A 72,089-nucleotide genomic window follows, 5' to 3' on the forward strand; every position below is an offset into this window, starting at 1 on the left:
TAGAGCATTTTGCTTTGTGCCAGGGGCCTTTCCCACAGACTTAATTGCAATGAGGAAATCATGGCCAGTAGCTTGAGCCAGCAATTTACAGATTATTAGACAAGAAGATTCATTGAGCTAAACAATAAAAAGGAAAAGCCATTTTATAATGTGTGATAGAATAGTCTAACCAAAAAATTGTTGTCTCCTCTGGTCTATACATAAATCAGGGCCTTATCCTTTCTGTGCAGTCATGCCTAACGTTTTTTACCCGGAATTACAAGTAAAATCTTTGTAATACAGGCCTTAGAACAACACATTTTTTATGTCACGTCTAATAAGCATTTTTAAAATGCTATTCCCCCCTCCCCCACCTTTATTCTGCCTTTCTCTGTTAGAAACTCCCAGTCTAGTAACTCATTCTTTGTATCATGAACAGATCCTAAGCAGCTCTGTGCAGGTGGCTGACCCTCCGATGAGACATACTACTTTGCATGGAGAAAATAGCAAATCCAAAATAAAGACTTCAGCCTTAATGTTACCAGAGTTTGTCTTCTGTTACAGGAAATGTTATTATAGTGGGTATTATTACTAAGGACAGATGTGAGCTATTTGAGGCTGGTTTGGTTTTGCTATTCTCAATTTGACCCTTAAGGAGTAAATGTTTTTCTGTTGCTCATAATTCCATTCTTCATTTTCTTCTCTGTCCTTTATTTTTTCTGCTCCAGCCTCATTTCAGAAATTGCTGTTGACAAGAAGAGATGTGTACAGCATGAATTACCTGTCAGGGTCAGATCGCATCAGCATTGTCATTAATATTGTTTTGAATCAGCTTTAAACATTGCTTTGTAATTGTGAAAAGAGTGGAAATGGGAGACAGATAATATCCAAGACTCTCATATCTTTGTTTTCTTAGGCATGGAAGAAAAACCCTGTGTTTGGGAGATTTCAAAAGGATGTGGTTTTTGAGAGAGGAAATCATGTTCTTGTTTATAAGGAAGTGATAAGTAAAGCAATTAAAAGTGAAAGCAAATAAGTCATATTTATACCCCAAGTTTGTGGAATATTTCATTTAAAAAAAGCTTTTGTAAAGTAGAGAAGATAAAGTGTTAAGAGGTATATTCATTTTGGAGGCAAAATATATCCCCATTTCCCCATCACTGAGGCTAAGAAATAGGACATTATTGCTACCATAGAAGACCACCCCCCGCCCCATGATTCTCCTAGCTTCCGTGGCCCCCTTAGGTTCCAAGAAAGCACCACCATTCTGAAATTACGATTTTTGTGTTTCTGAAATTGTAAATTCTTACTTTTCTAATTTTATTTAAAAAAAATTGTCTCTGAACAATATATCATTTTGCCTTTTAAAAAAAAGTCAAAATAAAAATATCATATAAATGGAATCGTATGCTTAAGTTTCTTATTTTTTTCCTGTTAATGAGGTAGTCTACTTTTACTGTTCTGTAGTATTCCATTGTATTGTTCTGTGTACACATGTGAATATACGTAAGTATATTTTCATGTATGTATACATGATGAATGGGTTATTTATCTGTTCCAGTAATAAATATCTGCAGCATTTTGGGGCTTTTTTTTGGTTATAAATAATGATGCTGTGAATAATAATACAGTGTAAACTATAATATTATAGCCAGGCACTGTTCCAAGAACTGTGTGTATATCAATCCTTTAAATACCAGCATAAGCCTCTGAGCTGGGCATTATTATTTTCAACTTACAGATGAAGAGACTGGAGCATCAAAGTGCTAATAAATTAACTAATACAGCAAAGATGGAATTTCAATGCCAAGAGCCTAGCTACATAGTCCATGCTTGGAAACACAGTGCTTTTGCTTGATTTTTGCAGTGCTTTTGAAACACATGTGCGAGGATGTTTCTATACTTGACACACAGACATGGAACTGCTGGATAAGTAGGGTTTGCACATGCTCTGCTTTATTAGGTAATGCCAAACTTTCCCATAGGGTGGTTCTAATTTCTCTCTTCCTAGCACTGGATGAGAATTTTCATTGATGCACAACCTTGTCAATACTTGGTATCATCTGAGTTCTTAAGTTTTATGAATCTTGAGGGTACGAATGAGTATTTGAAAGTGATTTTCATTTTCATTTCCTGATTATTAGTGAGGCTGAGTATTTTTCATACATTTATATAGGGAGTTTGTGTTCCCTATGAAAAGTCCTTTATTTTTTGTCAACTTTTTTCTACTTGAATATTTGTCTTTTTCTTATTGATTGGATATTTATAGTTTTTGTGGTTTGTGTATGTTGACAATATCTTCACCTAGTTTGTGACTTGTTTAATTTTGATGAACAAGAGTTCTTAATCTTACTATAGTCAAATTTATACTTGCCTGTAGGATATATACTTTTTTTTTAATCTTAAAGTAATGACATTTTTCTTCATATTCTAATTTTTAGATTTTCCTCTCAATTATGTCTTTAAAATGTATTTTTTGTTTGTGATGATCCACTTTTTTTCTATATGAAAATCATTTGCCCTTGTGCCATGTATTGAAGACTCCATCTTTTTTATGGCTGAGTACTATTCCATCACACACACACACACACACACACACACACACACACACACGAGTCCATTCATCAGTCAGTGGACATTTGGGTTCTTTCCATAATTTGTTGTTGATAAAGCTGCTATAAACTTTGGGGTGCATGTAGTCATTTGAATTAGGATTTTTGTATCCTTTGGGTAAATACCTAGTAGTGCAGTTGCTGGATAGTAGGGTAGATCTATATTTATCCTTTGGAGGAATCTCCCTACTGTTTTGCACAGTGGCTGCACCAGTTTGCATCCTCACCAGTGTAAGAGGGCTCCTCTTTCTCCACATCCTTGCCAACACCTGTTGTTTCCTGTGTTGTTAATTTTAGCCATTCTGACTGGTGTGAGGGGGTATCTCACTGTGGTTTTAGTTTGTATTTCCCTGATGATGAGTGATGTTGAACATTTTTTCATGTGTCTGTTGGCCATCTGGATGTCTTCTTGGGAGAAATGTCTATTCATGTCTTCTCATTTTTTAACTGGATATTTGTTTTTTAGGTGTTCCGTTTGATAAGTTCTTTATAAATTTTAGAGACTAATCCTTTACCATATATGTCATTTGCAAATATTTTCACCCATTAGGTAGCTTGCCTTTTAGTTTTATGGATTGTTTCCTTTGCTGTGCTGAAGCTTTTTATCTTGATGAAGTTCCAGTGGTTCATTTTTGCTTTTGTTTCTCCTGTCTGAGGAGACATATCTAGTAAGAACTTGGTATTGCCAATGTGAAAGAGGTTACCATCTGTGTTATCTAGGATTTTGATGGTTTCTTGTTTCACATTTAGGTCTTCAATCCATTTTGAATTTATTTGTGTGGATGGTGTAGGAAAGTGGTCCAGTTTCATTCTTTTGCATGTTGCTGTGCAGTTTTCCCAATACCATTTGTTGAAGAGATTGTCTATTTCCCATTGGTATTCTTCTCTGTTTTGTCAAAGATATAATTAACCATATAGTTGTGGGTTTATTTCTGGGTTTTCTGTTCTGTTCCATTGATCTATGTGTCTGTTTCTGTGCCAGTACCATACTGTCTTGATGACTACTACTTTGTAATATAACTTAAAGCCCAGAATTGTGATGTCTCTAGCTTTGACCCTCTTCCTCAAGACTGCTTTGGCTATTCAGGGTCTTTTGTGGTTCCATACAGATTTTAGGATTCTTTGTTCTAGCTCTGTGAAAAATGCTGGTGGTATCTGGATAAAGATAGCATTAAATGTGTAGACTGCTTTGGGTAGTATAGACATTTTAACACTATTTTTTCTTCTGATCCATGAGCATGGAATGTATTTTCATTTCTTTGTGTCATCTTCAATTTTTTTCATCGGTGTTTTGTAGTTTTCAGAGTATAGATCTTTTACCTCTGGTTAGGTTTATTCTTAGGTATCTCACAGTTTTTGGTGCAGTTGTAAATGGGATTGATTCCTTGATTTCTCTTTCTGCTGCTTCATTATTGGTGTATAGAAATGCAACAGATTTCTGTACATTGATTTATATACTGCAACTTAATTCATGTGTCAGTTCTAGCAATTCTTTGGCAAAATCTTTGAGGTTTTCTATATAGAATGTCATGTCATCTGCAAATAGTGAAAATTTGACTTCTTCCTTGCTGATTTGGATGCCTTTTTTTGTTGTCTGTTGCTGTGGCTAGGACTTCCAGTACTATATTAAAAAAAGTGGTGAGAGTGGACATCCTTCTGGTTCCTGACTATAGAGAAAAAGCTCTCAGTTTTTCCCCATTGTGAATGATAGGAGCTGTGGATATTTTTGTATATGGCCTTTATTATGTTGCCATATATTCCCTCTAAATCTACTTTGTTGAGAGTTTTTATCATGAATGGATGTTGTACTTTGTCAAATGCTTTATCTGCCTGTTGAAAGGATCATATGGTTCTTATACTTTCTTTTATTGATGTGGTGTATACATTGATTTATGGATGTTGACCCACCCTTGTAGCCTGGGAATAAATCCCACTTGATTGTGGTGAATAATTCCTTAATGTACGGTTGAATTTGATTTGCTAGCATTTTAGTGAGGATTTTTGCATCCATGTTCATCAGGGATATCGACCTGTAGTTCCCCTTTTTAGTGGAATCTTTATCTGGGTTCAGTATCAGGCTAATACCGGCCTCATAGGATGAATTTGGAAAATTTCCTTCCATTTCTATTTTTTGGAAAAGCTTGAGAAGAATAGGTATTAATTCTTCTTTAAATGTTTGGTTGAATTTACCTGTGCAGCCATCTGGCCCTGAACTTCAGTGTGTTGGGAGATTTTTGATTGCTGATTCAATTTCTTTGACAGGTATCAGTCTGTTTGAGTTTTCTATTTCTTCCTGTTTCCATAAAAAAATGAACTTTTGCTTGAAATAATGATGTGAATGGAGCTAGAGAGTATAATGCTAAGCAAGATAAGTCAGAGAAAGACAAATACCATATGATTTCACTCATATGTGGAATTTAAGGAACAGAACGAACTACCATGGGGGAAAGAGAGTAATAGACTCTTAATTATAGAGAACAAACTGATGGTTACCAAAGGGGAGGTGGGTGGGTGGAAAGAATGGGTTAAATAGGTGATGGGGATTAAGGAGAGCACTTGTAATGAGCACTGGATGTTGTATGTAAGTGATGAATAACTAAATTCAACATCTGAAACTAATATTATGATAACTAATTGGAATTTAAATAAAAACTTGGAGAAAAGAACCATCTTTCTCACTAAACAGAAGCTTTTGTTCTGTTACTAAGAGTCACATGTGTTTATATGTGTGCATGCATAGGATGTATGTTCCCAGGTTCACGGCCTATCTTTCCCTTTATATTTTCTTTATGAAAATTAATAATTGTCCTTGTAATAATTTTCCTATTTTTGTTTTATTTCTAGGTACTTGGTATATTTTTGTGCTATAGAAAAATGATATCATTAAAAAACTATTTTCCATTGATACATAGAAATAAAACTGTGTTTGTATTTTTATTTGAAAAGATTTGTTCTTATTTCCAGCAACATTGTTACACTTTTACCTACAGTTGCCTATAGATTATTTGTTGTTTAAGTAGATAATTATATTACCTGAGAATAATGACTTGTTTTCTTTCTAATTGTGACCACTTTTAATTTTCTTCTTTCTCTCATTCTAATGGTCAGAACTTCCAATACAGTGTTGAATGGAAGTAGTGTAGCAATCATTCTTACATCATTTCTGATTATGAAGAAAATGATTTCATAATGTTACCACTAAATATGACATTTACTAAGGATTTCCCTAATCCTTTAGATTAAAACATTCATTTTGTTTTCATTTTGAAGTTCATCGTTAGTAGCTATTGAATTTTATGGACTGATTTTTATGTATTTACTGAAGTTGTCTTATCTTTTTTCTTTTCAGTCTGTAAATGTAAGTTCCATTAATTGATTTTATAATACTATACTAACTGGGCATTCTTAATATTTATATATTCTTTCCTCCAGAACAGTTCATATAGAGTTACCATATAAAATGTAAGGCACTCCGTTAAATTTGAGTTTTACATAAGCAATGTATAAAAAATAGATTTTTATTTGCCAAGTCTAGAAAGTCTAAATTCATGAACATAAGAATGCTTTAACTCCTCATTCTCCTCCTAACTGTATAGAGTTATAGCTTATTTTGAGCCTGTTCCCACTAACCTGCACGTGGGACATTCTTATTTTATATTCTGTGTTTCTTTAGATTTACTCACATATTTACCAATATTGTTTTCCATCATTCTTTATCTCTGCTGTCTATCTAGGATGTTAGTCTTTCTGAAGTAAAGCTTAAAAAATTTAGTCATTTGTGGTAACTCTCTTGGTCTGAAGATATCCTTTTATCTACCCTCATTCTTGGATGATACTTTTGCTAAGTATAAAATTTTAGGTTGATAGTTGTTTCATCTCAGCACACAGTAGTAACTGTCATGACGTCTGTTTTTTTTTTTTTTTTTCTTGTTCCTATTGAGAAGTCAGCAACCAATATAATTGCCTTCCCTTTGTGAGTGATTGGCTTTTTTCTCCTTAACCTTTTTTTTTTTCTTTTTTAGCTGCTTAACTGCTTTTCTGTTAAGTGTTTTTTGCTGTAATGTCTATTTCAGTTCGCAGTTTATCTCTGCAGCTATATTTATGTGTTGACTTCTTAATTTTAGTGTAGCATTAATTTATTTTTATGTGGTTCCTTTTCAAATCTGCATGTCATCATTTGTGGTTTCTTGATGGTGGACAAATGATCAAATTTCTCTTTTATTTCTTTAAACATGTAAAATACAGTTATTTTATAATTTGTTTCTTTTTTAAAACCATTTTATTGAGGTACGGGTGACATACAAAAAGCTGTACATGTGTAATATACACAACTTGATGAGTTTAGAGATAAATATGCATCTGTGAAATCATTGGAACAATCTGTCATAAACATATGCCTCACCTTCAAAAGTTTCCTCCTGCCCTATTTGTTGCTTTATTATTATTATTATTACTATTATTATTATTATTATTATTATTACTATTAAGAGAGAGAAGGGGATAGGGACAGAGAGAGAATCTCAAGCAGTCTCTATGCCCACTGTGGAGCCCAACTTGGGTCTCTCTCCCACAACCCTAAGATCACCACCTGAACTGAAATCAAGAGTCTGACAATTAGGGCCAGCTGGGTGGCTCAGTCAGTTGAATGTCTGACTCTTGGTTTTGGCTTGGGTCATGATCTCCCGATTCTGGGATTGAGCCCCACATCAAGGTCCATGCTCGGTGTGAGAAGTCTCCTTCAGATTCTCTCTCTGTCCCTCTACACACTTGCGTGCATGCTCTCTTTCTCTCTCTCTCTCTCTGTCTCTTAAAAAAAAAAAAATAGACATTTAACCAATTGAGCCACCCAGGTGCCCTGATCTGTGTTTTGATAACACTTAACAGGATACCTATTTTCAGCAAATTTTTAAAGTTTACAACATGGTATTATGAACTATAGGCAGTATAGCCATCTTTTTTGCATAACTGAAACTTTATACCATTTGACTGATATGTCCCTGTTTTCCTTTTCCCTAAGCCCATGAACACTGCCATTCTACTCTTTACTTCCATGAATTTGACTATGTTAGATTCATCATATAAGTAGTTTCTCGTAGTATTTGTCCTGTGTCTGTTTTATTTCACTTACCATAATGTCCTACAGGTTAATCTATGTTGTCACAAATAGTAAGATTTCCTTCTTACAGCTGAAAAATATTCTTTTTTAGGTATATATCACATTAAAAAATCCTATTCATCTGTTGATGTTTAGGTTGCTTCCATGTCTTGGCTATTGTGAATAATACTTCAATAACCTTGGGAGTGCGCAAAGGTGTTTGAGATCCTGATTTCATTTCCTTTGGATATATATCCAGAGGTGGGTTGCTGGATCATATCGTAGTTCTAATTTTTTGAGGAACTTCTAGACTGTTTTCCATAGTGACTGCATCAATTTATATTCCCATTTTCAGTGTAAAAGTATTCTCTTTTCTTTGTATCCTTACCAATACTAGTTATCTTTTGTTTTTTGATAATAGCTGTCTTAATTGTTATGAGATAATAGCTCATTGTGGTTTTGATTTGCATTTCTTTGATGATTAGTGATATGCAACTTTCGTATACCTGTTGGCGATTTATGTGTCATCCTTGGAGACATGTCTATTCAGTTCCTGTGCCAATCTTTAAAATAGATTGTTTGTTTTTTTGCTATTGAGTTGTTGGAGGTCCCTATATAGTTTGGAATTTAACCCTTATAAGATGTTTGTCAGTATTTTCTCCCACTCTGTAGTTTGCTTTCTGATTTGATTGTCTGCTTTGCAGAAGCTTTTTAGTTTGATGTAGTCCCATGTGTCTATTTTCCTTTTGTTGCCTTTACTTTTGATATCATATCAAAGAAATCATTGCCACCATCAATGTTCAGAAAATTTTCCTTATGTTTTCTTCTAGGAATTTTATGCTTTCTGGTCTTATATTCTTTTTAAAAACCATTTTGTTGAGGTACAGTTTACATACACTCAAGTGTTATTTATTTGAGAGAGCGAGTGAGTGCAAATGGGGGGAGGGGCAGAGGGCGAAAATCTCAAGCAGACTACCTGCTGAGCACAGAGCCTGACCCAGGGCTTGATCTCATGATCCATGGCTCATGACCTGAGCCAAAATCATGAGTCCAGATGCTTAACCGCCTGAGCCACACAGGCACCACTGTGGTCTTACATTTAAATCTTTAATTCATTTTGTAAAAGTTTTGTATAGTGTGAGATCAGGGTCAAATTTTTCTCTTTTCCATGTAGATACATGTGGTTTTCTCAGCACCATTAAAGAGGTTATCTTTTCCACATTGTGTGCACTTGGGATCTTTGTGGAAGATCTGTTGACTGTATATGTGTAGGTTGGTTTCTGGGGTATTTTGTTCTCTTGGTTTATATGAATCTTTTTATGCTGGTACCATACTGTTGTGAGTACTATAATTTTGTAACTTATTTTGAAATCAGGAGATATGCTTCCAGTTTTGTTCTTTTTTTTTTTTTTATTTCTTTGGCTATTTTAGGTTTTTTTGTTCCATAGGAATTTTTTTCAGCTTTATTAAAGTATAATTAACAAAATTATGTATATTTAATATCCATAACCTAATATTTTGATATTGCTTAGAAGATGTGATTAATCTTTTCTCTTGATTAACTCCTTCCATAGAGAATCAACCAACAGATCATTCAAAGTTTGAATTAGAGCTTTTCCTCGGGCTTAAGAAAAATCCTTATATACCCCAAATTTTTTATTATTTAAACAATTTTTAATTCTAGTGCATATCCTGCTAACTTTTTCTACTTTAGACACCAACTTTTTGCTTCAAATTGAGCTAATGATTGTGTTCTGGTTTGTTTGCTAACCATCAGTGAGAAGGTACTTGAAGTGAGAAGAGGCTATGCTGGTCTTGACAGTTCTAGGTTAACCAATTAGCAAGTGATGCTTGGGATAAAAACAGAAGTTAACAAGTCCAGGCCACACGTACCTTTCTCACATCTATCACCAGACACAGCTAAAGAAGCAGCCATCCAGTGATAATGGTTTTGCATCACTGTTGGCCTGGTTCGAGTCCAGATTGCTGCCCTGGAATGGACACTGCCGCATTGCATACTGCCTGTCTGCTGCTCCAGAATCCTGAATCCCTGAATCCTGTGGTTTCTGTGCCAGGGGCTGCCGTGTTGATCTCTAGGAATCTCCTAAATAAATACTTGTGTTCACTCTTAGATTGTCCTTTATTGATGCTTTTAAAATGTTTCGGTTTCTATCCCTTTAAGCTTTAGCTTTTAATAATTACAAAGAAATATTTTCACTGGTAAAGCTTCCATTTAAAGGTGCATTATGATGTTGCTTTTTCTTGTAGGGCCACTTATCATTTAGTCAAATCATTAGCAAACTCTGGAATTGAATGTGGAATGAGCATTTTAAAAGTCCTTAGCAGGCTTTTAAATATTTATTTATGAAGACATTTTCCCACCCAATTTTATTAAACATATGGCCTCTGGCTTTGAAGTAAATAATCATTCGTACTGTCATGCTGTTGTGAGGAGAAACAAGTGGGTACTCCTACATGCTTTTCTGGAAAATACACATACGAATAGTTGTTTATAGAAAAACGATTGGAAAAAAGAGACTGTTGAAGCAGAAACGTTTTAGACTTTTAAAACCTTGGGTCCTAAATTTTAGCATATGTTTTATGTGTTGTGCCTATGGTCTGCGATCTGTTTTATAGCATAATTATGAAGGGAAATGGGATTCTGGAACGATCTAATAACCATTATAGAATTTCTATGAGGTCAACATTAATTGGGTGGCTTAAAACTAACTGTCATGGATTTTCTCTGAGTATAGCCAAGAAAGGGAAAATAAATCAACATTTTAGATTTTGTACTATCTTTTTAAATTTATTTTTGACTACTGTTGACATACAATATTATGTTCATTTCAGGTGTACAATTTAGCAATTTGACAAGTTCTTACCTTATGCTATGTTCGCCACAAGCATAGCTAGCATCTTTCCCATTACATCGCTATTGAAGTATCATCGACTATATTCTTTATGCTCTGCTTTTTTTCCCCGTGACTTACTCATTCCATAACTGGAGGCCTGTATCTCCCTCTCCCCTTTATTTTGCCCAATCTCCCACCTCCCTCTCCTCTGGCAACTATAGATTGTTCTCTGTGTTTATAGTTCTGATTCTGCTTTTTGTTTGCTTATACATTTTTTTAGATTCCATTTATGAGTGTAATCCTACAGTATTTCTTTCTCAGTCTGACTTGTTTCACTTAGTATAAGACCCTCTAGGTCCATCCATGTTGTATCAAATGGCATTATCTCATCTCCTTTTATGGCTGTGTAATACTCCATTATGTGTGTATACCACGTTTTCCTTATCCATTAATTCATTGGTGGACACTTAGGTAGCTTCCTCTTCTCGGCTGTTGTAAATAATGCCACAATAAATGTAGTGGTGCATAAATCTTTCTGAGTTACTGTTTTCCCTGAATAAATACCCAATAGCGGGATTATTGGGTTATATGGTATTTCTATTTTTAATTTTTTGAGGAACCTCCATACTGTTTTCCACAGTGGCTATACCAATTTATATTCCCAACCAGAGTACATGAGGGTTCCTTTTTCTCCACATCCTCACCAACACTTATTTCTTATTGATTTTAGTCATTCTAACAGGTATACAGTGATTTCGTTGTGGTTTTGATTTGTATTTTCCTAATGATGAGTGATGTTGAGCATCTTTTCATTTGTCTGTTGGCCATCTGTATATCTTCTTTGGAGAAATGTCTTTTCATGTCTTCTTCCCATTTTAAATTGTATTTGTTTTTTGGGTGTTGAGTTGTATACGTTCTTTATATATTTTGGATATTAACCGCATATCAGGTAAATCATTTGAAAATACCTTCTCCCATACCTTTTGGTTTGTTGATGGCTTCCTTCATTGTGCAAAAGCTTTTTATTTTGGCTTAGTCCCAATAGTTTAATTTTGCTTGTGTTTCTCTTGTCTTAGGAGATAAAGAGAAATGTGGCTATGGCTGATGTCAAAGAAATTACTGCCTGTGTTCTCTTCTAGGATATTTATGGTTTTAGGTCTTCCATTTAGGTCTTGAATCCATTTTATTTTTGTGTATAGTGTTAGAAAGTATTCCAGTTTCATTTTTGCATCTGTGTTCATCAAGGATATTGGCTTATGGTTTTGTTTTTTCTGCTTTGTCTGGTTTTGCTGTCAGGATAATGCTGTTCTCATGGAATGTATCTGGAAGCTTTCCTTCATCTTCTTTTTTTTTGAAATAGTTTAGGTATTAACTCTTTACATGTCTGGTAGAGTTCACTTGTGAATCCTTCCAGTCCTAAACTTTTATTTTTTGGTAGTTTTTTGATTGCTGATTCAATTTTGTTACTTGTAAGTTGTCTGTTTACATTTTCTGTTTCTTCCTGGTTGAGTGCAGAAGATTGTATGTTTCAAAGAATTTATCCATTTCTTCTAGGTTGTCCACTTTGTTGGCATATACTTTTTCATAGTATTATAATCCATTGTATTTCTGTATCATCAATTGTTACTTCTCTCTTGTATCTGATTTTATTTATTTGGGTTTTTTTTTTTTTTTGAAGATTTTATTTATTTGACGGAGAGAGATACAGTGAGAGAGAGGGAAAACAATCAGGAGGAGTGGGAGAGGGAGAAGCAGGCTTCCCACTGAGCAGGGAGCCAGATGCGGGGCTCAATCCCAGGACCCCAGGATCATGACCTGAGCCAAAGGCAGACACCTAACGACTGAGCCACCCAGACACCCCTTTCTCTTTTTTTCTTGATAAGTCTGGCTAAGGCTTTGTCAGTATTGTTTATCTTTTCAAAGAATCAGCTCTTGGTTTCATTGATTTTTTTTTTTTTTTAAGTCTCTAGGTCATTTATTTCTGCTCTAATCTTATTTCCTTTCATCTACTCATCTTAGGCTTTGTTAGTTCTTTTTATGGTTCCTTTATTATAGGTTTGCATTGTTGAGGCAGGCCTGTATTGCTATATACTTTCCTCTTAGAACTGCTTTTGCTTTGTCCCAGAGAATTTAGATCATTGTGTTTTCATTTTCATTTGTCTCCATGTATTTTTTTTTATTTCATCCTTTGATACTTCATTGACCCATTGATTGGTATCATGTTGCTTAGTGTCCATGCGTTTGTGGTTTTTTCCAGTTTTTCTTGTGATTTATTTCTAGTTTCATCTCGTGTGCTTTCGGATCAACATAGTCTCCTGCATCCTCTAATCTGTTGATTGCTCCTTTTGTGTTTTTTTTTAAATTTCAGTTATTGTATTATTCAACTCTGATTTGTTCTTTTTAATATTTTATGTCTCTTTCTTGAAGGTCTCACAGCTCAATGAGTAGGTTTACAATCTTTACCTTTAGTTCTTTATCAGGCATATTGCTTATCTCTGTTTTACTCAGTTCTTTTTCTGAGGTTTTCTTCCTAGTTTTTTCTTTGAAGCATAATCCTCTGTCTCCCCATTCTGCTTGACTTGCTGTGCTTTTTCTATGCATTAGGCAAATGGTGGCTACTTCTAAAGTTGAAGAAGTGGTCTTGTCTATGGTATCCCCTATGAAGATTGTGTGTGCTTGGTGACCTTTGCTGGCTGGCTAGACCTGTGGTTATATATGGTAGTTACTCTTAAACTGTTCTTTTTTACAGAAAGAATACTTTTTTAATTAATAATTTTAATTTAATAATTTATTAATATAAAGATAAATTATTAAATTAAAATTATTAATTAAAAATAATTTTAATTTAATAATTTATTAATATAAAGAAAAAATGATGAAAAAAAGAAAAGAAAAAAGGAGAGAGGAAAAAGAACAAGAGAACAAAACCAAAGAGAGAAATAAAAACAAGACAAGACAAATTTTAGAAAGAAAAAAATAAATAGTAAAAATTAGAAGAGAAACAAAAGCACAAAAGCAGACTTTGTTTTCTTTCCCCTAGCACCACAGGGTGCTGAGGTCCCAAGCTCACCATGAACCTGGAGCCTGCTCCTCTCTGGCCTTTCAGTATGGAGGAGGAGAGAACATACGTTCCTATAGTTCGTCTGCTCTTTTAAACCGTGGCTTTTCTTCTGTGTCCCAGCATAACCGGGGGCTGGTATGGAGTTGAGGACCCTGGGTCTGCTGAGGTCACAATCTCCCTATGATGACCAGACCCACTAGTTAAGGCATCTGAACCTGTCTGCTGTGGTGTAGGGACTCCCCACTTACAGTGTCTGAACCTGCCCCTTATAGCAGCCAGGTCAGCTTTTGAGGTTGAGGGGAAGAGAGTGCTCTTGCAGTTCCTCAGCCCTTTAAAACTGTGGCTTTTTTCCTGTGTCCCCTCGTGTGGGTGTGTAAACCCTGGGCTTCTAAATTTGCAAGCTCACTGAGTGGACCAGATCCACCCACTGCAGTGTAGGGACTCTGCTCTGATCTAGGCTTTTAAGGTGGGGTGGAAGCATAAGCCATGTAGTTTTCCAGTCCCTCTGACCTGGTGAGCTTTCCCACAGTTCTTCCACCACTTGGCAGAGTTCTAGTGTTGTCTATTTTATATGCTAGTTGTTTTTTATTTTTTTATTTTTATTTTTTATTTTATTTATTTTTAAGATTTCATTTATTTGTTCGACAGAGAGACAGCCAGCGAGAGAGGGAACACAAGCAGGGGGAGTGGGAGAGGAAGAAGCAGGCTCATAGCGGAGGAACCTGACGTGGGGCTCGATCCCATAACGCCGGGATCACGCCCTGAGCCGAAGGCAGACGCTTAACAACTGAGCCACCCAGACGCCCCTGCTAGTTGTTTTTTTAAACTGTGGGTTTTGTTCTGTGCCCAAGGACAGAGGAATCTGTTCCCAGTCTCTGAGTATTATCCCGCCTCACTGCTGTTCACAGCATTGGGAGTGGGAATTCTCTTTGTTACCATGTCTCTGTCTCTCTTGCTGTTCTCTTGCCATTCTATCTTTGATTTTTCAGTAGCTGATCAGTCAGCCTTCAGTTCTTTTTCAGGAGGAATTGTCCTATTAATAAGTGTAATTTGATGTGTTCCATGCAGGGGGTGAGTTCACAGTCTTCCTACATAGCCATCTTGAACCAGAACCCCATAATATTTTTTTTAATGAAAGAGAAATACTTTCCTTGATAGATTGTTCATTTTAGCCTCAACACAAAATGAGAATAGTGTTTTATTAATTTAGACCAATGGGGCACAAAATGCAATATTGATCTTTGACAGTAAGAATTGTGACTTGCAACTAGTAAACTATAACGACTTTTTTTTTTTTTTTTTGAGCTGCACAACCAGTTTTTCCATGAGCATAATTACCTAGGAAGAGTAGTAATTCATCTGTGCTGCCAAGGGGACTCCCTTCCGTTGTGGAGTGGAGAGGCTCCTTTTGTGTGGTGGAAATGGAGGTGTATACCATTTGTTCCATTCCATTTTATTTCCTTGAATTGATGAGAAGTGGTTAAGTTAGTGATTTAATCTAGAAGAATGGATTCTTAATATAAGTATTAAAAAGAAACATCTTACAACAGTTACAATGAAGAGGAAATAGAGTCTGTAAGAAATTCCGAATTCCAACATTGTTGAGCTTTTTTATGCCCCCTCTATAGCTGGCAGAAAAAAAAAAAAAAGAAAGCTATCACTGATATTTTTTCCCTTTGGGAAGAATTAGGAAACGGAATGCTTTTGAAATATAACATGACATAAATATGGTTCTACTCTATGTTATCACATTATTCTAGGCAAACATTTTATCACATCACAAGAATTGTCAATAGGGCCTGCAAAGATTAGACAAACAGAGACCAGGAGTATTGACTAATAAGCAGGGACAGAAATGATAAAAATCCTACAAAGTGAATGTATTAGATTTGTTTTTTTTTTTTTTTCCATCAGGTTTTTTTTTTTCCCATCAGGACTTCTGAAGGTGAATGGATTTTGTTAGTGGTAGTTTAGGTTTAAAAGAAAACCAAAGATCAGAATTAAATACACAAGTCAAAAGAAGTTAGGAGGGAGCCAGTGTTCTGGAAAGGAATAGCAAAATGTAAATTAAGAAAAGAGGGAGACATAAAAATGATGCTAGGTGACTTTGGCTTGTATTCTCTGGGTCTCCAACCTCTTCATTTGTATAAAGAGTAGTGGTGATCCATAGGGGAGGGGAGGGTGATTGGAAGTTTCACTGGACACAGGTTATAGGAGAGTGTCTTCTCTGTAGGAAACTGAAACTAAATTCAGGGTTTTTTCCCTTCTTCTTTTCCTTCTTCTCCTTCTACTTTTAAAAAAAATTACCATGCACAGGCAATTCTAAGTAATGTTAGTGATAAAATATCCCTTACCACAGGGGAAGGTTACTTCCACTGACCCCCATCTTGGTATGCTATTCCATTCTCAGTATCTACTTACGTTGGTCTTAGCAGTGGAAGTAGTTCCGAATAGTCATAATTTCACTGCTACATTTAAAGAAATGGGAGCTAATGCTTTTCTATATTAATGGAAAAAAAACTACAACATGACAAAAACAACAGTAACAGGGAGTGTTTATTGAACAATTTTGACATCCCAGGCACTATACATAAATAATTGCATTTTTCTTCACCACAATCATGAAACTAATGTAACTATACTTTTCAGTTTTGAAGTTTTAGAACTTCAGCAATGCCTAGAACATACTGAAGTTGGAGCTAAAATTCATGTCCAGGTCTGTTCTGACTATAAATTCTACATCGCTTTCCATTATAAATACATTGCTTCCTACTAACTCACTTGGTTGTCTTTGGAGAATGATTTTTGAAGAGACTTTGGTAATGATGATATTTTTTGTCTTCTAGCTCCTTACTCCCCTTTCATTTATCCATCTCTTAAGACGGCTTTCATACTATCTTTACCTTTTCTTGATTCCTTTGGCAAGTCTTTACGATTTGTTCTAAGTCAGGTGTGGCTTTCTTGACAGACCCTTTGAGGCATTTGTGTAAGTTTGGGGAACAGACATGCAGTGTATCATTTTCTAAACTATTGGTAGGGGAAGCTAATGATGAAAATGGTTCTTTGGGTAAACTAGTTTCCTCTCGAAATTCGTATGTTGAAAACCTAATCCCCCATGTTAGAGTATTTGGAGTGGGGTCTTAGGGAGGTAATTGGGGCATGAGAGCGGAGCCCTCATGATGGGATTAGTGTCCTCCTAAGAAGAGACATGAGAGCTCTGCTCTCTGCCATGTGAGGACACAGGAAGATGGCCATGTGCAAACCAGGACAGGGCTCTCGTCAGAAATCATCCATGCTGGCACCCTGACAGCAGGCATTCCAGCCTATGACATTTTATTATGGCGGCCCAAGCTCTCTAAGACACAGCTCATTAAGATTCTACTTGATGGAGAGCCAGCATCACAGAGGATGGAGAAAGACAGTCATCACTCTCTAAGACTTTATTTTTTTTTAAGGTGTTTTAGGTTTACAAAGAAATTAAGAGGAAGGTTTAGAGATTTTTCCATATATCTCCTGCCCCCATATATTCGTAGCCTCCCTCATTATTAACATCCCCCATAAGAGTGGTACATTTGTTATAATTATATATAATGTATATACATATGTAAATAAGGAATAAAAACTAATATATATAGCTTATCTTAGGGATTGCCTTTGGTATTATGCATTCTGTGAGTTTGGAGTAGTGTATAATGACACCTATCCATCATTATAGTATCATACAGAGTACTTTCAGTGCCCTAAAAATCCTCTGTGCTCTGCTTACTCCTCTCTTTCCTGAACCCCACCCTTGATGACCCCTGATCTTTTTACTATACCCATAGTTTTGTCTTTTCCACAATGTCATATGGCTGACATTATGCAGTATGTAGCCTTTTCAGACTGGCTCCTTTCACTTGGTAATACTCATTTACGCTTCCTCCATGGCTTTCCACAGCTTGGTAGCTCATTCCTTCTCAGTGCTGAATAATAAATCATTGTCTGGATGTACCACAGTTTATTCATTCGCCTACTCTAGGCTACCTGGTTGCTCCGGCATTTTGGCAATCAGGAATAAAGCTGTTACACACATACATGTGCAGGTTTTTGTGTGGACATAAGTTTTTGGTTCCTTTGGGTAAATACGAAGAAGCATAGATTGCTGGATCTTATGTTAAGAAGATGTTTAATTTTGTAACAAACTGACAAATTGTCTTCCAAAGTAGTTGCACCAGTTTGCATCCATCAGCAAAGAATACGCGTTGCTATTGTTCTGATTCCTTGTATTTAGTATTGTAAGTGTTGAAGATTTTAGCCATTCTCACACGTGTGTACTGATAACTCATTGCTATTGTAATTTGTATTTCCCTGGTGACATAGGACAGGGGGGCATCTTTTTATATGCTTATTTTCCATCTCTGTATCTTCTTGGGTGAAGTGTCTGCTAAGATCTTTGACCCATCTTTAATCAAGTTATTTCTCATTAATGCATTTTAAGCCGCCTTTGCATATTTTGGATAACAGTTCTTCACATCATTACCTTTTTGGGAATATTAAGAGAAGTAAACAGGAAAATCCTAATACTGATTTTATTTTTTCTGATCATTTTTTGGACCCAATCTGAGAAAAATGTAAAAGGCTAAACTGCAAGTCTGGCATATTCTTTTAATTTCAACTTGAATTACAATAGATTAGCAACTATGAACAATGATTAAATAGTGATTAATGAATATTTGATGTCACTGAATAATCATTTGAAATTGTGAATATTTTAAAATATTCTACATAATTAAGGAGATTAGATAACTCATTTCGCATTTCCCATAACTGGTATGATGGAACCCCTCCTCCCATCAAAATAATGGTTACTTAAAACTAGTTTCAGTGTCTCCCAAATACTTGATCATGACTATTTTAGATCTTGACAAGTGCAAAATTCAAATCCCTGAGCTGTCAGTCTCATGTGATCCCACTTACAATGATGGCATGATCAAAATGCATGAGCAGATAAAATAGGAAACATTTTCTAGAAATGGAATACAAATTATTTGTATGTACTATTTGCAGGAAAAGACACAAATACATTTAATAAGTGAAGGAGGATGAAGGCAAATTATTAATCTGTAAGCCACGTGTCGTCACTGATTCTTATTCCATTGTAACTTTGGAGGCGGACTGTGTTACTTTACCATGCAGAGGGTCTGTGCTAGTGTAGTGCTACTGACGTTTTTGCTGACACATCACTCACCCTTCTTCACTGATTGTGGGTTGGGGAGAAAGAATGGGAAAAGCTCACTCAGCCTTTCGCTTACTATTTTTAGGAGTAGCTTCATACACTTTCTCCTGTACTCAGGTGAACTCCCAGGGATGACAAAAGCCTGCACTACTGCCTGTCACTGGGCTGTGTGACTCTGTCTATATAAGGGATGGAGTGTTAGGAAGTCCTTTAGGTGCAAGTTTAAAGCCACATTCTCTAATCTGCTTTATCAGCGATAAATCTGTTTTAAATCTCCATCTGTCTATCTTCTGTGCTTTATTTTTAATTGGTTCTGAACCTAAGATGGGAAGAAAGGGGTATTATTTATTGACCCCATAAGATTCCAAAGGTGATACTGAAATCCTTGGAGCATATATTTCTATGAAATGTAGAAAACGAGGCCGTCCTGCCATAAATTCAAATGAAAATACACTTGAATTACATCCAAATGAAAAACAAAAATCCTTTTAGAATTTCTAAACTATGAAGTAATTGAAGATAAAAACCAAAACTTAAAATAAGTTCATTTTGGGTTTTTTTATCCAGATCAGATAGAGAAAAATCATTCAATTTCAATGTATAATCACCATGACTTATTACTTCAAAGACAGCGATACAGACTTTTGCCTGTGTTGTGGTTCGTTATACACTTAGATCATTCAAAGAAGTGCATCCTATGAAAGGCCTTTTCCACTGGTTTAGCCTTGTTGCCTTTCTGTAATACCCAGTTAATCTAAGAATTAGTGCATGATATTTACATACGAAAAATTCCAAATAGAGAAATATTTGTGCTAGTGGTTTCATGAGTTTTTACATTGATTTAATTTTAAGTCACAAAGGGCAGAAACTCTTGAGAGGATATTTTACAACACATGTTTCAATACTTAAGGAGCTTAAGACAACTTTACTAGTGTTCTTCCTCTCATTAAATATCTTCTTGAATTTTATTTGAGTTACCTATTCTTTATAGTCTGGTAACAAATTGAAACATTCGTTTGTTACAGTCAAAAAATCGAAAAAGTTGAGGAATAGGATTGCCTTACCTTTCAATATGTTGTGTATTCAGTATTTCTCTTAGTGAAGGAGTGTCCTTAAGATGCCAGATTTTTCAGTTCTGTTTACCAAATTACATATGCATTATTGCAAATGAGTTTTGCCACAAAGAAATCTATAATGAAAATATTAGAGGGAATTAAAGTGCTCTTTATACGCATGAGCTTCCTTCATTAATCTGAGGGCAAAAAAAGATTGAGCTATTATGTTCCCAGATGGCATCAGGCAATGAATGGACAGTCTTTGCCGAAGTGTTCTTAAGTTTTTTTTTTTTTCCCCTGAAGGTTGGGTGTAGTACAACAAATTGATGCTGATTGAAGTCCCTGAGAAGCATTTTAACTCAAGTTTAAATCTTTACCCCCCAAGTCAGCAGGTCGCTGTTAACTAGCAAGAGAGGCTTAAAGTTTTAAAGAGCTACATCCTAAGTTGTCTTTGGGGGTAAAAAGAAGAGTTAAACTAAGTCTAAATATAACTTACTCTGCAGATTTTGGCAGAAGAATTTATTTTTCCCGAGTTTTTAGGCTCTCAAATGTGTATTTCGTGAGATAAATGTAGGATTGTGTTTGTTACAAATGTCAGATTTTCACAGAATAATAATATGGCTCCTGGCCGAATGGAATTGGTGGTTAGGATCATGCGATAGGGACTTCCTTTTGTGTAACCCACTGAATGCTTTTAGCATCTAGTTTCCTACAGTGATTAATTTACCCTCAGAATTTACTACCTTCCCACCTTGTGTAGCCGGAACCAGATATACCCGGGTCATGTCTAGCATTAGTCACTATAGGACTTGAACTATTTTCTCTTACCTGCTCTGAATCTCAATTTTCTTAGCTGTAAAATAGAACAGTATCATCACAGGCAAGTTGTAAGGGTTTAATAAATTTTCTGAGGTCTTAAGCAAAGTCCCTGGTAGGAAGTCGATGCTCAATTTCTAACCAAGGCATCATGTGCTTGAGCGAAGGAATTGTGCTGGGGTTTTTGTGTGTGTGTAGGAATAAATCTTTGTGCTCTTACGTTCTCTTCATGAAGCTATCTTTCCTGGCAAAGGCAGAGCTCTTAAAAGGGTTGTGGGTGTCTGAAAAGACAGACGCATGAGACTTTACACTAGATAGAACTGCTTGGTGTTCTTAGATTTGGCTCCTTTGGCTCAAGATGGAGAAGAGAGAATAAGATGAAGTGTGAGTGATGTTGCCTGTTTTGTGGGCAACCTGTGCAGCCTGGAAACCACACTTTTAGGACTCCACTGCCTGCAGGATTCTGGTTATGTTCTGCTAATTAGAGTCTGTCTTGGAGATTCAAAATGGAGAAGAGGAGACACCGTTAATGTGCAGATGGACCAAGGCAGGTACCTGGGTCTCAGCAGATGGCTGAGGTGGGTTTTGTCTGCAATTTGGGGGGCATATTTCTTAAAATTCCTCTTTTGATGATGCAAATGGATGAGATCACTGATGGTAGCTTCTTTGTAACCCTGAGACTCTGAATTTCCTGGGACAGTTCAAAATGTCTAGAGTGGCTTCCATTTTTTGGATCAAACTTTAATGGATGACTAGTACAATGGTCTTTCAGTGTAACGGCTGCCTCAGGAAACTTTTCATCCATTTTTATGAGCCAGCACACTGAAGCTTAGTCTGATGTCTATCTTCAAATTCATTTGAAAGAAAAAAACTAAGAACTCATCACCTTCAATTTTGAATACATTATTTTGATAATAATAAGAACTAAGTGAAATTTTGAATAAATTATTGAAAATAATCAGTTTCAGGTTAATAAGGCATTTGACTTCAATATCCTCCACCTTCCCACAAACTAATTTTTAGTGAAAAGGAGAAAGAGAAAAAAAAACAACTAGTAATTAATTTGAGAAACTTCTTTTGGTAAGCAGAAAGGAAAAAGATTCAGGCTTCTCTCTTTTTTATTTTCATTTTTTAAATTAAATTTTTTTAATTTAAATTTTAGGTAGTTAACATACAGTGCAATATTGGTTTCTGGAGTAGAATTCAGTGATTCATCACTTAAATACAATATCCAGTGCTCATCATAACAAATGCCCTCAATACCCACCCCCCACCTCTCTCCATCAACCCTGTTTGTTCTCCACCATTTAGAGTCTTTTATAGCTTCTTTCCCTCTCTCCTTTTTTCCCCCTTCCCATATGTTCATCTCTTTTTCATTCTTAAAGTCCATATATGAGTAAGATATGCTATTTGTCTTTCTCTATTTCACTTGCCATAATACACTCTTGCTCCATCCATATCATTGCAAATGGCAAGGTTTCATTCTTTTTGATCGCCGAGTATTTTTTTTTTTAATTAGGAGATACTTCAATGCATTTTTGGATGTTGTAGCTTTTGAATACATACATAAAACATTCTAGGATGTTTTCTGGGAAATATAGACACATAGAATTTGGAAAGAAAAGATGATTTCAATAATTCTGTTTCTTAGACTCAGATACAATTAGAAATTGTTTCAGGTAGAAAAACCTAAAAGGATTGTATTTCAGAATTGGATATCCGTATTAAATAGATGGGCCATCTCAGACTGACTTTCAAACAATGTTGAGGATACAGAAATGAATTGGTAAAAATCTCTGATTCTGGAAACTACAATTTGCCTGGGGATGGGGGGGGAAGCTAACTTTAATTCAGATTCTAGTATCATATTTATGAGACTGTGTTTAGGACCTATTATTTGAGATGGTGATGACTGGTTTGATGGTACCACAAACTAAAAAATGTTTTATTTTTTGAAAATGATACCATCTAATTTCCTAAAATTATTCACATTACGCAAGAATGTTTAGATCCAAGATTTGAGCAGATTTTAAAAGACTGTGGAATTAATATGGTTCTAAGGTATGCTGCTGAGCTGAGAAGTGCGAGCTGGTGGGAGTCCCTCGTCCCACGATGCCTGCCGTCCTCCGATCCTGTCCTAAGTCTCACAGTAGCCATCCAGAGGGGTGAGACTATGTATCTGTGTAAACCCCTGCTCATTTAAGAGTTCATACCTGGTTATGGTGAGTCCTTATGGTGTTCTTAACACTTAAAACTTCGTAGCATTTTTATAATACTTACTCTACATAACACCTATACTTTTATTATTCTGTATGCTTCTCAAAATCACCCTATGGAATCAAGAAAGATATTTTCATCTCTATTTCAAAAGATGAAAAAATCTGATGGCCGAAGTACATCAGTGTCTTGGCTAAGATTACCCAGAAAATTTAAAGGGGGGAATGAGGGAGGGTGGGATCTGGCTGCAGTGATCGTCAGTCTAGTGTTTTTTTCCACTGTCATCTGAGCAGTATTAACGAGTTTAACTTCAGGCAATGGGAATCTGAAGTAAGAGAATGACATGGCTCTAACACAATGTTAATAAAAAAAATAGTCCTAATAGAGAATAATTGCAGGGCCCATAAAAGATAGAAAAGCCCATATTCCAAATTTGCTCTCAAACTTCAGTTTATATCTTTTTGTTTGGCCAAGGCTGTGCTATTAGCCATCCATTGTTGCCAGAATGAACAACTTCAAAGAACCCATCAGCCGTCTGGCAAGGTTTTTCTCCTAACACTGATCCAGTGAATCTATGCCAGGCTATTTGCACCATCTGTTGGGCATGAGTTAGTGGAGGGAGGAACGGCGGACAGCTGGAGCTGTCGGCTTCGAAATGCCACTTACTGGGGAAATACGAGAATTCACATCAAAAGGCATCAATACAAAGTACCCTGTCAGTCCAAAAAGAAGACTGGTTAAATATGGTGGTATTTCTGATGAACGTCTTTTCTTTCCAGAAACTCGGGCCCCTTTTTCATCTTTCTGAGCCTTTTTCTCAGGGTGGGTCTTGCTGTGCCATGTGAAAGAGACATGAGCAGAGATGTTTCAGGCGAGAGTAGAGTAAGGAACTCGGAGGAAATAATGATATATTACATTATGTCTTCCTGATCTAAGGGCCTGGAAGCAGAGCATCTGGAAACTTTTGCCGGATTTTACATTACAGGTAGAGTTATGCATTCATACCTGTATTCATCTACTCATTCCCTCCCTCATTCACTTATTGCTTACTGTATTCCAAATGGTGGTTGATAAAAGAGAACAGTAATAACTACCATTTATTGAGTGCCTACCATCTGCAGTATGCTTTAAATAGGATATTTTATTTAGTATTGGCATGAATCCAAAGGTACAAGAATGACTCATTTTTCCACGAGGAGACTGAAGCACAGCAAGAAGTAAATTTGCCCCCAGATCACCTGATAGTAAGTGAAACAGACTTGTCAGGGATCTGAATCCTGGGATGTTCTTAAAATTGGTTAAGAACCCATGATCTATAATGTCATTTGCATATATCCTCTCCCATTCCGTGGGTTGCCTCTTAGTTTTGTTGACTGTTTCCTTTGCTGTTCAGATGCTTTTTATCTTGGTGAAGTCCCAAAAGCTCAGTTTTGCTTTCGTTTCCCTTGCCTTTGGAGGTGTGTCTTGAAAGAAGTTGCTGTGGCTGATGGCGAAGAGGTTACTGACTATATTCTTCTCTAGGATTTTGATGGATTCCTGTCTTACATTGAGGTCTTTCATCCATTCTGAATTTGTCTTTGCATGTGGCATAAGAAAATGTTCCAGTTTCATTCTTTTGCATGTGGCTGTCCAATTTTCCCAGCACCATTTATTGAACAGAGTGTCTTTTTTCCATTGGATATTCTTTCCTGATTTGTCAAAGATTAGTTGACCATGGAGCTGAGGGTCCATTTCTGGGCTCTCTGTTCTGTTCCACTGGTCTATGTGTCTGTTTTTGTGCCAATACCGTGCTGTCTTGATGACCACAGCTTTGTAATATAGCTTGAAGTCAGGCATTGTGATGCCCCCAGCTTTGGTTTTCTTTTTCAACAATCCCCTGGCGATTCAGGGTCTTTTCTGGTTCCATACAAATTTTAGGATTATTTGTTCCAGTTCTATGAAAAATGTTGATGGTACTTTGATAGAGATTGCATTGAAAGTGTAGATTCCTCTGGGCAGCATAGACATTTTCACAATGTTTATTCTTGCAATCCGTGAGCATGGAATGTTTTTCCATCTCTTTGTATCTTCCTCCATTTTTTCATAAGTGCTCTGTAGTTTCTAGAGTATAGATTCTTCACTTCTTTGGTTAGGTTTATTCCTAGGCTGGTATCCAAGATCTGTAAAGAACTTACCAAACTCAACACTCAAAAAACAAATAATCCAGTCAAAAAATGGGCAGAAGACATGAACAGACACTTCTCCAAAGAAGACCCACAAATGGCTAACAGACACACGAAAAAATGCTCAACATCACTAGTCATCAGGGAAATACAAATCAGAACCACAATGAGATACCACTTTACACCAGTTAGAATGGCAAAAATGAACAAGAATGGAAACAACAAATGTTGGTGAGGATGTGGAGAAAGAGGAACCCTTTTACACTGTTAGTGGGAATGCAAGCTGGTACAGTCACTCTGGAAAACAGTATGGAGGTTCCTCAAGATGTTAAAAATAGAGCTACCCTGTGAGCCAGCAATTGCACTACAAGGTATTTACCTCAAAGATAAAGATGTAATGAAAAGAAGGGGCATGTGCACCCCAATGTTCATAGCAGCAATGTCCACAATAGCCACACTGTGGAAGGAGCTAAGATGCCCTTCAACAGATGAATAGATAAAGATGTGGTTCATATATACAGTGGACTATTATTCAGCCATCAGAATGGATGAATACCCACCACTTGCATCGGCATGGATGGAACTGCAGGGGATTATGCTAAGTGAAATAAGTCAAGCAGAGAAAGACAAGTATATGGCTTCACTCATATGTGGATCATAAGGAATAGCACAGATGACCATAGGGGAAGGGAGGGAAAACTGAAGGGAGAGAAATCAGAGAGGGAGATGAACAATGAGAGACTGTTTCCAGGAGTCCATAATCTGAAGGTTTCAAAGAGGAGTGGGGTGGGGGGATGGGGTAGCTGGGTGATAGGTATTAAGGAGGGCACGTGTTGTGATGAGCACTGGGTGTTAAATGTAACTAAGGAATCACTGAACACTACATCCAAAACTGATGTACTGTACAGTGGCTAACTGAACATTAAAAAAAAAAAAACACGTGATCTATTAATGTCTTCTTTTCTCTTCCTCCCTCCATGAAATTCTTAGAAAAGATTATTATTGTAGGAATCTCCACAGAGAGGAAAGAAGTTAATGTTAATCAGAATATAGGGTGAACCTGTCAGTGACAAAGGTCAGATGGGAAAAAAGTTCTAGAAAAAACTACCATGGGATGGTGCCACTCCTTCGTATTTCGAAAGTTTCCCTGCTTGACCATTCCATGCATCAACTTTGCTTTAAAATATAGCAAACTGTAGGGAAGGAATAAAGTAAAAAAAAAAAAAATGCCAAAAATACTTGTTGTTTTTAGTTGTTGAATGTATTTCTTTAGTTGGTTTCCTTTTGATATACATTGAAACATGTCAGAAGACAAATTTTGCCCTGTATGATACTGGCCTAAAAGAACTTCTCTTAAATTTAATCTGGGATACAATTAGTACTGACATTGTTTTATAGACTAGACAAGTTTCATAAAAATTTCTTGTAAATTAGCATCTCTCTCTTTGATCTCCCTTGTTAAATTGAACAAGATCTATTTGGAGGAAAAACTTTAGCCAAAACTGTGAATTTACTAGTGCAGGTCTGGGGTAGTGGATGGTCTCATAGATTGCTGTTACCGGTTGGTACAGACTTTCTGGAAATAGATCATGAGACTCTAAACTGTTCATGGTCTAGGATACAGTATTTTGCCTCTACAGAATTTCCCAGAGGAAATCGGGATTTTGGTATGAGAAGTCTTATTGTCACTTGTTAATTCATGCCAGAGCGACTAGCAGGGTTTCAGTTCTAGCTCCTCTGACTAGGGATAGGATGTCTAGCAATATATTCACAATAACAAAGTTTAATTAAAGCAAAAGCATATTATAGGTCCAGTGGAGTTTATTATAATGGGATCTTACCCATATTTATATTTTATCGAGACTATAAATCAACCCAGTAGAGGTTTCCTTTATTCTTTCTCTTTGGAATTTACCTTCCAATTTTATTTATATATTCTGCTAGTCCTGTCTGTGCGTATCAACATTTCATGACAGATGTGGAGTGTTTGTAACTCATTTGCTAAAAAAGCTACTCACAAATAAAAGGAAATACATTGGTGTAATTCTTCCATTATATTTCAGTACCACACTTCAAACTAGGAAAGTATTTTCAAAGAGGCTAACCCTTGTCACCATCATGCAAACTAGAATTTAACTTGCATGAGACATTCGGCATGGTTTTATTTTCCAGAGGAAAAATGATAGGCAAAATAATCACATTCTCTACATGGTACAAGAAGACTGAGTTCGATCAGCCTTAAATAATAGTAAACATAGCCCTTATTATAGGCCACATATTTTTCTAAGCTCTTGAATATATATTAACTCAGTCAATCCTTTCCACAACTGCATGAGACGGATACTGTTATTGCAACTGAGCCGATGTGAGTTTGCTCCTTGGTGAGTCACAGATACGCCAGGTGGAGTAGTCTTACAAAATAAACTTTATTTGCAACAAATAAGGACATCATGGGGGAATAACTTACACAGCCGTGAGTCTCCAAGCAAGAGTGGTTCAGTTCCTTTTATTTAAGGTTATGATGAATATTTAGATAGGGAAACCTTATTCTACGTAGAGGTGGGCATAATGTTCCATATGCACCTTAAGGGAACAGGCCTATACGTACATTGTATGTTACGAAAATCGGGATTGTGTTCTTTCTTAGATGGAGATTTTAGTATTATAATGAAGTAACAGTAATTGTTGGTCATTCTGGAGGTCACCCATGGTCTGTCTTTGCAGGCACGTGTCAAGGTTTAAGCTCAAACTCGTCTGGGTGGTCTTGACTGGCTGAAATTCCTGGGAGGGCAGTCACTATTGTTTGAGGGGTGCTTTTGGTTTGCATTTGCCTGAGTTGAGAGAGAAGCTGGAAAGAAGAGTTTAAGGAAGAATGTGGGACAAAGGTTGGTGAGAAAAAGCAGATGGGGAGTAAAGGTCATATCTTGGGGTCTAGCTGGTGACATCATTACTCTTTGTGAGAAAACTGAGTCACAGAGAGGTTAAATAAGTTACCTGAGGTCGCATGGCTACCAAACAATGGAGCTGGAAATCAAATATTGGCAATTCAAGTCCAGAAAGCATTCTCTTAATTCTCTCACTGAGAAGCTGGTGAGCATGGGGCACAGGGAGAGAGCGTACTGGAATGTCTAGGCCAGCTGCTTCATATTTTCCAGCGTAACAGTGGTGTTACAAGGCATGCTTTTTTTTTTTAATGTTTTTTTTATTATATTATGTTAGTCACCATACAGTACATCCCTGGTTTCTGATGCAAAGTTCGATGATTCATTAGTTGTGTATAACACCCAGTGCACCATGCAATACGTGCCCTCTTTACTACCCATCACCAGTCTATCCCATTCCCCCACCCCCTCCCCTCTGAAACAAGGCATGCTTCTTAAAGTTCAGTACACATAAACATATGAAGAGTATGCTAAAATGGTCTTCATTTTGAGATCTCCTGCTTCAAGACCTTGGGCACAAAAAATTTGTATTTCTAAGTTTGAGGTGGTGCTGATTCTGGCTCAGGTGTCACATTTTGAGAAGCCCTGGTGTAAGGGACACCTGGTCCCTGAAAAGTTAAAGGGATATGATGCAACTCTGGGTAAGACATGAGGAGTTATCCAGTGAATAAAGAGCCAGAAGGGCGACTGCTGAGAAGATGGCCTTCATTTTTACAGTGTAGGTAATTTTATATGGTCAATCATTTTAATTTAGCCAGTGCTTCTCAGAAAGTGGGGAGTGAGAAGGTCCCAGCCCAGTAACCACGGAGAAGAGTCACACCAATGAAGGAATGCAGATCTGACATGATAGAATTGAAAAGGAATTTCTGGGTCCTTTGAAGATTGAAGTGAAGGCTGAAGATTCCTAAGTCTTAAATACTTTCTCAGTAAATGTGAAGAAGTCAGTGGTTATGGTTTGAGGTGAATAAGTTTGCCAGCTGAGGGTCTCATAGTGCTTATCTATTAGTCTAGCTATTCAGCGTTTGCTACATATGTTAAGAAGTTTCATGTTAATTATATTTAATGTTTAATTGTCAGAGATCTTCCTTTCGACCCTTTCTCACTTCCTTGTTTTCAGAAACATTAACGGAACAACTACCATGTGCTAGTCTTTGCAAGTAGGTAGTTGGGATCATAGAGTATGTACTCTAGCAGGGGAAGCAGACATTAAGCATGCAATAAAGCAAGTACTCCATGATATCATTGCAGTAGCAATCAGTTCTTTGAGTGAGATGCTGGGGTTGGGTGGTGGAAGGTTGTAGTGGTAGACCTGTGAAAGATTGGATATCATTACTTACGATGCTACATCTATTACAGGGAAATCTCCATACTAGACCAGGCCAGGCTGCCTTTCTCTGTGATATCTATCACATGATTATGTTGAAAAGAGAAACTTCTTGTGAATTGGGTATGAGTTACTTCATTCTTGAACAAGAAAACAAGTATCTTGTTGGGGATGCTTACCCTAATTTTTTTCCCCCTAAAATCACAACATGTGAATGTCTAAACTCCTTGGAGGGTATGGTTACTTTTCTGTTGACCGTATGACCTACATAGACATGACTCTATTTCACTGTCTGTTTCAGGTTGTAAAACTACTACAAGTCAGGGGCCCAGAGCTATGTAATTAATTTTTTCAGCACTGAGAGCTTCATGCATGATTAGGTGCTTAAATGCTTTTTCATTTTAGAGATGATGCTTGTTGAAGTTTTCCTGTGAATTTGATTGATGGTCTAAATGATGCTTAGTTTTACATAGATAATATTAATGACTGTGCTTAATACAGTGTTAAGAAGATTGTGCATTTGTAAGCCAAAGCTTCAAAAATTAGTGAGAAAGCCATAGATGACATACATTGCCCTTTTGTTAAGTCGTAGGGCCATATGCTTATGTAGAATTAGTTATTTTTGGCTGAATGTCTGGATTATGGTGGGAGGCAAGGGAGAAATGTGGACTATGGCAAGATGTTACAATAGATTCGTCAAATAGACGTGAACATTAAACTGTATAAAATGTCACAAAGAAAAGTAAAATCATGTTCTAAAATGGAATGATTATATAGACAAAGAATCTTTTCATACAACTATTAAGGAAATTGCAAAATTTTCGGTCCTCTGATAAATATACTAGTATGTATTTATATATAAATACTATATATCATATGTATTAAAATCAGTATGAAAGAGCATACTTCTCTAGGAAAATATGTGTAAGTCCTCCTTTGAGCAAGAATTAGACAAACAGAAACATTTTGGACATACTGGAGGTGTTCTATAAATTTTAACCTTACTTAACTACTGATCTTATATTTTGTATTGCGTATTATTTAAAGTTACAGTGAAATTTTTCTGGTACATTTGAAACAATGTTGAGTCTTGGCATTTGCTTAACTGTAATCTGCTAGCAGCTTGGCGTAGAGGGCATCAAACTACTTTAGCCTATAGAGGCTTGGAAGGGTCTGCATTTCTAGGGTTGGTGTTTTTGCAACAACAAAAAAAAACTGCCTTGTCTGGCCATCCAGAAGGTGTGAAAGCTGATCCATTCAATGTTCCTCTTTTTTCCTTCCAGCACTAAATCTTTCCTTATTTACTTACTCTATTTCTTAACTAACGTCCTTATCTGGGACTATTTGCTGTCAAACTTGGAAAGCTCTATAGCTACTTTATTTAGAGTGCTTCTGAAAATACATTTGTTCAGCTTTTTCTCAAGGGTGAATCCAGCTCAACTAAACGTAGACATTGTGGATAAACACTTTCCTCTTTAGACGATTCTCTCCTCAGACTATCAAAATCCAAAATGAGTCTGTCCCCTGTTTGCTACTCATTTACTTAATTTTCTTTTGCCTACCCAGGACATACTAGCTTGGAGTAGAGCTTGCTTTTTTTCAAGTTTTGTTACTTTTACATTTTCTCAGTCTAGGTCTTTTTGCTGACATTTATTTTGTACAGTAAATCTCTATGACTGTTAATTCTCTTAAAAAAGTATTTCCTTACAAGTTTTTGTAAGGATTAACATTAACATGTAAAAAAGTGTTCATCTCAATGGTTGGCACATGGCATGAATACCCAGACAAAATAAGGATTTTTGATTTGAAATCATAAAGAGAACATCCAGATAACCAGTCCCTGTCTGATGGAGTAATTAAGAATCATATCTGTAGATGTATCCAAATTTTGAGGAGCAGTGAAATATGGAATGTCAGGTAGAATGAAAAAGCATGGAGCAGCTTGAAAACTAGTCTCTTAAAGATTTAATAGCTAACACCATGCCCAGTGGTAAAAAGCTATAAGCTTTCCTCTAAGATTAGAAACAAGATGAGGATGCCCACTCTACCCACTTTTATTCTCACACTTTTGGAATTCTTAGCCAGAGCAATTAGGCAAGAAAAAGAAAAGACATCCAAATTGGAAAGGAAGAAGTAAACTGTTACATTTGCAGATTACATGATTTTATAAAAACCCTAAGAACTGTTAGAACTAATAAATTCAGTGAAGTTGTAGGATACAAACTCAATATACAAAAATTTCTTGTATTTCTATATACTAACAAGGAACTATCGGAGAAATCAGGAAAACAGTCCCATTTGCAACTATAACCAAAAGAATAAAATAGCTAGAAATAAATTTAATCAAGGGGGTGAAAAGCTCATACACTGAAAATTATAAGGCACTTATGAAGGGATCAAAGGAGACATAAATGAATGGAAAGATACTTGATGCTCATGGATTGGAAAAATTAATGTTGTTAAAATGTCCATGCTACCAAAAGCAATTCAGAAAGTCAGTGCAATCCCTATCACATTTCCAATAGCGTTTTTCACAGAAATAGCACAAATAGTCCTAAATCTTGTATGGAACCACAGAGGACCCTCATTAGTGAAAATAATCTTGAGAAAGAAGAGCAAGCTAGAGGCATCAGGCTTCCTGATTTCAAAATACATTGAAAAGAAAGGGTAATTAAAACGGTAGGTATTGGCATAAAAATAGATACATAGATCAATGGAACAGAAAAGAGAGCCCAGAAATAAACTTAGGCATATAGGTCAATTATTTTGTGACAAAGGAGGCAAGAGTATACAATGGAAAAAGGATAGTCTTTCAATAAATGGTGCTGGGAAAACTGGAGAACTACATGCAAAAGAATGAAACTAGACCACTGTCTTACACCATCCACAAAAAATTAGCTCAAAATGGATTGAAGATAAATGTAACCATAAAGCTCCTAGAAGAAAACAAAGGTGATAAACTTGACATCATCAGACTTGGCAGTAATACCTTGAATCTGACTCCAAAAACAAAGACAACAAAATAAAAAATAAACAAGTGGGATTATATTAAACTGAAAGGCTTCTGCACTGCAGAGGAAATCATCAACAAAATGAAAAGGCAACGTACTAAATGGGAGACAATATTTGCAAATCATATATCTGATAAGGGGTTATATCCAAAATATATATAGAACTTACACAACTCAGTAGCAAAAAAAAAAAAATCCAGTTAAAAATGGGCAAGGAATCTGAATAAATGAATAGACATTTTTCCAAAGAAGACATATAGCTGCCCAACAGGCACATGAAAAGATGCTCAGTATCACTAATTATCAGGGAACTATGAATCAAAATCATAATGAGATATCATTTCACACCTTAAAATTGCTGTTATCAAAAAGATAAGAAATAAGTGTTGTCCAGGATGTGGAGAAAAGAGAACCCTGTGCACTGTTGGTGGGAATGTAAATTGGTGCATCCACTATGGCAAAAAGTATGGAGGTCCCCCCCAAATTGGTAATAGATCTACCATAGGATCCAGCAGTTACACTTCTGGGTATTTATCTGAAGAAAACAAAAACACTGATTTGAAAAGCAATGCACACCTCCATGTTTATTGCAGTATTACTAACAATAGCCAAGATGTGGAACATTCTAAGATTCCACTGGTAGATGAATGGATAAAGGAGGTGTGTGTGTGTGTGTGTGTGTGTGTGTGTGTGTGTGTGTGTGTGTATGCATGTATGTATGTATACACGTGTACATGAGAACGAGAGAGAGAACTATTCAGTCATAAAAAATAAGGGAATCCTGCCATTTTTAACAACATGAATGGACCTTGAGGGCATCATGCTAAGTGAAATAAATCAGAGAAAGACAAATACCACATGATCTCACTTATATAAAGAATTTAAAAGAACACAACAACAAAAAAAAATAAGCTCATAGATATAGAGAACAGATTGGTGATTGACGGGGAGAGGGGTGATAGAGGGTGGGGAATGGGTGAAAGCCATCAAAAGGTACAAATGTCCTATTATAAAGTAAATCATGGGGATATAATATATAGCATGGTGACTATAGTTAATAATACTGTATGGCATATTTGAAAGTTGCTTGAAGAGTAAATTGTAAAATCCACATTGCAAGAAAAGAAAACAAATTTTTTTAACTATGTATGGTGACAGATGGTAGTTATATTTGCTATGGTTATCATTTTGTAAGGCATACAAATACTGAATCATGGTGCTGTATGTCTGAAACTAATGTTATGTCAATTACACCTCAATTAAAAGAAAGATTTAAACCCTATATATGCATGATTTAACGTATCATCAAATTTACAAATCAAAAGTTTTTACATTTCATTTTGAAGGGAAATTTTCAAATTTTAATTATTTCAGTGAATAATGCATTCTCCTTATGAAAACTTACATATTATAAATAGGGAGAAGATTCTTTATTTCCAACCAGTACATAGTTCCAACATGTACATAGTAGTACAATACGTAGAAATATATTTTAATTTAAAATACGTACACATGGTATTGTACATATATTTTGGAACTTAAATTTTTTCATACAACAAAACGTCTTTTCATGTCAGTATGTTTAGATATAACTTTTAAACTGTTCAGAATGGTTAAATTATGGAATAATATTTTCTTTAGTAACCCAGGGGCAAAGCGGGATCCTGCTCTTGGCCTATATCACAATCTCAAATAATACATTCACACACTTATTTAGGAACTAAAGGGCACTTGTCATTCTGAGAGCTAGAAAGAACAACTGTAACTCTCAACACTCATTTTATGACTAACCCAATTCAGGCCCTGGGGAAATGCCTTTCTACAGCTCTTTACCTGTGCCTACAAACAAAAGGTGTTTATTGCTGAAAGAAACAGTGGGTGATGACTCTACCAAGGCCAGAGATGGACACTGTTGGAGAGTAGGGGAGTTGTATCCATAAAATCCCCTAGGTAAAAGAAAAGAGTAATTAGCATGTCTAATTCTTCTCAGAAAACATATGAAATAGATTTTTCAAAATAAAGTGTTTCCAACAGTTGCAAACGCATGTTTTGTGTTTTTACTGGTCATCCTGTTCCATAATAACCATAATTTAGCACAGTATTCACAACAGTGCTGCATGGTGCCTGAGAAATATTTTGCTGAATTAACCAAATCATGTCACTTTTAAAAAGCCAAATGTATCAGGGTTGAAGTACAATACTCATTCTTTACATTGGCAACTATACAGAAGTTAAACGACAGAATTGGAAATGGCTTTGTTTTTTGAGAAGTATTTAATAAGATTTAATTAAATTTTTAGAACCTAAATTTAATGCTGGTTTTATTTAAAAAATTTTTGATTTAAAAATTAAATTACTTTTGCACATTACTTTTGAATTTTAGTATTTAATTTTGAATAATCTAAAGCAAAATAACTGCGGGCGCCTGGGTGGCTCAGTCAGTCAAACATCTGCCTTCGGCACAGGTCATTATCCCAGGGTCCCGGGATTGAGTCCTGCGTTGGGCACCCTGCTCAGCGGGGAGTCTGCTTCTCCCTCTGCCTGCTGCTCCCCCTTCTGTTCTCTCTCTCTGTCAAATAAATAAATAAAATCTTAAAGAAAAAAAAAAAAGAAAAAAGTAAAATAATTTTTTAAAGAAATTTGTTTTTTTACATTTTTCTTTTTTGATTTTTGCATGAATTAAAATTATATTTTTTACTAAATATTTGGGAAGAAAATATACTAATTTTTTATTATATAAATATAATTGAATTTTATTTTTAATTCTTTCATGAGAATAAATGAGGTCAAGATAACAGAAAAAATGAAAATGGAACGCAGAAAAGAAACACAACTGAAAAGGAAAAAGAAACTTCAAAGTGGTGGTTTGATTAATTTGTTAAATTAATTTGGAAGCAGTGAAGTTAAGAATTTGACACTGTTAATCTCAAACTACATGAAATTTGTTAAAGGACAGTACAGATTTGTAATTTATTAAAGGCCAATTACTGATAAAATAAAATGAGTAAGAAAATTAACCTCACCAAATCCAAACCAACAACTTGAACAGATCAGATAAAATCTCTGCAACTTATATGTGTTTTATTAAATGAACGTTTAACTGATGGAAAGCTAGTTTTGATTGTGCACAAATTTGATTATGAACTATTGCTTATTAAAAATGTTAGTAGCAAAAGTGTTCCAAACCTCTAAATGTGGATATTTCAACCTTAAAAGATTAGATTTTTTTAAATTTAGATAAACTTTGAATAGAAACTCTTGTGTTATGTACAAGAATCATGCTTGAAATAAATAAAACAAAATCATGTACCTATAAAGAAGATTTATAAACAAATATGCCAGAAACTAGTTTCTGTTGTTCTAGTTCAAGATACAGTTACATAGATTTGAAAAATTGAGCAGCGTGCTACTATTTTTATTATTAGATATAATTTAGCATGGAAAACTTTTTTTTTAAAGTAGGCTCCATGCCCAGCGTCGAGCCCAATGTGGGGCTTGAACTCACAACCCTGAAATCAAGACCTGAGCTGAGCTCAAGAGTCAGATGCTTAACCAACTGAGCCACCCAGGTGCCCCTCTACATTGAAACTCTTGTGGAAAAAACTTAACAAACATTTTATGGACCTAGATAGTGACTTCAGTGATGTTAAAAGTCATACTGTGGTGTTGATTTATACAACTAAATTAAAATACTTGGTCATATTTTCTGCAACAATGGTAACTTATCCCATATAGTCCATTACAGTTTTTGAATACTGTATACAAAATGTATTATTCATTTTTAATCTCCATACTACTCAATTATGAACTCTATTAATAATTCCAGTATATATTTCGTCAGCAGTGAAAAATGTCTGCATTTTATAATGAGTAAAATCTATGTAAGAACTGCACTGCCTTCAGAAGGCTATCTACTTTGGTATTAATGCAAATAGAACAAAAGTTGTGTGAGAGTCTGGACTATAGCTGAGTCCAATGACTTTCAAATAAAATCAAAGATTAGTTTTAGGGGCGTCTGGGTGGCTCAGTCAGTAAAGCATCTGCCTTTGGCTCAGGTCATGATCCCTGGATCCTGGGTTTGAGCCCTGCATCAGGTTCCTTGCTCAGTGGAGAGTCTGTTTCTCCTTCTGCCCCTCCCCCTGCTTGTGCTCGCTCTCTCTCTCTCTCTCTCTCTCTCTCGTGTTCTCTCTGTCTGAAATAAATAAATCTTTTAAAAAAGGTTAATTTTATGGAATAATATATAACTGATGAATTATCATGTCTTTTGATTCAAATTTGCCACCCCATTGAAAGACCACTTAAACAATAGCAGTGATAACTAAACTACTTCCCTGTTGATATTTTGCTGGCTTTGGGTAATATAAAAATGTGGGTTTATATATGCTTTTTGATTTTGAGATTAGGGAAGTTTGTTTGTCAAGATAGGAGTAGAGAACATATTTTAGTGTTATAATGTTGGTTTACAACTTTTTCTGAGACCTAAGACATAAGGTAACCCCCCCCCCCCCCCCACTGGTGCACAGGACTACTGGTTTTCTCATACCTTTGTCAACAGGTAGATAGTCAATCGTGTTCTGCATCTCTTCCTTGCTAAACTTGAATATGTCTTACTCGTAGATTAGAATCTATAGAAAGTTGTAAAATTCAAGTCTGCTTTTAACTTTATTGGGAATGTGTCCAACAGTACACCACATCTTATTTAAGTTTCTGATAGATATTCTCTATCAACTGAAAGAAGTTCTCTTCTATTCTTAGTTGCCTTCACATCGTAAGCGCACTTGTATTAGTTTTAGGGTATTCTCTATTATTTCTTCTTTATTTCTCAATTTTGGAATATGAGAAGAATGTGGGCACATGGTCTCCATGTTTCTTTTTCTTTATGTGTTTTTTTCTGTGTTCTGATATGACATACATGGTGTTGATATTTCTCAAATTTAAAGTTGGTGATGTTTGCTTGTACATTTATCTTTCTACTTGTGGTTCATGCTTGGGGGAAGGTGTGAGATAAGTGGAGTTGTTTTTTGTTTTTTTATTTTTTTTCCACTAAGATTCAGAGAGGGAAGCCCAGACCATGCTGGCATGGGGTAGTTTGCCTTCTGCACATAAGTGTTTCCTTTTTTACTGATACGTATATATGTGTGTACGTGTGTAAATGTATTAGGAGTTTGGTTAGGAATGGGATATTTACATAGTTTTGCGGTAATGACCTTCTCTCCCCAAATATTTAACTGCAAAGAAAAAAGTAACTTTTTAGTAGAAAAGTCTGGTAGACATCACCTAATACAATGATCAAAGTTACCAATACCACAAATAAAATGAATCAAAATGTATACGAACCTATAGGATGCAGTGAGAACATGGTATCACTTCTGTGATATTCCTTCTAAAGATTTGGAACCTGAATTTAATTGTGAGAAAATATCAGGTCAAGCCAGATTGAGGGGCATTTACAAAATAATTGAACTTCAGTAAGGTTCAGAAATGTCAAAAGTCAGGCAAAGGCTGAGGATTCCTTCCAGATCAGAAGAGAACAGAGGTGCCTGGGGGGCTCAGTCGGTCAAGCGTCTGCCTTCAGCTTGGGTCATGAACCCAGGGTCTTGGGATCAAGCACAGAATTGGGCTCTCTGCTCAGCAGGGCGTCTGCTTCTCCCTCTGCCCCTCCCCCTGCTCATGCTTTCTCCCTCTGTCGCTGTCTCAAACAAATAGTCTTTACAAAAAACCAAACAGAATAAAAATTTTCTCTTTCCTTCCAACTCTTCTATAATTTTTTAGTTTCAAAATTAAAAAAATTATGTTTTTAAATTGCATTGTATTCATACATATTATGATTAAAGCTACTATTTATTTGCTCCTTGTCTGAGGGCTTACTGTATATTAAGTCACTCAATCCTTAGAGCACCCTCGTGAGATAGGTACTATTATCATCCCTGTAGTACAGAATGGGAAACCAAAGCATAGAGGAGTTAGATGACTTCCTTGTATCTATGTGGCGAGTAAATAATGGAGTGGTGTTTTGAAGAAAGGCATTCTCATGGCAAAACCCTCCTTTTTTAACTACTAAGCTTTCCCATCCCCTGGCAATTCAGAGTTGGTTTCTGAAATCCTATCAGTCATCCAAAATTTTATTTCTATAATTTTATTATAGAAACTATTTTGGATCTGTGGAAATTCTCCTTGATCTGTAATTTTTATAGCAACTTGTGTTTATCTATTAATCCCACCATTTCCTAAGACAGCTTCCCAGTCCATGTGACATGAGTGAGTAACGCATGCATTGAGAACGTGACCCTTCAGCCCTGGGTGGGGTGACCAGTAGGACCTGGAGCAGCCACAGTTTAAAGGCTGGGCTCCAGGGGCCCTGGAGTAGTGCAGACTTACCACTTGCTATGAACACCATTGTTGAAGATAAGGAAGCACTTCTAGGATAGTATTCCCCTCTCCTTCAGGTTTTTGCTATATTAAATGATAAAAATATAGTCATCTCTTTGCAGAAAATTCATTGTATTTGTCTGTAGACAAATATTACTCCAAAACCCTACACCTAGTGGGATGGAAAGTTAAAAGCAGAATCTGTTTGATTTCCCACTAGATGTGCTTTCTTCTCACTGCATAGATGCTAATTACATGCTCAACATTTAAAATGTTAACATTTTCATCCCCGGTGTCTCTGTATACACAGTATACACACGTACATGTACAACACATATACTTGTGTCTTTTGTTTAATCAAGTCAAGATAACATTTTTATAGTTGCAGCAGGTTGAATTATGATGCAGTTGCTGCTTGACAAGTAGTAACGTGGTACTCTGTAGGACTATAAAAAGTACTGTAAAATACTTTTTCATACATAGTATTTTTGGTAGACTGGAAAATGTATGACAGCATTGCGGTGAAGAAGTGATTGCCTTTCCAAAATATAATTTGGTCGATAATCATAATTTCTATTAAATAAACGTTCAGACGATCCTGCATCTATCACCTTAAATCCATTTAAGAAGCTTTCTACAGTTGTAGAATGTATGAGTAACTTTTATGTTTAATATAGGAACTAATGTTGATGTCTCCCCTGATAGGAAAATGAGAAGTCTAATTTTAACTAATAATTCTGTCAGTGTTATAAAGTGACTAAAAGAGACCTAGTACTGTTGGTTTTTAATGAATGTATTACTCAGGGCTGCTTCTGAGTGGAAATGTGATAATTAAAGAATCTTTTCCTCATAACTTAAATGTTAATGTGTTCCTCCCTCCCCCCCAACCCCCCGCTTTTTCCAGTAAAGCATTCTATCTAAGAAGGGCCAGGCAATTTTAGGAGGGTTATATTTCAGAGATAAAGAAGACAAATACTCGAGCAATTTGATACGAGCACTGAATAAACTATTTTACTTCTGACTTTGTGTGATCACTCATCTGCTGATTGTGGCTGACAGCTGCCAATGAATAAGGAATCACTTGCCTTGAATTTCTTGCCCCCAAATAAATTCGTCTTTCCTTTTCAAGCAAAGAAAAGAGAAGTGGGGGGTTAAATTCATACAGCTTTCGTCAATACATAAAAGGCAACAGTGGACTCTTAAAAACATTATAAATTGTGGAGCAGTTAGTACTAATGTAAATGAATGGGGGCTAGAAAAGTTATAGGTCGTGTTGTAATTTCTTTCCCAGGAGGTTCTCAGAAGTGAAGAGAAATATGCCATTCTGGAGTCGGCTTTCTCTAGAAAGGCTATTTCTTTCTGACCTAGAATGTGAAAAGGAAAAAAAAAATCAATTATCTGATTCATTTGTGCAATTCTTCCTTGGCTGCAACTGTGTGTCAGGCGCTGGGAAGTAATTACAAAGAGAAGCCACGGTCCCTCTGCTCGGAGAAGCTGTAGATTGGGGCAAGATCGAGACGTACTATCCGACAGCTGATGCAGGGGATAGATGTGAGGCCAGGAGGGGCACAAGGAGCCCTGGGAGCAGCGTGACAGAGGTACGAAACACTGACTGGCCGTGTTGCGAGTGTCTGGTTAGGAGGTCACAGGAATGTCTCCTTGGAAAGTGGTGGCTGAGCCGAGGCCTGATGCGCGAGTAGGAGCTAGTGGGGTGAAAAGACGAAGCAGCACCTGCCGAAGCCTGTAGGCAAGACAGCTCCAGCATAGTTAGGAAGTGAAAATTGCTTGGCCGACTGTATTTTTCATTTCTTGAAGACTCTCTACCACTCCATTTCTTTTCTCTACAGGCTTCTTTTCTCATTGAATTTATGCTGCAGGCTTTTTCTTTACATGGCAGATGTTTGGAAAGATTTTGTGGCTCTTCAGTGTCGCTCCAGTGCCAAGAGGTCAGGCTCGCCTGCACCCAAGGGTTGGTGTTAAACTTCCAGTTTGCCACCGTAGGTCAGAAATCACCACGAGACACACAGAGCTCCTGTGTCCATACGGGGTGCTCCCTCATTCTCTCTTCACAGTAACCACACTGCTTATCACTGGGTGTGAGTGACTAGGCTGATAGCAGGGAGCTTGACTGCAGGGGACGTGGGAAAGCTGTACCCTGAATGGGGTATCTACATAGTCTTCTGTTGGAATTCTTTGACCTGGACTTGAGAGGAGACCCTGTCTTTGCCAGTGTGCTGTGAGCCACTGATGATCACCATAGGACCTCAGGAGGCCATGGCTTCTAAGACTGGTGGTAGTATTTATAGACTGCATTTCAACATTCCTTAATTTTTGCCCAAGCAATTCTGAGAGTCTTCAGACAGGGGTCTCATTTCCCACAGTCCTTGTCATTTCTCTATGCATCTGACACCTTCCCATGTTCCTCTGTTCTATCTCTTAGTTCCAGTATTTCTTGATTGAGCTCTGAGAGCAAATGTGACAGTCATGCCCTAAATATTTGCTGGAGATTCGCTCTTGCTTCCCCTGCCCATTGCCATCCATGCTGAGGCTGTGGATGCCCAGTTATGTTGTTACTTATTACAGCCAAAGCTGCAAGAATTTTCTTCTCTCATTACCTAGGGAGGAAATACCACAGTATTAATCTTGAGACCACATTAGGTTTTTTGCTCGCCTCCATCAAGCTCCTGATGGTTGATACGTTGTTGATTTAAATTTTCCTTTGTGTCATTTAGGAGCCGTTACTCATCCACACCTCTGTGGTTGGTTGTGGGTATGATGTTTTTCTGTAGACGCAAGGCCTTCTGTTTAACCTGCTACGTTTATCTTGTTACATGTGGCTCCACGTTGCAAGCTATTCTGCTCTTTTTGAATTCCAGTTGTGAACCAGTGTCTTTGGTATCCTTCCATTTTGTAACACCTGCAAATTTGGACATACAATCTTTGTCTTTATCCAAGTTATTATTGAATCAGTTGAGCAGTACAGGGAGCCCTGACCATGGCACTAGCTCAGTGACGGTGGTCTAGTTGAGTGGGTGAAAACAGCTGAGGGGTGAAATGTAGATGAGGCTGGGCTCCTCAGCCTTGGCTGGTGCTCAGCGAGCAGTGATTGCTTCTGCATTTACCACAGTGAAGCTCTCAAAACACTCTCTTCCACCTTTCTTTAAAATGCTAAGAAGAAGGATATTCTTGTTACAAGTCTCTTTCCCTGGGAACTGGGACAAATCAACTATGCATGATCTTTTAATGACAGTTGTCTTCAGTGATACAAGGTGATTTATCTACTTAAGGTGTCTCAAAGTGATTTTCTCATGTACCCTCAATGATACAATTGTGTACAAAGTGGCCTCTCCCATTGGACGGGGGAAACATATCTACAGACTTAATGTCTCATGGTCTTTTTTTCTGGAAGACCTGCTTTTTCTTGACCAATTGGGTGTACTTAGTTTACTGTGAGTTCTCTCCTATTCACTCCAACTTTGGCAATATGTGGGGCTTTGGACAGAACATGGCACAGAATCTCCACATTTAATCCTCAAGATGTCCACTTACTAGAATTGGCCAAGGAGCAGCATTTGTAAGTGAGCAAGTGGGGCCCATGCCAGTGGTTGTGAGCTGACAATAGTGTGGTAGGATGTTGTCCAACTAAACTATGACCGTTGTTCCCTGAGATGATGCAGATTGCCTGACTCTTCTCCCTACTCTTATCTCTGGGGTAGATAAATCTGCTAATCTGACCTTTCCTAGGTCAGCCTGGAAATGCCTTCCGTCAGCCTTTCCTAGAAGATACTATAAGATCTACAGCTATCTAGTGAAGTGCTTCTCCTTAACACAGCTTGCATTTCATTGGCCTGTACTAAATGTTCTTTTAAAAGAGCTGAGGCAGAGCCTGAAATTCTGTTTTCAAACAGCTCCTTTCTTGATTGTGCAGCCCAGGCATGTGAACTATCAATTGTATATTCCAATCAGGAGACTTGCCACAGGTGGGTTATTTTTGCATATCTGAGAGACTCCCGTGGGTTGAAATCTATTTCAGAGGCCCTTCTCCCCCCACGGGACAGAGTTCCCTTGGTCTCAAAATCAGTCACCCATCCAGTGCTCCAGTTTCATGAATGCAGCCCCGCCTAGTGTCCGGTAACCCTCTAGGAATAACAACTGTGTAACGTCATAGAATAACCTCTTCCACTGGGCTCTTTTCTTAGGATGAGTTCTATTATTCTGTTCTGTTTGTGCATGTTTGTCTTTCTACCTCTCAGTTCCTCGCAAAGAGAGTCGTGCAGAGATGTTTAAGAATTGTTTATTTAATTGAATTTAATAGCATTGAAGCTAAGGGGGAAGAAGAAGAAAAATATTTACATTTTGTTCCCTGTTTTATTATGATTTATCACTATCGTTAATGTTAGTGTTATTAATACAAAGATTCTTATCTTCTCTCTGTAAATGTTTAATGTGTTGGGTTGTTGCATATACTGTTTCAGGCTTTGGTCTTCTCCAAGGTAGATCCAATAAGGAGATTATTATGGGAAAGAGAAACCAATCATCAATTTTTTTTTCAAGTTTTTATTTGAATTCTAGTTAGTTAATTCATACGGTAAAACTGGTTTCAGGTGTAGAATTTAGGGATTCATCACTTACATATAACACCCAGTGCTCATCACAAGTGTACCCTCTTTACCCATCACCCATGAGCTGACAATAGTGTTGTCAGCTTCCCTCCATGAACCCTGCTTGTTCTCTATAGTTAAGAGTCTCTTACGGTTTGCTTCATCAAATTTATTTGTGCTTTCTGCTTGAGCCAGGATATAAATACAGATCTCTGCAGGTGAGAAGATAGATTCTTTTTAGTTATCTAGCCCCTTTTCTTTACCAATTAAAAAAAACTCACACTAATTTCATTCTCAAGCTTATGATTTTAAATATCTCCAGCAGGCACCTTGTGAAACCCTTGTTTTTTGGAATCTGGGAGGGGTATTAAGAAGACACAACATAGAGCTCTGACTTTTTCAGTAGCCCTGTTACTTACACCTTCTATCTTTTCCATTTAGAAATCATACAGTGTCATACCATAGGCCCCAAACTCATCTTGAAGGACATCAGCTTTGCTTTTGTAAAGCCTTCATTGGTGGAGATGCTGACAGAGTTTTATTTGTTCGGTATTTGCGGTCAATAAAATGTTTATTATGGTGGGAGCATATAGTTCTTTTGAACTCTTGATATTTTTGATCGAAAGAAAATTATTTCACATAAAATATTGACTCTTTCCTCTCTAAGTAGAATGCGATAATGGCCACATCATTTTTTGGTTCATTTTACAAACAGAAAACCTTCTCAAATAACTTAAAGTCTAGGCTAGTGCAAGAGGAGGCAGTCAGTGAATAGTTGTAACAAAGTGCAGCAGATGGCTCTTGTAGCCCAGAAAGTAATGCAAACATTATAAAGCAGTATTGTTTCTTCCCAGGAAAATGCAGTCAGTGTTGATGTCCTATTACCCCCATGGTCAAGTAATATTACAGTTGTCTCTGGGCTAATTAAGAATTTCCTAACAGCTTTGAAAAGTAATACATAATTACCCAAACAATTTTAGCAGAAGATTTTCTGTGCCATGGTGACATTTAGTGCATTCTGCACTGGCCTTATTAGATCAATGCACAGCTTCCTAGAAGTTATGTTCTTTTATTCTCTTTCTACTGTCTATGGGGCGTATAAAACCATTCCCTTGTGCAACAACTCAATCATATTTTTTTTAAAAGTGTTAAGAAATAATCTTTTCCTATTCCTACCTTTCAAGTCTGTCTGTGGCAATGCCTTTTTAGATATTCTCTGAAAATAGTAGCTGAGTATAACGCTGGGGGATTTCTGATTTGCATTAGTACATATACTGAGAAATGAAACAACAAATTTAACATGAAACTTTGTAGGGTAGACAACCTTAGAGTACAGTCGAGTGACACTGACTCCTTCAAAATATACCCGTGTTGGATTTAGCTAGGTTGCTTACCCATAGTTTGTATCCTAAACTATATTGGGCATGTCTTAAGTAAACTTCTGTACAGCATGTGAAAAGCAATTTCAAGCAGAGATATTTAGTGTTTGTTTCTTTTTTTCTGTGACACTTACCAGAAACACTAAAATACCCTTGTACCACATTAACTCAGAAATGACAAAATTTACTCTAATCATCTTTGCTTCTGTGGACTTGATAATAAGTAAATGCTGTATAGTTATTTACACTGCATTGACTTCCAAATTAGAATGGAAGGGATGAAAAATACCATTATCCAAGTGGAAAAAATGACCTAGTAGCATAATGTAATTTTCTATTAAAAATTATAATCTTTGCATCACCATAAAAATCCATTTCAAGGGTGCCATTATCTTTGAATCACCTGCCCTGTGCCATCAGAGATGATGAGGATGGAGCCAGCTTAATTGTCATTTTCCTGCACAATGAATTTATGGGACAGTAGAATGTAGCTCTTTCCACTGCTCCTGCTGCAGGAGGCTCTGGCATTTGGCAGTCAAGCCCGCATGCTGAGGGGGCGGTGACTCGAAGTACTCCATCCACCAGATGTGATTCTCGTTGTGCTCGACTTTTCAGCCAAATCTGGAAGATTATTCATAGGAAATTAGATTGTAAATGCAGATAGGATTTTTAATATTCCTGCTGTCTACATTTTTCCAATTGTATAATGGGATGTTAACTACGCTTGAGAAGGCTCAGCCCTTACTCATCATCATATAGACAACCTGGAAAATAAGAGAGAGAGAAATCATTTCTGCCCTCTTTGCATCCCTGAGGAGACTAAGGTGGGTGCAAATGGATTTGCCAAATGGCTCTCACTACCTCATGCTGGCAGCATAATTGCGTTGGTAGTACTCTTGCGAAATTTGCTGCAAGAAGGATACCTAGGAATTAGGCGCTATCTTGTCAGATCCCTAGCGTATTTTATAACTGCGTCACAGCCATGAAGAAGTAATGCAGAAGAAGGGTGGTGGCCGCAGGATTGACCTTCGTTGTGTTTTCCATCCAGCCAGTCCTTTCCTGCTCCAGTCCTGCGTTCGTTCCCCATTATATCTTAGCTTCTGCTGAGGTAGTGGGCAAACATTTTCCAGACTTAGCAAGACTACATGTACACATATTACCTATGTGCAGTTCTTATGAAGATACAGCTCCATTGAGTTCTGTTGTCTTTATTACACAGTGCAGGGATTACCGAATTACACTTTTGGTGTCAAGTTCAGTGTCAAACTAACACAGTTTATTAAATTTTACAGACTTCTAAGTTATTCTAATTATTTTAAAATTTGTGGTTCTTTGATCTGATTGATTATATCCGTCTCTTGAATATACCTCACTGAACAGAACATTTTCACTTTAGAGATTCTTTTCTTGAAATTTATTGCTATTTTTTTTCTTTTCCTTCTTTTTTTTCCTTCCGTGTGTGTCATTCTCATAGTTCATTTCTTATTTGACAGATGGTTAGAAATGTGACCTAAATCCCTCTGTGGCAAGAGTGCTAGTTAGTCCTGCAACAACTCTTCTCTTCTTCCAAGGTAGTAACCCCCCCCCCCCGCCCCCAATTTTAGTTAGGTGTGTAATTCCCTGGAATAGAGACTGCACTTCCCAGCTTTCTTTATACTTGGTGTGAGCATGTAACCTAATCCTTACCAGGAAATTTTTAGCAGGAATGTTGTTAGATGGTTTTTAGGACTATTCCTTAAAAGATGGCAAACATTTGCTCTTTTCTCTATCAATGTCCCCTCATTTATCTTGTTGTCTAGGAAGCAAAGATGCGTAAAAACTGCCATTTGGAAAGAACTGGATTAGGTCCAAAGGGATGGTTGGCCAGAGAGGTTAAATGAGCTTGATTCCCTCAGGATTTGGGAAAACGAAGTATCAGCTTGGATAGTCTACCTCTAGTAGATTCCATGCAGGTGGCTGCTGTATGAGTTCTGAGCTCTGTAAGGTGTAGGTCTGAAATCAGAACTGAAACTGGCATATACCATCCCCTCCTTTTGGATTACAGAGGAAATTGTACTGGACTCAGGGAAATGAGGTAGATAAATAGAGACACAAAATGTGAAAACAGCTCAGACATTTTCTGGGCCTTACTGACTCACAGGAGAAAGATGTTTGGTCTTGTATCAGAGGTAGTATCAGAAAATAATGAATTACAAATAATTAATATTGTGGTTTGATAGTTGAGGCTCCCAAGAAAGTAGTAGCATTTATGGCATCATACAGTTTTGTCATGTAACTTGAAATCTGCCATTGTGATACCTCCGTCTTTGTTTTTCTTTTTTCAAGTTGGTTTTGGCTATTTGGGGTCTTTTGTGATTCCATACAAATATTAAGATCATTTATTCTAGTTCTGTGAAAAATGCTGTTGGTATTTTGATAGGGATTGCATTAAATCTGTTGATAGCTGTGGGTAGTGCGGACATTTAAACAATATTTGTTTTTTCAAATCCATGAGCATCGAATGTGTTTCCATTTGTTCATGTTGTCTTCAATTTCATTCATCAGCGTTTCATAGTTTTCAAAGTACAGCTCTTCCATCTCCTTGGTTAAGTTGATTCCTAGGAATTTTATTATTTTTGGTGCAATTGTTAATAGGATTGCTTTCTTAATTTCTCCTTTTGTTGCTACAGTGTTAGTATATAAATGCAATGAATTACTGTACGGTGATTTTGTATTCTGCAAACGTACTGAATTCATTTATCAGTTCAAGTAGTTTTTTGGTGGAATCTTTGGGGTTCTCTCTATATAGTGTCATGTCATCTGTAAATGGTTATAGTTTTACATCTTACCAATTTGAATGCTTTTTATTCCTTTTTTTTGTCTGATTGCTATAGCTGGACTTCTAGTACTATGTTGAATAAGAGAGGTGAAAGTAGACATCCTTGTCTTGTTCTTAGGGAGAAATCTTTCAGTTTTTGACCATTGAGTATAATGCTAGATGTAGGTTTTCCATATATGACCTTTATTATGTTGAGGTAGGTTCCCTCTAAACCTACTTTGTTGAGGGTTTTTATGATGAGTAGATGTTGTACTTTGCCCAACGCTTTTTCTGCGTCTATTGAAATCATCATGTCGTTTTTATTCTTTCTCTGATTGATATATCACTTGGAATTATTTGTGAATATTGAACCACCCATGCCTCTCAGGAATAAATTCCCCTTGATTATGGCAAATGATTTTTTTAACGTATTATTGGATTTGGTTTGCTAGTATTCTGTTGAGGATTTTTGCATCTGTGTTCATCAGAGGTAGTGGTCTGTAGTTACCTTTGTTTGTAGTGTCTTTATCTGGTTATGGTATCAGTGTAATGCAGGCCTCAAAGAATGAATTTGGAAGTGTTCATTCTTCTTCTATTTTTTGGAATAATTTGAGACCAATACGTATTAACTATTCTTCAGATGTTTGGTAGAATTCCCTTATGAAGCCATCTGGTCCTGGACTTCTGTTGGGAGTTTTTTTTTTTTTTTTCTTTTCTTTTAAAGATTTTATTTATTTATTTGACAGAGAGACAGCCAGCGAGAGAGGGAACACAAGCAGGGGGAGTAGGAGAGGAAGAAGCAGGCTCCCAGTGGAGCGGGGAGCCTGACGCAGGGCTCAATCCCAGGACTCCGGGATCACACCCTAAGCTGGAGGCAGATGCTTAACGACCGAGCCACCCAGGCACCCCTACTGGGAGTTTTTGGATTCCTGATTCAATTTCATTGGTGGTAATCTGTCCAAATGTTCCATTTCTTTCTTTTTTTTTAACTTTTAATTAAAAGATTTTTTTAAATAAAAAAGACACCTAGAATCCAACCACTTCTTACCAACTAAGTGGCCACCATCTCTTACCTGAAAATTACTACAGTACCCTAACTGGTCTCCCTGGTTCTCCTCTTTGTTTCCTACAGTAACCAGTATGATCCTGTTAAAACCTAAATGTCACTCTTTTTTTTATAATATTTTTTATTATGTTAGTTACCATACAGTACATCCCTAGTTTTTGATGATTCATTACTTGTGTATAACACCCAGTGCACCATGCAATACATGCCCTCCTTAATACCCATCACCAGCCTATCCCATTCCCCACCCCCCCAAAGCCCTCAGTTTGTTTTCCAAAGTCCGTAGTCTCTCGTGGATCATTCCTCCTTCTGTTTACCCCCTCTTTCTTCTCCTACCAATCTTCCTACTTCTTATGTTCCATAAATGAGTGAAACCATATGATAATTGTCGTTCTCTGCTTGACTTATTTCACTTAGCATTATCTCCTCCATTCCCGTCCATGTTCCAGCAAATGTTGAGAAATCATTCTTTTTGATGGCTGTGTAATATTCCATTGTATATGTGGACCACATCTTCTTAATCCAGTCATCTGTTGAAGGGCATCTTGGCTCCTTCCACGATTTAGCTTAAATGTCACTCTTTTGATCAAAGTCCTCCAGTGGCTCCCTATTTCAGAGAAAAAGCCAAAGTCATTATGACAGCATACAAAGCTGAAGTCAATTGCATGTCTTGTTTCCCTACACTTCATTTCCTACAATTCTCATCATTTAGTACACTCCATCTCACCAGCCCTCTTGCCCTCCCTGGACTATAGCAGGTGCTCCTGGACTTTGTTGTTTCCTCTGCCTAAAACATACTCCTTTTTTAAAAAATTTAAATTTTATTAACATAAAATATAAGTTTCAGAGGTAGAGTTCAGTGATTCATCAGTTGTAAATAATACCCAGTGCCCTTTACATCACATGCCCTCCTCAATGTCCATCACCCAGTTACCCCATCCCCCCACCCCCACCCCTCCAGCAACTCTCAGTTCATTTCCTATGATGAAGAGCCTCTTATGGTTTGTCTCCTTCTCTTATTTCATCTTGTTTTATTTTTCTCTCTCTTCCCCTGTGATCCTCTGTTTTACTTCTTGAATTCCACATATGAATGATATCATATGATAATTGTTTTTCTCTGATTGGCTTATTTTGCTTAGCATAATACCCTCTAGTTCCATCCATGTCACTGCAAATGGCCAAGATTTCCTTTTTTTGATGGTTGAGTACTATTCCATTATATACATATATGTATATGCTACATATATACATATATATGCTACATATATACATATATGTATATGATAAATATATATGATATATATATATGCTACATCTTCTTTGGATGTTTTGGCTGTTTCCATAGTTTGGCTATTGTGAACATTGCTGCTATCAACATTGGGGTGCAGGTGCCCCTTTGGATCACTACGTTTGTATCTTCGGGATAAATGCCTAGTAGTGCAATTGCTGGGTTATAGGGTAGCTCTATTTTTAGCATTTTGGGGAATGTTCATACTGTTTTCCAGAGTGGCTGCAGTAGCTTGCATTCCCACCAACGGTGTAAGACGGTTTCCCTTCTTCTGCATCCTCACCAACATCTTTTGTTTCCTGAGTCATTAATTTTAGCCATTCTGACCGGTGTGAGGTGGTATCTCATTGTGGTTTTGATTTGTATTTCCCTGATGCCGAGTGATGTGGAGCATTTTTTCATGTGTGTTGGCCATTTGGGTGTCTCCTTTGGAGAAATGTCTGTTCACATCTTCTGCCTATTTCTTGCCTGGATTATTTGTTCTTTGAGTATTGAGTTTGATTAAGTTCTTTAGAGATTTTGGATACTAGCCCTTTACCTGATAAGACATTTGCAAGTGTCTTTTCCCATTCTGTCGGTTGTACAAACAATTATAAGAACGTATTATGAGCAACTATATGCCAACAAATTAGGCAATCTGGAAGAAATGGATGCATTCCTAAAGACTTATAAACTACCAAAACTGAAACAGAAAGAAAACACGAACAGACCCATAACTAGCAAGGAAATTAAAGCAGTAATCAAAAATCTCCCAACAAACAAGAGTCCAGGGCCAGATGGCTTCCTAGGGGAATTCTACCAAACATTTAAAGAAGAATTAATACCTATTCTTCTGAAGCTGTTTCAAAAAACTAGAAATGGAAGGAAAACTTCCAAACTTTTTTTTTTTTTTTTTATGAGGCCAGCATTACCTTGATCCCAAAACCAGGCAAAGACCCCACCAAAAAGGAGAATTACCGACCAATATCTCTGATGAACATGGATGTGAAATTCTCACCAAGATATTAGCCAATGGGATCCAACAGTATATTAAAACGATTATTCACCACAACCAAGTGGGATTTATTCCTGGGCTGCAAGGGTGGTTCAATATCCACAAATTAATCAATGTGATGCACCACATTAATAAGAGAAAGGACAAGAACCATTTGATCTTCTCAATAGATGCAGAGAAGGCATTTGACAAAGTACAGCATCCTTTCTTGATTAAAACTCTTCACAGTTTAGGGAGAGAGGGAACATACCTCAATATCATAAAAGCCATATATGAAAGCCATAGTGAATATCGCTCTCAGTGGGCCTTGTGGGTTTTCCCCATAAAGTATGTCATCTGCGAAGAGTGAGAGTTTGCCACCTTCTTTGCTGATTCAGATGCCTTTTATTTCTTTTTGTTGTCTGATTGCTGAGGCTAGGACTTCTAGTACTATGTTGAACAAGAGTGGTGAGAATGGATATCTCTGTCGTGTTCCTGACCTTAGGGGAAAAGTTTTCAGGTTTTTCCCATTGTATAGAAATGCACCAGATTTCTGTATATTAACTTTGTATCCTATAACTTTACCAAGTTCATTTATTCTAGTAGTTTTTTGGTGGAGTTTTAGTTTTCTCTATATAGTATCATGTCATCTGCAAATAGGGACAGTTTAACTTCTTCCTTAACAATTTGGATGTCCTTGTTTCTATTTCTTGCCTGATTGCTGTAGCTAGGATTTCCATTACTATATTGGATAAAAGTAGCAAGAGTGGACATGTTTGTCGTGTTCTTGATCGCAGGGGAAAAGCTATCAGTTATTTACCAGTCACTATGATTTGAACTGTGGGTTGTCCTATATGGCTTTTATTATGTCGAGGTACAGTCCCTCTAAATCCCCTTTGTTGAGAGTTTTTATCATGAATATATGTCACATTTCTTCAAATCTATCTACATCTATTGAGATGATCATACGGGTTTTTTCCTTCTTTTTGTTGATGGGGTGCCTCACATTGGTTGTGGATATTGAACCAGGAAGGATATTTATTTAACCAAAAATTCTTCAAAATAACAACTCTAGTAATCAACATTTTCTTGTGTATCTGTAATGAGCTTGCCAGTTTTTGCTAACAAATATGTATCATATATATATTCCTTTTATTTTTACTATATACTTACTTTAGCTCCCTTTGCCAAATCATCTAACATCATGTATTTAAAAAAAAAAAAATGCCTGACTGGCTCCAGGTAGTAGTCCATTTGGACCAGCAATTAATTTCCAATCAACCTCTTTTCTCTAAAACGCAAAGTTAGTAACAATGCCCCATTTCTGTTTTTTCAGAGTTTGATGAGCTTTAAAATGTTTCGAATTCTTAGGGGAAAGTTGGCATGTAAATGAAATTCAAGCTAACTTTTATTGTTGTTGTCATGTAAATTTGGTAGCTTTGGTACGGTTCTTAAATATACTCAGTCCTCACACTGGACTCGTGCATTTTATTTCGTGAGTATTCTGTCTTTGCCAGTACTCTTAAAGTGGAATTTGATGGTCTGGGTATACTTCTTCAGTGGGTTTTGCAGCGTTTTCTCTTCTGTTTCCTAACAGACGTTTTATACATTTCATAGCAGTGTCTAATAGTCTTCCAGGGGTAACTAAGTGCTTTACTTAGCATTAAAGGCTAAGGCTGTGTGGGAAGTCTACTGGTATGAACTCTGGAGAGTGCAGTGTTGAAGTCGATAAGTCAGGGCTGTGTTGAGGGCTCTAAGGAGACTAAATATTTTATTCACAGAGTAATTCAGTATATGTCTGAAGGTTCCTTCCAAGAATATGCCTATCAAGAAAATGCTGAACATATAATATTAGCAAGAGGGCAGCAGTTTTAGCTGCCTGCACCTCTGCCAGTGCGAGCTAGCCGGCATCCTGTAAGATATGCTGGGAGCGCATAGAGAACTTTATTTTTTAAAGGGAACAATGTAACTCTTCACCTAAAGCTAAAAGCTGAAGAGTGAATTCTATATCTTGAAGTACACCCCCCCCCCTTTTTTTTCCTCCAAATTACGGACTGAGGAATGCTTTGCCATCCTAGTGACCTCATAGACTAGCTGTCCGAAATAATTTAAAGTGCTTTGCAATAGCTATGACTTCTAGGGCAAACCATATTCATTGTGAATTTTAAAAACTCCCCCCCCCACGAAAACTTTGAACATTTAAAGACCGTTATCTCTGCTATTAGCTGAACTACTGAAGAGGTGGCCTGTAATAGCTGAAAGTGTATTAAATAATCACTCTTTTGTTTTCAAGTTCTTGTTACACATTTAGAGACAAGTATTTAATGTCTGTACTTTATGAAGGAGAAAAGAGGAATTTAAAAAACACTCTTCTAAAATAAACATTACCTCCTATGAACCTCAGGTTTTATTCCTTGGGTAGTCAGGTTTTGTCTATGGGTTGAAACCAGAGCACAGTCTCGACCTTGATTGCACTTTGGAATCACCTGGGGAGCTTTACAATGTCCTTGCAGCTAGATCCCAGACCCACGGTTTCTGAATTAATTGCTCTGCGGTGTGTCTCGGCCATTGGTTGAGTGATTGTAAGAGGAAGCTAAGATGCAGCTTCTAGGGTAACTCCTTCAGCCCTCACAGAGATGCTCTTCCTGTTTGTCATGACATACATGACCCCAAGTCTTACGGAGTCAAAAGAGAAGGGAAAACAATAAAATATTTTTAACTGTTACAGTGGGAAAGGAGATTTGTCATCCATTGGAGCTTTTTTCAAAATAGCCTTCTTTAAGCTGTCCTGTAGAATCATAGCTTTGTATCCATGACTAAGTAAAAACAAAAAACAAACAAACAAAAAAAAAAACGTGATAGCAGTAAAATCTCTGAGGATTCTGTATACCACCAAAATTTGGTGGGTACTAAATATATCAAGGTGATAATTGGGAGAAAGTTCTCTACGCATCTCTCGCATGTCTTTATGTCATGAAAGCAGAAGTACTCTTTTGTTCCAGACTCTTTTCCAGGATATTTGTATAGGGAATAGCTCTGGAACACAAACATAATATCTCCCTCTGGACCAAAGGGCAAGCAAGCAGGCTTACCCTCCATTGTGAAAGTTACATGTTCTCGAAGCTCAGGATTTCCCTCCAATAATACAAGCCACTCTGTGTTTAGGCATTTACCTGGGCCCATCATCATCATCCCTGCAGGACTTGGGACAGAAGGAAGTGATGCAAATACACTGATGTTGCTGCTTCTTGCTGTGCTAAGAGTAATAAGGCTGTTTGTCTCTGGCTCAAGAGTCTCGTGTCTTCTCTACGCATCCATAGAACAGGGGCTGTCTAGCTTGTTGGTTTCTCAGTATGTACATTCTCAGATATTTCATGGTTATTACCAGGTAACAATGGTACGACATTTTTAAGAAATTAAAGTTTGAGTCAAGGATTATTTTGTTGTGGTTTCCTTAATCCTATATCAAGGCTATATAACATATTTTAACCATGGAGAAGATCAGGGAATACTCTACTCATTAGCCTTTTTGAGGCTTTTAGAGACCGAGACCTTCATTTAACCAAGCCATGACTTGGGGACTTGAAAAAAGGTAATCATTCAATTTATTTAAGTGGGAATTTAAGAAACTTAAAGTGAGGACAAATGTCAAAGGCCAGTATGTCAATAAGTTGTAATAAATAGAAAACACAACTAAGAAGTTGGGAGGTAAATAAATGGAGAAAGAGGAATGTAAAATGGACTCATTGATTGCTACATAGTTAATAAATAGTTGTAAAAGGATATTATCAAAAGCTAGTTAACCCTAGCATTAGATGCCTCTTTAGGAAAAAAGAGGACTTGAAGCATTATCAAATGCATAAGGACAAAGATAACTACTAGAACAATAATATAAGCTTTACTAAGTAACAAAGAAATACAATAAAACATTAAAAAATAGAAATAGTAATATAACAAAGGTCACACAGTAAATACAGCATAAAATGGGCCAAACATAAGAATTACATCAATGAATATTAATGGGCCTATCTCACTTATGAAAAGGAAAAGATTTTCATATTGGCTTACAAAGCACAGTTAAACCTGTAAAATAAAGTGATTCAGGGTGGTTAAAAAGCAATGGACAAGGGTAGCACAGCAGATAAATGTAAACAGTAAAAAAGCAGGAGTTGTCGTACTGGTATCAGACAAAGGAGAAAACAGGCCAAAAGTAACAGATGAGAAAGAAATATTACAAAGGAAAGGCTAAAATTCACACTGATGATAAAAACAGTATGCATTGCATCAAACAACAGCAAAAACTTCACAAGGCGGGAAAAAGGACAGACATAAAGCAATGGTAGGTAGACTTTAAAATGACATTCTTAGTCTAATACAGGTTAAGCAGACCAAAATGAATAAGTATTTAGAAGGTCAAAGCAACATCACCAATAAGGCAGATCTTACAGATGTCAAACTTTTAAGAGCCTGGGAACGTTTACAAAAACTGACCACAGTAAATTCTGTACAACAGAAGAAATGTAAATAGCAATCTCATCCCACAGTGCGATAAACTAGAAATTAGTAACAAAATAAGCAAAAAGCCTCTTTAATTTGAAAATTTAAAAACTCCCTATTAAACATGGATGAAAGGAAAATAAAAACTGAGTTTTAAGAATTTCTAAACAAAAATATAATAAAACTTTCTATATTAGAATCTATTGGGCACAACTTAAAGCATTGACTAGAAGAAAATTCTTAACCCTAACTTCCTTTATCAAGAAAAAAGAATGACATACATAAGATACATTCCTTGTTCAAACAGCTAGAAGAAAGAAAGGTACAAGGTAGAATAAATATAAAAGCAAAATGAGGTAGGAAACAAAACATTAAAACAATAAATAAAATGCTGGCTCTCTTTAAGGAATATTCAATAATATAGACCAAGCCCTAACTGGCCTTTAAAAAAAAAAGGAAAGTGGGAAACACAAATAAGCAAAATAAAGTATAAAGGGAAACACCATGGGAAAGAAGAAATTTCAAACACCTCTTTCAAAATTTATTTGAAATTCTATATAATAGTATAATTTATTAAGAAAATACAGTTTCCTAAATTGATCCTAGTTGAAGCTGAAAATAGGCTGAACTTCTATGGAATAAATAAAGCAATGAAGAGCTATCCCACTGAAGGCTTCACACTAAGATGACTTTATGGGAGAATTGAAGAAACCATCAAAAATTTGACCCCAATTATACTTTAAACATTCCAGTAAGTAGGAAAAAAATAGAAAACTTCCAAATTATTCTCACAAAACAAGTCTAATACTGTTCTTGAACTAAGAATGCCAAAGAAGTAGTGACTACCAATGCAATAGTTCTCAATAAAATATTAACACACATTAGAAAAGAATAAACCATGATGAATGGTGAGGCAGCGGGTGCTTTCCTTTGAAGGCTGAGTATAAGACAAGGATGTCCTCTCTCACCACTTCTTCACCATGGTTCTGGAAGTCCTAGTTAGTGCAGGAAGAGAAGGAAAAGAATTTAAAAAATATACACATTGGAAAGAAGAAATTTAACTCTATTTGCAGATGACAGATTGTCTGTGTAGAAGATCTCAAATCTACAAAAATCTCATGAACATGCAAGTATAGCAAGACTTCAGGACACCAAGTGAATATGCAAAATCAATCGCTTCTCTATATCAGCAATGGAAAACTGGAATTTGAAATTTAAAAAAAAATACAATTTTCAATAGCACCCAAAACTCACTTAGATATAAGCCTAAGAAAATATATATGGATCTATATGTAAAAAATTATAAAATGTTGATTAAAAATCAAAGAAATTTTAAATAGAATACATGCATGTGTTGATATATGACTCAATATTGTTGAGATACTCTTTCCACCTTGATTTCTGAATTCAAAAAAATCCCTGTCAAAATTCCAGTAAACTATTTTGTAAATAAAAACAAACTGATTTTAAAATTTATATAGAAAGGCAAAGGATAGTTTAATACAGTACTGAAGAAGAACAAAGTTGGAGGACTCGCAGTACTGGGTTTTAAGATTTCAAATAAAACCATAGTAATTAAGATGGTGTATTGGCAAAAGGCTAGATAAATAGATCAATGGAAGAGAGTAGAGAACCCAGAATTAAGCCCACATAAATACAGCCAACTAATTTTTGACAAAACACGGAAGCAATTTAACAGAGAAAAGATAGTCTTCAACATATGGTGTTGAAAATATTGTTCATTCATATGCAAAAATGTACTTAGATACAGACCTTATACTTTCCACAAAAACGAACTCAAAATGGATCATAGACTAAGTGTAAAATGCAAAACTATAAAATTTTTAGAAGATGTAGGAAAAAATCTATATGACCATGGGTTTGGTGATGAGTTTTTAGGTAAAACACTAAAAGTACAATTCTTTTTTTTTTTTTTTTAAGATTTTATTTATTTATTTGACAGAGACAGCCAGCGAGAGAGGGAACACAAGCAGGGGGAGTGGGAGAGGAAGAAGCAGACTCCTAGTGAAGGAGCCTGATGTGGGGCTCCATCCCAGAATGCTGGGATCACGCCCTGAGCCGAAGGCAGACGCTTAACGACTGTGCCACCCAGGCGCCCCCCTAAAAGTACAATTCTTAAAAGAAAAATTGATGAGGTGGACTTTAGGGAAAAGATCTGAATAGACACTTTACCAATAAAATAACAAATATTCATTTAACAAGATGCTCGGCATCATTTGGCATTAGGAAAATTCAAATTAAAACAATGAGAAATCATTATCTATTAAAATGGCTAAAATCTGAACAACTAAAAATACTGATTGCTGGTGAGGATGAAGAACGACTGTACGTCTTGTTCATTGCTGGTGAGAAAGCAAAACGATACAGCCAGATTGGAGGATAATCTGGCAGTTCTTTTTATAAAGGTAAACTTATTGTCACCTCATAGTCTGGAATTACATACCTCGATATTTAACTGATTTGAAAACTAAGTCCGCATTCCACACAAAAACTGCATGTAAACATTTATAGCAACTTTATATATGATTGCCTAGAACTGGAGGCAACCAAGGTGTCCTTTATTTAATATATGAATTGGTAAACAAATTGTGGTATATCCATACAATGGAATATTATTCAGGAATAAAAATGAACGAACTGCCAAACCATGAAAAGACAGAGGAACTTCAGTTATTTTTTATTTTTTTATTAAAGATTTTATTTATTTGTCAGAGAGAGTGAGCACAAGCAGAGGGAGAGGCAGCAGAAGGAGAAGCAGGCTCCCCACTGAGCAAGGAGCCCAATGCAGGACTCCATCCCAGGACCCTGGGATCATGACCTGAGCCAAAGGCGGATGCTTAACTGAGTCACCCAGGTGTCCCCAGAGAGGTACTTCAAATGCATATTACTAAGTAAAAGAAGCCAGTCTGAAAAAGTTACCTAGTATACGATTTAATTTATGACATCCTGGAATAGGCACAACTATAAATACACTGAAAAGATCAGTGGTGCCAGTTGTCTGGGGTGATGGAAAGAGGAAAGGCCAAATAGGTAAAGCACTGGGCATTTCTTTTTAGCGCGATGACACTCTTCTGCATGATACTGTAATGTTGCATGCTGACATTAGACAGTTGTGAGATGCTTAGAACTTGACTGCACAAAGAGTGATCTTAATGTATGCAAATTAAAAATAATTAATTTGAGGTCAGGGGATCCTAGGATGGAAAGCAGAATATGACATAGAATCGAACGGTATTGCAAATGCATGAAGCAACCTCTGCAAAAGGTGGGGGAAAGGGTGCTGATCTAAGTTAACTTTGGAAATGAGAGAAGTCTGTAGGCCTAAAGGCAAAAAAAAACAAAAAAAAAACAAAACAAAACTGGATGCACTGTTCTCTAGATTATAAAGTTGTATCTTTCAGGGATGTATATTAACAATTCTGAACCCACTGTGCACGTACACAAATTGAAAAATTAAGTAAACGGATCAGGGAAATCCAGCTTGTCACTGACGGTGTAAGTGGGAACAGAAAAGCAATGCAGAAGGCCCAAATGGTCCATACGGTAACGGATTAGTGCTGAAGACATGGGTGTGAACTCCAGTTTAGCTCATGATAGATACAGGTGGATGCATTTAAAAATATTTATAGCTATGTATATATAAATGGACTAGTGTACACATATCCATTTCCTTGCCCTCTCAGCTGAGAGAGAGCCTAAAAGAAATGACACTTGGTAGCAGTGAACGCTCCTAGCACCCAGATCTTGGTTTCTAATAACATTCTCAATAAAAAGGAACCAGGGCCTTCGGAGAAATGGCAAATTCTAGAGTTGCAGCCATAACTATACGAGATGACCCTGGAGTATTTTGTAGAGCCAGAAAGTAAGGACGTGCTCAAGAAAATACTATGCTGGGGGGGTATGCTAAAGGGACACAGGAGTCAAGTGAAAGAGCTCCCAATGGCCAAATATAGAACAATCCGAGCAACAAAATTAATAAAATGTTACTGGATTATAAGTCAAAGTATAAAATAAAAAATCAGCTAATTTGTGTAGGTAGTTGACTCTCAAAGGGGTGAAGCATAACTTCCCACTCCTTAAGTATGGGCCACGCTTAGTAACTTTCTCTTCCAATGAGAATGATAAGTGAAGAAGAAATGGGGAGAACGCCTTTATAGTGGAGAAATCTGATAAACACGTTGGGGATCAGGGTTACAATTAACAGTGATAAGTCATATTGAGTGTGTCCTTTATGTGTTGGGATGTGATATGAGAACATTTGTTTCTGTGGTCTTCCTCTCTAAAATCTATAATCCCAGTCTAATCATGAAAAAGAAAAAATCAGACAAATCCCAATCCCAACTTTCCCAATTAAGGGAAAATTTTCTAAAAACAAAGTCTGAGACCTGAAAAAGAAAAACAAAACAAGATTAAAAAAAAAAAAAAAGGAACGTGAGAAATCAACTCTAATAGGAACTTAAGGCATGACATCTAACTGTAAGATCTGGGGTTCCTGGGTGGTCTAGTCAGTTAAGCGACAGACTCTTGATTTCAGCTCAGGTCATGATCCTGTTGGGCTCTGCTCTGAGCGTGGAGCCTGCTTAAGATTCTCGGACTCCCTCTCTCTCTGCCCCCCACTGCTTAGGAACTTGTGTGCACACTCGCACACACTCTCTTTCTCAAAATGTAGGATCTGATGGTCTCCTAGAGTAAAAAAGAGTAATGATGGTAATAGATTATCACATATTGAATACATAAAAAAAGAAACACAAGTTCATAGTGATAATATAGGAGAGTGAATTATAACAGTAAATATAGAGTAAGAAAGAGACAAGGTGGAAAGCTTTTTACAAAATAATGACAGCTAATAAAAGTGGAAGAGGATAAAATTAGAAAATCACTATTTTGTAACTCCCAATTTGTTTAAAAACATAGAAAATCAATCTACCCCTCCCTCATTACTTCTTGATTACCAAGGGTAAATTTACCTTTATGACAGAAAAATGAAACTTTTTTCATTTCTGCTGTGATACAGTGGTACATAATATCACCAATTTAGTGTTCTTCCTAAGAAAGTTTGACCTGAATCTTAACTGATGAATTGATAATGTGAAGGACCTCTTCTGTAGGACAACTGACCTGAACTCCAAAGGACTCAGTGGTATCAAGAGCAAAGGGAGAAAGAGGAATTGCTCTAGATTCAAGGAGACCAAGGAGATATAATAGCCAAATCCAGAGCATACATATTGATTGAATTTCAGAGAGGGAGAAGTATGATATAAAGGATATTTTGAAACAATAGGGAAAATTTAGTAGAGATTTCTTTTTGGATGATAATGTCTTAATGTTGATGTTCTGAAGTGTGATAATGGTATTATGATTGTCTGAAAATGTTACTGTTCTTGAGACTCTATACTAAATTATTTGGGGATGAAGCGTCATGCTTATAACTTACTTTGAGATGGTTGAGAAAAATGGAAGGATCTTTCTGTGTATGTGTTTGTGTGTGTGTATTTATACGTATGTGTGTGTGTAGATACATATGTGTATGTGTATATATATGTATCTGTAGGGGTGTGTGTGTGGAGAGAGAGATTGAGAAAGAGAAAAAGAAGGAGTGTTTTTGTTTTCTTTGGGAAAATACTAGTGAAATTACTGGATCATACGGTAATTCTATTTTTAATTTTTTGAGGAATGTCTATCCTGTTTTCCACTGTGGCTGCACTAGTTTGCATTCCCACCAACAGTGCACAAGGGTTCCATTTTCTCCACATCTTCACCAACATGTGGTATTTTATTTATTATTGTATTTTAGCCATTCTAACATGTGTGAGGTGATAGCTCATTGTGGTTTTGATTTGCATTTTTCCTGATGATGAGTGATGTTTTCAAGGTCTGTTGGTCAGTTGTATGTCTTCTTTGGAAAAATTCTCTATTCAGGTCCTTTGCCCATTTCCTTTATCTTTTTTTTTTTTTTTTTTTTTTTTTTTTTGGTGTTGAGTTGTATAAGCTCTTCATATATTTTGGATATTAACCCTATATTTGGTGTATCCTTTGCAAATATTTTTCCCATTCATTAATTTGCTTTGTCATTTTGTTGATGGTTTCCTTCACTGTACAAAAGCTTTTTAGTTTGGTGTAGTCCAAATAGTATAATTTGGCTTTTGTTTCCCTTGCTTGAGGAGACATATCTAGAAAAATATTTCTACAACCGGTGTCAAAGAAACTACTGTCTATGTTTTCTTCGAGGAGTTTTATGATTTCAGGCTTCACATGTAGGCCTGTAATTCATGTTGAGTTTATTTTTATGTATAGCATAAGAAACCGGTTCAGTTTCCTCCTTCCGCAGGGAGTTGTGCAATTTTCCCAGCACCCCTATGTTTTTTGCAGCATTATTTACAATAGCCAAGATACGGGAGCAGCCCGTGTCTGTCCACAGATGAATGGATAAAGAAGATGTTATGTGTGGGAGATTGGGAGATGGCTCAGCCATAAAAAAATGGTAAGATTGAAAAATCTTACCGTTTGCAACAGAATGGACGGACCTAGAGGGAATAATGCTAAATGAATAAGTCAGAGAAAGACAAATACCATATGATTTCACTCATATGTGAAATTTAAGAAACAAGACGAAGAAACAAAGAAGAAAGAGACAAGCATAAAAACAGACTCTTAAGTACAGAAAGCAAATGGATGGTTACCAGAAGGGAGGCCAGTGAGGGGATGGGTGAACTAGATAAAGGGGATGAAGAGTACGCTTATAAGAAGCACAGAGTAGTGGAAGGAATTGTTGAATCACTCGATTGTACACCTGAAACTAATATCACACTGTACATTAATTATACCTCAACAAGAAAAGTACACAGGAATTCATTATGCTGTCTTTCAACTTGTAATTTTAAATTTTTCAAAATAAAACAGCAAGTTAAGGCAACAACAAAAAAAAAGATTCTTCATTTTAATAATTTTTATTTTATTAGTCACCATACCGTACGTCCCCAGTTTTTGATGCAATGTTCCACGATTCATTATTTGCGTATAACACCCAGCGCACCATGCCATACGTGCCCTCCTTACTACCCATCACCGGAAAAGAGATTCTTGAACCAGCTGCCATATCCTTCTTTTTTCTCGTACTGAAGTTTCCACTGCTCTTAACTCTTGTCTTTGGTCATTTGGAAACTTACATTCATGGAGACCTTTGCCCTGTTAATAGCTTTTATAATATGAGCTTCTAGTGAATTTTGCCTTATATCCTTGAAAGGAAATAGGATAACGCCCAGGCAAAAACCCATTAAAATGATTCCTCATTGCAATATTTAAGACATCCTGAAAAGTGATAGGAGATAAGAAAAGTGTGTTTTGTCATTCTCTGCTTTTCTCATTGTGGCTGTAATCTGGGAACCCTGGAGAATTCAAGTAATTGATTATGGTGGTAGCATCAGAGGCTACAGTTGGCACGTCTTGTTTGTCTTCATTGTATCTTCTATCGCGCACTGGGTAGTCTCTCAAATACTCTGTCAGATCCTGGGATATTTTAATTCGTAATGTAATTTTCCTGAAATAAAACATTATCAAATAAAAATAAACATTTTCTCAAAATTTAAAAATAGCATTACATTGTCAAACTGAGAAATATTATAAAAAATTTCCTTATATTTTATTTGTAAAGTCATTTTTAGGTAAATTTAAGGAAATTTAATTTCCTAAATAGAATAATTAGTTAAGACTTTCAGTAGTATACAAAAACACATGTGCAAACTATTAGATAAGGTGAACATATTTTAAAAAAAGGAAATTCAGTTCATAACAGCTAATGTAATAAGAGATAGTTGATCTTAACTAGTCTTGAGATTTTTAAAGTTATGAACCAATTAAGTAGAAAAGAATAAAATCCTGAATATTTCACTTCTTGAGATCTGAAATGAATTATTTTTTGCTGACATGTTTCCTGATTTATATCCTTAATACTTCTGAATGTCCTTCTTATACAGCTACTGAGAGACAGAACTGTAGCATTTGAGGGGCGCCTGGGTGGCGCAGCGGTTAAGCGTCTGCCTTCGGCTCAGGGCGTGATCCCGGCGTTGTGGGATCGAGCCCCACATCGGGCTCCTCCACTGTGAGCCTGCTTCTTCCTCTCCTACTCTCCCTGCTTGTGTTCCCTCTCTCTCTGGCTGTCTCTATCTCTGTCTAATGAATAAATAAAATCTTAAAAAAAAAAAAAAAAGAACTGTAGCATTTGAAAATAATTTGAAACACAGTAACCATCACCTTAGTGCTGATGATGCTTGTTTCAGTTCTTCTGAGTCTTGCCTCCATCAGGTACTATGGAAACATACTGGCCTTTCAGAGAAACCTTTCTTTAGAACTTTGTCCTAGGTGATAGGAAGACCAGCTTGTTTTCGGAGAGCTGTCTGATGAGTCTAATGACCCATGTTGGAAATGTCTGTGGAATTTATGTCATTGTTTATTTTAGTGAGAGATACTCCATGATCTGGTATGCCTGTGCAACATTAGTATCCTGTCAAAATACTGGAGATCATACAGTTTTGGTAATTGGACAGGTTTAACCACAAATATGTTAAGTGTCTGTTTTTCTTTCTCTGCTTTTCTCCCACACACCTACTCACACACACACAAAGGACATTTTTGAAACAGTAGGGAAATTTATATGGCTTCCATGGGAGCCAAGGGATCTTGAAGTATGGAAGCCACCATATTAAGTTAGAATTTAGTAGGAGAGGTGTACGGAGGTGCTGGGTAAGCTTTTTATTATCAAATCTTTTCACATATCCATCATATTGTTGAGCAAAAATACTGTAATTTCAGTGAAGAAATATCCTGCTTCTTAAGGAAATGTCATTTATTTGTTGGAAGCTCTATATACATCACAGCCTAATACTGAAAAGAACAGAGATAGTGGACTAAATTCAAAGCCTGAACTCTGTTTTCCCCAGCATGGCATCCTTGGAAGTAAAAAGAAAGTGTAACTTTGGGCCATTATGTATTTCGTGAATGCAAACTTCATAATTTTTGCTATTGATCACACTTAAAAATATTTTTTCCTTTCCTATTGCTGGTCCCCTGCGGTACATTTATATTAGGTTTCAAATCCTGTAGTTTTTTTTGGCCTTGCATTCATATAAAATTGTGGTTTTAGAAAAGCCTAAAAATAGAGATTTGTTCCATTGTGATAATCTTCCCACAATAAACCAACAAAAAATAATCTTGCATGGCATTTCTTACATTCCATTTAAGCAAGCAAAAATAGCTAAAAATCGGAATCAGGGAGATTTAATTACTTAAAAGGCTGCATTTTTTCATTTAATTAATTTTTATTGTGTCCACTGTGTACCAGGAACTATTCCAAAATGAGTGAAGTCTAAAAAGGGAATGGAAGAATTTTCTTCTGGTACTAAATAGGATATTTACCATACTGAAGTGTGTTTTGAAAGTGTACTTTCATGACGAATTGAAGAAAACCCAGTTTTGTGACAAGGTAGGATCAAAATCATCACAGCTATTAGTCTGCGTAGACTTACACCCCTGAGAACCTAGGGCCTAGCGGGCTGCGTCGTTGACGTCGTTGACTTCACTTTATTTATCTCTTTAATAATCTGGATTAGCCACAAAGCAATTTCTCGACCTTGAGTAAATCACCTAACTTGCCTTGACTTAAACTGGTATGTAAAATGAATTGTTTGCTAAGGTCCCTTGACATATGTACTTTCAGAACTTCTCTGGTTTCTGCTCTAGACTAGCGGTTTTAGATGTGATGTCTGTAACACAAATACAAACCATTTAAGTAACATTGTAGGTTCTCCAGAATGATTAGTTTTGTGTTTTGGGTGTGTTCAATTTTCTGGATTCATTGGTGCCCGCCCTGGTGTGAAGGACATCACTGAGCGATGTGTGCAATTTAATTTCTTCATCTGCTGAAGAAATAGAGTGATTACGGTTTTACTAGAGAGGTGCCATGCAGTAACTTGTGAGCAATTTAATTTTTGCTAAATTAATGTTCATAAGCCGTGGTACAGCTGGAAATGACAGTCTCCTCATTTAAAATGAGTTGGAAACCTATATTTCATCTGTTCACCTGAGAACTCTTTAGAGTAGAAATTGGAAAGTTGATCATTCTAAAATTCTGAGTGCAAAAATTTTTCTAAATTTTATCAAGCTGTAACATTAAGAATGTTTTAAATAGATAATTTTCCTAGGGTTTAGAAGATTAAATGAGTGGTAGCTGTATTTTACATATTACAATTTTGTGGTAGACCTAAGACCTGGTATTTCCACTAATCGTTGCCTGAGTGGTGATGATTTCCAGCGAGTGGTTATAAATAAGTGTTTGGATATTCTGGTCAGTCTAGACTAGTGTATCCACATGGTTCAGGAGTGCCCTCCATCTTTATGGCTAGCCAATCTAAAGTATGAAAGAACGTTTTTCATTTTATGAACACGGCAAAAGAAATTCTTTGAAGTTTAATAAATCTTTTCGAAGTAAACCTGAAGATGAAGCAGAACATCTCAATGCCTTTAACTTCACGGCCCAAAGCACCATTATTTATAAAATTACAGGGTCTGGCCTGTTTTACCAGCACCATGATCCATTTGACTCTAGAAACGTTAACAGCTTTTTAATGACTTGGCTAGCTGTGCAAATCATAGACCTTTAAGGGAAATGGGAAAAAAGAAGGAAATCTTTTCTATCAGTTATTTTCTTCTTTATGAAACTTCTTTCACAGATATTTTATTTATTTAGACTTCTAAATGCTAGAGTGAAGTTAAAAAATAATTTTGCTCTCAAGAAATTACCTAAACATTTTTGCCTCCGGTGTGAGGAACTAAGTATCTGAAGGAAAGGAATGGGAAAATATTTTTTTAACTGTGTTCCTCTTTGTGGCTCTAATGTATAAGTTCTTTTTTTTTTTTTTTAAAGATTTTATTTATTTATTTGACAGAGATAGAGACAGCCAGTGAGAGAGGGAACACAAGCAGGGGGAGTGGGAGAGGAGGAAGCAGGCTCACAGCGGAGGAGCCTGATGTGGGGCTCGATCCCAGAATGCTGGAATCACGCCCTGAGCCAGAGGCAAACACCCAACCGCTGTGCCACCCAGGTGCCCCTAATGTATAAGTTCTATGAACTTAAATGTGTGTGTGTTGGGGTGTGTGTGTGTGTGAGTGTGAGAGAGAAAGTGTATGTAAAAATAGCGAATGGGTAGATAATTTGGTTGTGGTGATTCATCCACCAAAAGTATATTAAGCCAGGTGTTCTGTTAAAAAAAAAAAAAAAAGATGTTTTTGTAGCCAACACTGTAATTAAACACTATTTTGTATTTCTTGATTTCTATTTATTTCTCTTTAGTATTCAGGTTATTAGCAAAATCAGTGATTTTAGATTGTAAGAAAAATGGTTCTCTTAAGGCAATAAAAGAAAAGCCCCCTGAATAAGTAAAACTCAGAATAAAAGAGCAAAAGTGGTATTCCTGAAAGACCAGCGAAGAAGCGTGGTCCACTGTAGCCTAGTGTTCCCAGTAGGGGAAGATGCTCCCAGTTCAAATAGTTGAACCCTCTTTTCATGATAGTACACCCTAAAGCCCCTGGGATCCATTGTTCTGCATGAACTATTTTTCCTTACCACCCTCAAGGCTTAGGAAAAATGATCTCTTTTAGAGTTTTTATGAGGGCCACAAAAATGCTCAACAAACTCAAACCCAATGTTATCTCTTCTTCTAATTGGTCTTCCTGGGATCCTAAGTGACAGTTTGCTTTGGAGGTAAAGCTTATTTTCGTTTTTCTTAAGTTTATTTTTTGATGTGTACAATTCCATGCCATTTCGTATACATGTACAACCATCACTACTAATTCGAGAACATTTTTATCACCCCCCAAAAAAGCCTCTTACTCGTTATAGTCACTCTCCATTCCGCCCTCCTCCTAGTCCCTAGTAGCCACTAGTCTACTTCCTTTTTCTGTGATTTTTTTTTTTTTGGACTATTCTGGAATTTCATATAAATGAAATCACATAATAAAGGGCCCTTTGTGTCCTTTTTCTCACATTTTCAAGGTTCCACCCATATTTTAGAATGTATCAGTGCTTCATTTCTTGCTATGGCCAAATGATATTTCGTTCTGTAGATGCACCACAGTTTGCATCCAGCAATGGATGTTTGGGGTATTTCCACATTGGGGCTGCCATGAATAGTGCTGCTATAAACATTCATGTACAGGGTTATTATTTATTTATTTTTTTTTTAGACTTAGCTTTTCATTTGAGGCATAAACTTACACATTGAATTGCTGGGTATGTGGTAATTCTGTTTCAGAACTGCCAAAATATTTCCCAAAGCAGTTAAACCATTTTACATTCTTACCAGCAGTGTATGAGGACTCTAATCTCTCTCTTCTTGTTGCTTACTATTGTTGATACCTCATTGTGATTTTGATTTGCATTTTAGTAATGACCAATGACGCTGGGCATTTTTTCATGTGCTAATTGGCCACTTACATATCTTCTTTGGGAAAATTCCCTATTTAGATCCTTTGCCCATTTTTATGTGGGTTATTTGTCTTTTTGTTGAATTAGTGTTAAAAAAATTATATGTTCTGGCTATTAGTCTCTTATTAGATACATGCTTTGTGAATATTCTAGTCTGTGGGTTTTTTCACTTTCTCGATGGTGTTTTAATTTTGAGGAAGTACAATTCATCTAATTTTTCTTTTGTTGCTTGTGATTTTGATATGATAGCTAAGAAACCAGTAATGAATCCAAGGCAGTGAAGATTTACCTCAGTTTTTCCTATGAGCTTTATAGTTATAGATCTTACAGTTAAGTCTATATTTGGAGTTTATTTTCATTTATGGTGTGAGGAAGGGGTATAACTTCTTTCTTTTGTGTATGATTTCCAGTTGTCCCCATACTGTTTAAAAAGACTACTCTTTCCCTATTGAATTGTGCTGGCATCTTTGTCAAAAATCAGTTAATCTCAAGTATAAATGTTTAGTTTTGGACTCTCAGTTCTATTCCACTTATCTATATATCTGTCTTTCAGCCAGTACCACACTGTATTAAAGATGGCAGCTTTGTAGTAAGTTTTATTTATTTCTTGGTATTTTTTTAATAATAATTTTTTTATTATGTTAGTCACCATACAGTACATCCCTAGTTTTTGATGTAAAGTTCCATGATTCATTACTTGCGTATAACACCCAGTGCACCATGCAATACATGCCCTTCTTAATACCCATCACCAGCCCCCCCATCCCCCTCCCCTCTGAAGCCCTCAGTTTGTTTCCCAGAGTCCATAGTCTCTCATGGTTCATTCCCCCTTCTGTTTACCCCCCTCTCTTCTTCCCTTTCTTCTCCTACGGATCTTCCTACTTCTTATGTTCCATAAATGTAGTAAGGTTTAAAATTGGGGAAGTGTGAATTCTCCAAATGTGTTCTTCTTCCCTTCCCCCCCCCACCCCCACACATTGTTTTGTCTGTTCTGGGTTCCTTCCAATTCAATATGAATTTTAGGATAAGCTTTCAATTTCTGCAAAAAGGTGAAATTTTCATAGGGATTAAATTGAATCTGTAGGTCAATTTGGGGAGTCTTGCCAAATTAATAATATTAAGTCTTCCAATCCATGGACACCAAATAAGTGTATCTACGTTTCTTTGATTTTTTTCAACAACAGTATGTAGTTTTCAGTATGTAAGTCTTGTACTTTCTTGGTTAAATTTATTCATGAGTATTTTATTCTTTTTGATGCTATTATAAATACAACTGTTTCTTGATATTTAGATTGTTTATTGCTAGTGTATCAAAACATGATTAATTTTTGCGTATTGATCTTGTATGCTTTAACTCTGCTAACCTTGTTCATTAGTTCTAATAGGTTTCTGTGGAAGAGTCTAAGGCTTTGAATGTTATGAGAATACCATCCTTTTTCTCTTATTCCTGCAGCTCCTGTGTGTGTGTGTGTGTGTGTGTGTGTGTGTGTAAACTTGATCCAATTTTGGCTTTTTAGATGTAGGGTGGATTGAATACCATGCATTAGTCCACACTGTCCTCTCCTGACTTATGACCTCATTTCCATAGACAAGAGGAATAACAATCTATTATATGACCATTCTCAAGGGCACTGCTGGCTGTACTGCAGAACCTTGGCAGTGGGTGCTGGTTTGCAGCCTCAGTTTTAAAGCATGCAGCTTGATGGCAGTTTCCAGATAAAGCATCTTAATAGAGTTTTCAAGTCAGTCATGACTAGGATGGTCATATAATTTATCATCACCTTGGGACACTTAAGATTTAATGGGGCGGGGGGGGGGATGTGTGCTATTAATTATTATGCCAGTACAACAGGCATAAACTCCAAATATCCTGGACAAACAGGAGGTATGATCACCCTTGCCATAACAGATTCTCAACGGGAAGGTTCTCAAGTGTAAATTAGACAAAATGAGAAGGGCAAGCCAGGGACAGAGGATTTGTTATCAGAAGGTGCCTCTGGGTTCAGCAATGGAGAACAAGAGTTAGAAAGGCCAGAGAAGGAAGGATGCTCTATGCTGATATACTGGTTAAGACCATGGGCCCTGGAGCCTGATAGCCTAAGTTAAAATCTCTGCTACCTGTCAGCTGTGTGATTTAAGCAAGTTACTTAACCTGTCAGTGCCTTAGACTACTCAAGTACAAAATGGGTTTAATAGTGACCTTATCTCATAGTGTTGTTGTGAGGATATGAAGTAAAGATTTAAAAGGGTGCTTGCCATATTCTGTGTGTTATGTAAATATTAAGCATTAATCCCAGCTAAATATCTGCAGTGATTAACTTCGTGTCTTGGATAGGGATCTCAGTTGAGTGCACAGTCCAGGAGCTCACTGATTTGTGGGACTTTGACGTTGGGACTTTGACAAATACATGCTGTTGACCATATCATAGCTAAGAGAACCCTGTAGCGGATTTGCTATAACCAACCTCTTCAGCAAGTGGTCGGCACTGAACCTCTGTGTCTTGTAAATTTTTCAGAAGCTATTTCCCATTTCCTTTTCAAAATACAGCTTTGGGAGAGAATTTAAGAAAGCTTGAAAGAGACATGAGGTTAGCAGGAGTCAGCATAGCCTTCATAGTATGAAATTATCAGCTTCATGGGGTGGCATGTTCGTTGACTTTCTGAAGTCTGAACATCAAACTATCCCAACTCTGGGAAACACGAAGCATCTGCTTCCTCTTTTTCAGTAGCATGGAACTGAAACGTTGCGAGACTGTTTTAGAGAGATGGTGACAAGTTAACTTTACTTGCCAGGCAGGAGAACTCTTAGGTAATAATCTAGGAAAGTCAAACATAATATTTTCTCTCTCACTTTAATCACTTTCTTCACTTCCTTATAGAAGAAATATTAAAGATTTTAGGTAACTATTTCTGATTTTAGCTTATTTTTTTTGAATGTCTAAAAAATGAAATATTTACTTGTATTTAGGAGCTATAAATTTAATAGGATTAAAATTTCTCCAGAATATGAAAGATGTTAGTTATGAGAAGAACTTCACCGAAAATTTATCTTTATCTCACTCTAAAATGAAATTCACTTTCTTTTTTCTTTTTATCAATTTCTTTAAGGTAACAGTCAGAAGTTGGGACCATATATTACCGTTTTAGACATGATGTGCTATGAACCCATTTGTAATTGTCAGGCATTGGAGTGGGTATGGATTCAAAATTAAGATGGGGTTTCGGTCACACTCCACTTGTGGTATATCTGAAATGAGAGGACTTGGATATTGATCTAGGAAATAGGCTTGAATTTTTTATGAGGGCTCCTTTTATGATAGGAGGTAACTTTCTTTAATAAGATTTTGTATTTAGTTCTTTGCCTTTTAGGTGACTGCTGGTGTATGTCAGCTTATAATTAAAAAAAAAAAAGATATTCAACTTTTGTTGAATTAAAATTAGTAGGTGGTTGTTTTCTTTAAGATGACTTTTTCCCCCTACAAAGAAATTATCATAGGACTTCTTTAAACCTTACTTCTAAATTCAACATAAGCTTTATTTTATAAAATACAGAACTAGTTAAAGAGGTGTGCCACTTACACCTTAGAGCAGAGTGTCTTTGCCTTTGAAAGGCTCCTAACGTGGTTTCATTGCTTGTGGAAATTATCAGTTGAGTGGCCATCTGTGGTCATGGGGAGAAGGAAGTATTAGGCATTCTCTCTTGTTGGGGTCAGTAAGGATTTCTTTCTCCTAAGTGTGCTGAAAGTTGAGAAGAGGGAGCTCAAATAAAGCAGTTTTGGGGACTTCTGAGAGAGAAGAAATACATATCCCAACTCTTCCCCAGAACCTGTGGCTGGAGAGGTGAGCCAGTGTGCGTCCTGTGTCCCTTATGGGCCCAGTAATTAGAGGAACTAGAGTTCACAGAATTAAAATTTCTTTGAGGAAATCCTATCAGTGCTGGCAACTTGGGACCAGCCCATGAGTTCCTTAGGAGGCCTGATTCCAGTTGCTGCTTATGCATGAAAGGAACAATTTTCCTTCAAGAGTATTTAGATTACAGCAATTAAAAATTTCAATAGATGCTAAATGACCAGAAGCTAAGCTAGCTGTGGTTATAATAACTGACACAGTGCCCAAGCATATGGAATCTACTAAACATTTATTTCACTTATATAAATTAATAAAGACAAATAACAGAATCAAGACGGCTGGAAACTATGAATAGGAAAACCCTCCCGTTGCTCCAGCAAGTTTTATTAGCTGTGAGCACAAGCGAAGTAAGTGACAGACCTTGACC

Source organism: Ursus americanus, chromosome 3 (genome assembly GCF_024610735.1).
Source record: "Ursus americanus isolate L20-20 chromosome 3, mUrsAme1.1.p, whole genome shotgun sequence".
Lineage (NCBI taxonomy): Eukaryota > Metazoa > Chordata > Mammalia > Carnivora > Ursidae > Ursus > Ursus americanus.